General features: G+C 41.3%; 3 protein-coding genes and 1 long non-coding RNA gene across 6 annotated transcripts in view; 2 read left to right on the forward strand and 2 right to left on the reverse strand.

The window, feature by feature from the left end:
* LOC136553437 (uncharacterized) overlaps positions 1-6,297 on the forward strand; it is a 20,360-nt gene extending 14,063 nt beyond the window's left edge. Inside the window, exons 2-3 of one of the 2 annotated variants that reach the window (XR_010783154.1) lie at positions 2,761-2,855; positions 6,099-6,297. This is a non-coding gene — a long non-coding RNA (uncharacterized lncRNA). Of the gene's footprint in view, positions 1-2,505; positions 2,856-6,098 lie in introns of those variants that run through there. The other variant, XR_010783153.1, reaches the window with a different exon arrangement.
* A 16,106-nt stretch (positions 6,298-22,403) lies between these two features.
* Positions 22,404-26,670, reverse strand: KCNRG (potassium channel regulator). The gene is made up of 2 exons (XM_066544963.1): positions 24,513-26,670; positions 22,404-22,671 (listed from the first exon to the last, which is right to left on the reverse strand). The coding sequence occupies exons 1-2, from the start codon at positions 25,088-25,090 to the stop codon at positions 22,419-22,421; spliced, it is 831 nt and encodes a 276-aa protein (XP_066401060.1). The 5' UTR covers positions 25,091-26,670; the 3' UTR covers positions 22,404-22,418.
* TRIM13 (tripartite motif containing 13) lies at positions 25,291-33,025 on the reverse strand. 2 transcript variants are annotated; one of them, XM_066544962.1, is made up of 2 exons: positions 32,815-33,025; positions 25,291-27,915 (listed from the first exon to the last, which is right to left on the reverse strand). In XM_066544962.1, exon 2 carries the CDS (start codon positions 27,910-27,912, stop codon positions 26,683-26,685), a length of 1,230 nt encoding a protein of 409 aa, XP_066401059.1. In that variant the 5' UTR covers positions 27,913-27,915; positions 32,815-33,025; the 3' UTR covers positions 25,291-26,682. The 2 variants fall into 2 exon arrangements, with proteins under 2 accessions (XP_066401059.1, XP_066401058.1); XM_066544961.1 differs by lacking the exon at positions 32,815-33,025 and adding an exon at positions 32,655-32,739.
* Positions 33,026-40,305: 7,280 nt separating this feature from the next.
* On the forward strand, positions 40,306-50,313 carry SPRYD7 (SPRY domain containing 7). The gene is made up of 5 exons (XM_066544965.1): positions 40,306-40,440; positions 41,663-41,779; positions 44,705-44,871; positions 46,513-46,615; positions 49,080-50,313. Exons 1-5 carry the CDS (start codon positions 40,335-40,337, stop codon positions 49,175-49,177), a joined length of 591 nt encoding a protein of 196 aa, XP_066401062.1. The 5' UTR covers positions 40,306-40,334; the 3' UTR covers positions 49,178-50,313.
* The last annotated feature ends 10,635 nt before the right edge of the window (positions 50,314-60,948 follow it).

The raw sequence follows: 60,948 nt of genomic DNA on the forward strand, positions 1-60,948 counted from the left end.
CTTCCAAAATCATTAAAAAAAAAAAAAAGGGAAAACTCAAACAGTCTGGAATCCTGTAATTCGTGCAAGGTTTTGTGTTCATGTTTTGTATGGGTGGGTGGAATTACCTGCAAGTTTTCTTACTAATGTACTTTCTGTAGAAAATAGCATAATAGTTCTGCCAAGTCTTCATTTCATGTTGTGGATAGTTTAATTTTAAAGGGATTTAGTTATGCAACAGGAAAAAACCTTTCCATACTTAAGCTAGAACCTGAAATCAACCAGGCAATTGAAAGAATAGTATCTGTTAAACACATGGAGTTTCAAATGAAGAATTTGGCCTGAATGTAAAAATGAGAATTGCACTTCCAAAGGTATTAAATGTTGCAGCTGTCTTATTTAAGTAATTTTCTTTCAATCTTCTAAAGTAAATCTATAAGTACAAAACAATATTTTTTCTTGCTAGAGAATATTTTTCATAATCTTTTTCCAGAAAAGTAAATCTTTTACTGTTGGCTAGCATTTTTGCTCACATCTATCTTTATCTATGCCTTCCACATTACATGTATATATGGTGGAGATTTTGTCTTTACTTTTTCTTCTCTTGGTTTATGCCTAGCACAGTTTCTTCAGGGGAGAGACCAACTGTCAGAGCATATGTTTACAGTATAGGTTTATTTTGACTTTGCACTCCTGCTTTAATTCACCATGGTAAGTTGGGTAAGTTCTGCCTATTTAATTTAGTTTGCCTATTTTAGCTGTCTGATTTTAAAAATAAACATAGGTAGTAAGAGGTGGGGTGGGGATAAGTGTAAATAGAGCTGTGCATGTATAAAATATACTGGAAATGGCTCTTTGATGCAGTTCCTTAAGTTAGGATTCCTATCTGGATAAATGATATAAAAAGTGTTGCTACTGTTACCTGTAAATTTACACTGGCAATCTCACTTTAACTGGCACATTTGTGGCAAAGGACTCTTCTAGCAGATATTGCCCTGCTGTATTACTGTAGGAACAAAACTAGGAAGGGAGAAAAGAAAATTCCCAAATCTTTCCCCCACATGGCCTGCCAAATCTCTTTTTGGGCTTCCAGATAGCCCTGTTAATTTGCAGAAGTTGTCTGTCATGACCTGACTAGAAGGCTTATTGCAATGGAGGGGCGTGCTTGGGTCCATGCTGTGTAAGTAGCTTTTGTCTTAACAGTTTAGTATAAAAACATTAAAGAAAGCATAATTCATGTTATCTAAGGAACCAGTAAAAAGACTGCACAGACTAAAATCTCTGGCATTCTTTAGTCTAAGAAAATGATACCTAGCAGCGCCACAAACTCCACATCTCTGGCCTACATCAAGTAGCATGGTCAATTCTAGGCTGGGGGCAGATGAACTCCTGCCCATAATAACAGATAAGTTACTATTCTTGCTAACAATTGTTTTGGGTTATAATTTTTTTCCCCTCTGAAGTTAATTAAGGCTCTTTTGAATCTGTCTGCCCAAAAGTTGCAGTAAGGGTAAGCTGCAGAGCTAACAAATGGCTTGAGGACTGATAGAATAGTTCACAAAAGCTTATTTTGAAATTAGCTCTTATTCTCTTATATATGAAAGTTTTTGGGTTTTCTTTTCACATCCAAGTTTCCAGATGACAAAAAGTCAGATTAGAAAATAATCCAGAGTTTTTTGCTTTCTTTTGAAATAAACATCTGCATAATCTTTAGTTCCTCTAACTAGAAACACAGTTGTCCAGTTTGTGGTTTGTGTCTCATTAAGGTATTATGCACACATGACAATAAAATCTAGAGCTTCGCCATAAATAGTCAGCTTGGCAATGGACAGATGTTTTCTAAATATTTTGTAGCTCATTAACACAACTGATGTTACTACATGAAAGCTAAAGTTCAATAAGAAAATTCTGCATTCAGCTCAGAGTATGTTTGTGTTTCCCTGAAGCATGGTAGACACCTTGGCATAACGTAGCAGCACATAATGGTTTGTGGGTTTTGAAAAGGTGCAGGCCATATTGTGCTGCCTCAAAAATACAAGGATTTCATCACCCTGAAGAGACATACCACTTATGAATTAGTCAATCTTATGATGCTGATGTCTGTCATACTTTAGCAGCACGTAAATATTGGTGTTAAGACTGTAAATATCTCCAGTATTAACTGTGCTGCTGAAGTAAGGCTAGCCACTTCTGCACGTGAGTCGTGGAACAGGACATTGCATGTATTCCCTGTGCCTTTTTGTTGCTGTAAACTTATCTATTGTTTGTTTGTATATGAACACTTTCTTAGCCTTTTTTTGTGTTTTCATTTATTCAGAAACTATATTTAGAGCTTCATAGTATCTGATGGTAAATAAAATAGACATATATATAATTTTGTATTGGTTTGTGTGAAAACTGAACTTTTTTAAGGAGCCATCTCAAGCTACACCTGTCTAACAATGCTTTGGTAAGTGTGTTTGTTTATATATTAAAAACTATAAAATTAAGTTACTTTAATTCTCAAGACATTTCTTTATTAAAACTCATAAAACTGTTAATTTTTACAATCTTTTCTAAATTAGTGGAACTGGGAAGTATTTGGTCATGCTTTTAACAAGGAAAGCTCATAAAGAAAAAGTGTCTTCCAATTTTTTTAACAAAACTTATTAACCACTTCATTTCTTAAACCACTGGGCTATAGACAGGTAACAGTTTTATGGTTAGAAGTTTAAACTGTGTATCTGACTGTGAATTTACTAATTTTTTTTCTCATCTTCCACTAAGATTTTTCTCTTGCAGGAGAATCTTTCATTGAGATGATGGAAATTGCTGCAGTGAGAATGGAAATTACTTGGGCTCCTTTCCTTTTAAAAGCTGCATGCAAGAACTGTGTGGTGAGTCAAATGTAGACTAATGGTTATGTAAATGTCACTAATTTTAGATACAGATCTGAAAGTGTGTTTCCTTTTAAGATTTTATTTTCTTCACTATCATGACTCAGTATCACTTGCTAATCTAATTTTATTAGCCCTGTTGTATTTTACCATTTAAAATACACATACCTTATTCAAATAGTTCTTCACAGAGTCAAGTTAATACATCATATAGATGTTTTAAAAGGAGGAAAAAAGGCTTATCTGCACTCAAGAGTTGTTTTGATTTTAGCCTTCACAGAACTGCTACTGGTGCAGTTGCACAGGTACAGACATGATGTAGATGAATATGAATCCAAATTGTTATAATTCATTAGTTTGCATTATTTGACCATATTTCATAATTTCCTACTGGTAAAATCACATTCTCATTTTCTACTACTGCTATGAATTAGAACTGACAAAATTACTAATAGCTAAAATTTCCAATTTAGTTCAGACCCGAGCAGTTCTCAATAGCACAGCTATGCAGAATTAGATAGCCTACAGCTTTTCATAAAGAACATTTGTGTGCACATTTACCTACTACATTTCTCTTAAGACACATGACCAAAATGAAGTTGACTACTTAGAAAAAATATCCTATCTGGCTCAAAGTTGGATAGCTTTCTCATTGAGTTTCTTTAGGTGAGTTTCTTTAGGGAGTTTCTTTTCCTTCTTTCAACCTATGTAACTGCTAAATATTAAAGATCTGCACATATACTTCAGCCATTTGAGAACTTAGAAATGCTTGGAAAGACCTGAAAGGTCTCTGCTTTTTTTCATCGTACTGCAGACTGGTGCTTGCAGCAGGCCCATCCATCCAGTTGCTCTTGTAGATCTAGTATTTTAACGTACCCAGGATTTTTCCCAGAGACTTCCATGAGTAGATGTGAATCTAAAGAGCTGATCAGAGACTTGAGAGCATACAACAAATAAGTCTATTTGCCTGGCTTTGTCAAAGTCCAGTGGCCAAACTGTTTGTTCCTGACTACTTCATTGTATTCGTGTTGGCCTTTGTGAGAAGAGTGAAGCAGCCTGTGCTTCCTTCTGGTTCACCATGCAAACTACTATCACTGGCACAAGGGCAGGAAATAGCAGGGAGCAGGAAGAAGCAGAAGGGCAAAGGTTGGAGTGCCTTGTTCGGTGGCCCTAGCAGCATAGAATAGTTCAGTGACATGGTGAAAACACAGTTTGAGCATTTGCAGAACCAGAGTTCAACTGAGGAACCAAAGTTCCTGTCTGGATAAGAAAACTACTTCAAATGCTTATGAAGGCCTACTCAAATGATTCACTTCCTAAACCTTTGCAAAGGATGTTACATTTCTCACATGGTACTCAGGTGGCTTAATATTAGCAGTTATATTTTCCAGAGGTTTGCCTGTATGGGTGGTGCCAGAGACTGTGGCTGGATCAAACTCACTTCATGTTGCAGCTCTGGGGTCCTAAGGACTGTGCCTGATGTAAGAAAGGAAGGCTCACTGTTTTCAGTTCAGGTGTTTATTTTCTGCTAGGCTTAGGAGCTGTATGGGAAAAAGATGCTTAATTCACATTAAAAAGCAAGAAAATATAGGCCTGCTTGAAAATAAACTGAGGCTAATAGCTGTATATGAGTGAAGACAACTAGTTTTAGGAGCATGTCTAAAAGTGCGATGTTAAAAGGTTGGAGCTGAGAACAGATACAGGAAGATCTGATGAACTGGAAAATCAGAAGGATTGAAATATGTTGGGCAAAGATTTAGGGGTTTGTTTGTTTATTGAAATTGGAGAAGCAGCAGCCTGACTGAGGGCATCTGCCTTGAGGCAAAGAGAGCTAGTCAGGTTTAGGGAAAGAGGCTTGCACTCCTTAGATGATTGCTAACATTCACTGGAGTGCTCTGCACTTCACATCCAGAAGGGAATACAGACTGTTAAGTAGTAGCTTTTGCTGTCACATGGGAAATCACTGTCAATTTCATCCCCCTCCTTGTATTCCACAGAGAAGAGGGCAAACCTATTAGTACCCTCAGCTACTTCATGGATTTTGGTCCTGAAAAGAAATCTCAAAGTAAGAGTAGTTGAGGTTGTAAGGGAGATCTCTAGTTCAAACAGGGTAGTTTTTTAAGGCTATGTCCAGTCAAGTTTGAATATATTCAAGGATGGAGACTCTGCAGCCTGTCCTATTCAACTAGAATTTCATGCACTTAATTTCTTACCTGTGGCCTCTTGTCCTATCTCTGGACAGAGAAGATCCTGGCTGTGTCTTCTTTACTCTGCTGTACCCCCACCAGCAGGCATTTAGAAACATTGCTGAGATCACACAAACACAAGCCCTTTCTTCTCCAGGCTGGAGTCTCAGCTCACTCAGCTTTCTTCATGTGAAAGATTCTTCAGTTCTCTCATCGTCTTTGTGGAAGTAAATAAAATGCTTCATCTAATAAGGGGAATTAGAATTCAAAGGAGGAAATGTGGGGTTTTTTTGGGGGGGGGGGGGGGAATAAAGCGTAAGCTAATAACTGTAAAAAGAACAGAAAGATCAGAAAATGAAACATTAAGAAGTTAGATAACTCCTGCTTTAAGATTCTGCAATCTTCATTTGCCCCCTTGTGTCAGTATACTATGAAGCAACCTTTGTGATCACACAGAATGTTTAATCTATTGATAGGGTCAGCCTGTGGTGCTGAGCTGGGGAGGGTGCTTGTGGGCTGCAAGCAAGAAGCCTGACATTGCTATAGGTGCTGCAGACATTAGTAAAAAATTCTCTAGGCAATGGAACAAATGGCTGCAAGTAGAGAAAACCATGTCTTCATGGTTATGTCAACTGAGAATTCCTAAGAATTGGATGTGATATTTATTTTTTGCCTTTATTCTTGTGTGATGCTGGACAAGTAACCAGGCCATTGTTTCTGTAGCGTGTATATTGTGCTTTACTTTAGAGGTGTCTGATTTAAAACACATATCTGAAAGAAACACTGGTGGTTCACATTGGTAGCTGAGCTTCTTAGGAGTTGTTATTTGAATTATAATACTCTGTAAAGTTATATCTGCTGACAGTCTCCTGTCTTCTTAAAAAGAGCTTCAAACTGTTGCATACTCTAATAGTTTCTACACCTCCATGTCATGTTTAAAGTAGGGGTAATGGACACAAACCTTGAAGGGCTGGTAGCTACTTTTGTTTAGTAGCTGTACTACAGTAATGCATTGCCTTATGGAATTTTATATGGCATTTAATAATTCTGATTTCAGAGGAAGAGGTGAGTACTGTGCATCTTTTAAAGACCAGATCTGCAATCAACTTTCCTTGTTACCAGCTCAGGCTGGGAAGCAGAGTTTCTGTGCTGTTTATTCATGGTCTATTTCTGCAGTCCTGTGAACTCCAAAATACTCTGATTTGTGTCCTGTCTTGTCACGGATTCATTTTGCAAATATAACTCATTATTAAACACCTGTGTGTGCCATTTTTTCTTGTCATTTTTGTAAGTAACATCGTCAACATTGTGCAAAATCTTCTGTATAGTAAAGGTAATGTACATGTTTGAACTTCAGCATATCTGACAAAAAATTTACCTGAAGATCTATTTTCAGAAAGAATGAGAAAGATCTATTTTCAGAAAGAATTTAAATTGCAACAGTTTCTTAATGTACAGTGATAAGCACTGCATCTCTAAAAATATGAAGTTACTTATACCTAAGTATTTAGGACTTCTGCCATTTTCCTCAAATTTCAAAGGCAGTTTTCTTGGTACTGCCTATGGCATACTTTGGTGAATGAGAGTGGTCTGTACTAGAAATTTGGATACAGTGATCTGAAAATCCAAAAATCCAAAAAATGTTTCAGCTTTTCCTTTAGTCATGGTATCTTAAGTATTGGGGAAAATCTCTTCTAATCAGGTAGCTACATTAGCAGCTATGTGTTTAGATTCCCTTTATCTGCATCGCAACCTATTGTCACAGAAGTCACAAGAAATTATAGAAATGTGCCCAAAGTGGTCAGCTGCTATTGTACCAGTTTAACAGTAGCAGCAATTCTTCATATAAAAAACAAACAAAACATTTAAAATGTATTTGAATGAAAACTTATGTCTGAGGTATATGCAAATCTCCTTTCTAAGGTAGCAGTTGTAAGTGTATCACAATAAAATATTTAACTAGAAAGAGAAATAAGAAAAAATGATGGAAAAATACAATGGCATGAGTGACATTGCTCATCTTTCTGTGATGGGGATAATAATCATCAGAGTACTTATTTTTCACTCTAAATAGTTTATTTCTGTTAGAAGCTTTTTAATGGTTGTCAGGTGCAACTCTTTTTTTCCCCATGTTTTATTAACTTATAATTAATAGCTCTGTATTTGTTAATAAATAAAATTTCTTATATTGCTTCTGCCTCTTAATGTAAAATTTGAACTTTTATGTTCAAAAGTTCTGAAATTACATATTAATTATAGCAGCATTTATCTAGTTTGTATCTTCAGTCTAAAGTATACAGTGCATAGTAGGTGAAGGCTTAGTTTCTCTTGAGAGATAGGAATAATGTATCCATAGTGTTTTCTTCTGCTGTTTATAGCCATAGGAGTCAGACATGGATAGAAAGCTTCTCATTTCCCTATGTTTCTGCATGGCAAGTATGTGGCTTTATTGCCCATAAAAGAACCTTCTGTTAGCAGGTTTTATACTTTTAAGTAATTTTAAAAGTAAAACATTTTGGAATCTCTCAAGAAATACTCAAAAAAACCTTAAGTATTATAAAACTTGAAGTATATAAGGCATAAATTATAGCATAGAAAGTCTCAAATGTATAAATTCTTAATGTTTTATTGAAATAAAGGCAAAGGAAGAGCTTCAGGGGTTATATTATTTGACCAGCTAGAATAGTCAACAATAATATAAGACTGTGGTTCTACAGCCTCATGATTCTTGAGCCAGACAAGTTTGGGAATGAGTTTTCTTGTTTCCTCGCTATTACCCTGGCTCTCATATGTCTTTGGTGGTTTCACTATATGACTTTAGGTTAGTTTTTGGTAAGCTCAGCCAGCTGAATGTGCTTGCTGTAAGCAACAGTGCCAGCACTGAGGAAAACACCCTTCACTCCTGAGACTGGCAATCCAGTATTGAAGTCCATTTACATTGCTTAAATCAGTGTAAGGAATATTCAGGGCCTAGTTCTTCCTTTCTTGACAGTACTACATACAGACTTTGCCTATCTGCTCTTTAAATCAATATCAAAGGGTCTAAAAACATTTTGGTCTCTCTCTTTTCTTGTACAGAAGATTAGTATCAATATACGAAGCCAGCACAAAAAATGCACATATAGATAGAGCTTCTTAGCATCTGGAAGCAGCTGTGATATGCTTTTCCTATTATCAAAACAACGTGAGAGTCTCCCCCTTTTCCAACAAGCAATATCTTGTTGCAGACACATCAATAAATACATTAAAGCTATTATTATCTATCTATAATGGAACTTCCAGATCAAAAATATGAAATTTCCAGTTGTATGAGACAAAGATGCACAAGAACTCAAATGTTTTGGAGGTATGAAATGTGTTAAATTACTTGTTCTTCAACCAATTTTAGGAAATGTGCATGAATGGTAGGTTGTACAGTCAGGAAAAGGATTTCACTGCAGATTTGATAACATGGTGTAGCCAGACAGCCCCCTGTTGGTTGTATTGCTGTGGAGGTTCTAGAAAGGAATTGCGCTTGAATTCAGCTGTTCATTGCACTCAGCAAGCAATTTTTTCAATTCCATATCACAAATTGAGAAAGTGGAGGGAGAAGAAAAATGTGTGTGCTAGTTAAAACTGCCTTTGAATCAAGTTTTATCTCATACATAAGAAATGTAAAGCTCAGTTAAATAGAGTGCCTGCACACAGTTTCTTAATGCCTTTATAGAAATTTTTTTGCTGTAGTAAAAATGTAGAACAGTACTTTGTCCTTGTGATAAAACTTAAGACTAGCATGCTTTAATATCATATTCACAGCCTGACTAAGGCAAAGTATTTAAATCAAGTTCTGTCAAGAATGCAGGGGTTTAAAACACAGAAGTTTGTAAGCTGGCAGTGGACTAACCAGGTACAGCCTTATTTAATGACTGAGACTCTCTTGCAGGAAAATCTATGAGAGCTTCTATTTAACAAGGTACAGTTTTACCAAGAGTGTTGGGTGCTTTTTAATCACGTTTGCTTTGCTTTAAGATATTTTTGTATGTGTTTTAAGTTGCTACCAATGCAACTAGCAGCCTACTTCCAGTTTGTGTTTTCTCATATATTGAGAAACTGAAGAAATTCTTATTCAAAATGAAATTAATGTTTCATGCTGACAACTGCAGGACACTTATTAGGCATTTTTGGCATTTTGGCTTTTTTTTTTTCCCAAAGAGTTTGTAAAGAGAACCTAAAATCTGCCTTGTAATGGTCACTGTATATCCCTGTAGTGATGGAATGCTGTAGGTACTCTATGAAATATAGTACTGGGTGACACAAGGATTCTAGAAAGAACTCTGTCACAGAGATACAGAATTTTCTGCTCTAAGATAAACAATACAGAAGTTCTCTCTGTACCAGGTATGGTCAAGGTTATAATGGCTCATCTTCATTTAAGGAATTGGATTTTTGGCTGAAAATCCGTAACTGCAACAGTGCTAGAGAAACTGATGTGACAATTAGTTTTCTACTACAGCACAGAAGACTAGCATGATGCCAGGAAAGCCAGAGTGCTGGAGGACTTTTTCTCACTCTTGGAACACATTAAAAATATCAGTGATCAGATGTCTTGGAACAGCTGGCAGAGACAAGAGGGTAAGGCTCTGATTGAAACAGGGGAATGGGAAAGAATGGGGACAGAACAAAGAACTGGTTTAAAATTGTCACAACTTGCTAAAATCCCTCAGAAGAGTTTTAAGAAACTAGGTGAAACAATCTCAAGGCAAGGGGATGTTTCCACAGAACAGAAAACCTGGGTTTCAGAAGGCTGAGGAGAGTCAAGTTCATATCTCCTGCTTTGGAAAAAATACCCAGTGGAAGTTGCCCACAGATGTTCCCCATCTTTCCTGTTAAATCAAGGATATGTGCAAAAAAGTCACAAAACTATTTTGTTCAAAGGTTGTTGGCAGTGGTAACTATTGCTGTTAGCAGATGAAAGCAAGCTGCAGGTTGGATTTCAAAGGGTAGTGGAATTTGCTTTTATTGGACTAACTGTGCAGTTCCTTGCATGTTCCATATTCTTTTCCTAAGATGTTTCCTGAAGTAATGGTAAAGTCAGCATACTTTATAAATAATAATAATGTGCTAATACATTAAATATGTATTAGTATGTACAGTAAATATAATGTATATACTTTATAGATAATAATAAATATAAGTACCCATTAAAGCACACTAAAGGAATACCTTATGTTTCCAGTAGATGAACATTGAGATAATGAAGTATTTGTGAATCACATCACAGTCTTCTATTATGCTAAATTCTGGATTTTATTGCTGAAGAGAGTAGCAGTAAAGGTGGCATTAAACTGCTTTATTCTCCTGCATTCTCTAAATCTGAAGATGGAAAGCAGGGAGAAGCATTAAAGAACTTCATGGCTGTTCAGCAACCAGCAAGGGGACTCACCTTCCGTCCTGCAATCTACCCTCAAACTGCTTTCTGTCTGTGTTTGAAGCAGCTTTTTTGAGTCTTTGGGTTTCAGAGGTTTTTTGTTTTAGTTTGGGTTTTCTTTACAGGAGAGTTTACATTCCCCCTGATAAATTAGCAGCATAGGTAAGAGCCTGTTCTAGGTTGAAGAAGATTCAAATAACTTACCCTGTTCAGAAAAATTAAACTATTCTTCCTCTTCTGAGGAGTGGTTACTCCATTCCCAAATTAGGATTGAACCTCAGGACTTCCTCATGGCTCTTGGAGTACCTTTAATTTTTAGTTTATTTAAGTAATTCTAGTCTCTTAGAACATACAGATAACTTACAGAGCTGTTACATTGTGATCCCATTATTTTATGCTTTTTCAGGCATAAATTAAGTAGTCTGAGAAAAGCACTACCTTTTGCTATGAATGTATCTCAGTTTCCTCTAAAATTGCAGGGTTTTTTTCTCTTTAGCTGTGAGCAATTGTCCAGAGCAGTGGACATTTTCAATCGTAGCTGACAGAATCCTAATTTTATCTCTAGTTTTTTCCAGGTGTACTGCAGGATTCTTTTAAAAACAGCACCTGGTCCTAGTGATTTATGATTTGAGTTTTTCAGGCTTTCAATAGGCTCTTCTTTTGAGACATCTAGGCCTGGGGAAACTACTGTGAATTCCCATAAGGCACATCCTTGAGATAGGAATTTCTCTGTCACCCTTTATGTTAAAACCAAATTATTTATATTCGACTTCTTTACCTGTGACACCTTCTTTCATCTGGCTCTGGATATTACATAGACAAAACTAAAAAATATCCTCCTGACTTCTAACACCTTTAAGAATACTTGTAGTTCTTTTCTGTGTGTGTGTTGTGCATTGATACAGGGGCGCTGCAGGCAGCCATCAGTACCCATGAATACCAAGAGAGCAGAACATTTTTCAGCAGCACCTGTAAAAGCAATAACTGCATTTCTTTGTGCAAGAGTAGTGTTAAACCAGCCCCTCATTCTTCAGACTGCCAGTGGCTACAGAAAGCTTTTCATTAGCCAATGGTAGTAGTAATTTTATTTTTCACTAATCTTCATTAATTTTTTCTTACTTTACTTTCTTACTTGTTTATATTAACACTTCAATAACTGTTAAGATGTGGTTTAGTTAAGAAACTGTAGCATCTCTGGTTTGTTGGGTTTGGGTTTTTTCCGCTTTGGTTGGAGAAATTGCTTCAGCCTAGGAAGAATTCCATGTCTGCACATATCCCATGAATGAGCATGACCTCCCTAGCATTCAGACATTTGCTGTGTAATGTTGTGGTGTCATTAAAGACTGTCTACATAAGATACACTTTACTTGCGTTGATGAGCATCACATGTATCTTCTAAGGAGGCTGAGCAAGTGAAACATCTTGCCTCAAGATGTCACAAGTGATACAGGCACCTGGCCTCTGGTTCTAGTTTGCCTGAGCAGAAACACTTGAGAAAGACCAGAGCTCTTTTGCTTTTCTAACTCCTTGTCCTAGGCTGTCAGCAAGTCTCCTAACATGGCTAGACCTTGATTAGATGGAGACAAGGAACAGAACATTTGCAAAACAGATCCTGATGTTATCCTACATAAATTCTTCTGAAGCACAGTTCAGACCTGGGAACACCAGGCAGTCCAATCATACAGAGCTGGAATTTTCATGATACAGTGGTCTACAGTACTTTGATTCCTTGGCCATAATTCTAGAGAAATTATCAGTAGCAATGTAGCACCAAAATTATAGCAAGGTTGAATCACTTTTAAATACTTGAGCTTCATCAGAGAAATCAAGCTCCTCACTGTCAAATCAGGCTCAGAATCACCCCTCAAACTTCAATGGGTGTCTGGCCTTCAGTATTGATTCAAACATTCTCTACTCTGCTGGTAGTCAAGAGATCATTTTTTATAAGCTTCCAGCATCCTGTAGGACTAGTTCCATATAAAATACTCCTGTGTTTAGTCAGAACCAGAAGACTGAAATGTTCTGTACAGTTCTGTTTAGCTGGACATCCTACACCAGTAGAAGTAGGTGTGGCTCACACTAGGGCAGCTTATAGAGATGGGAACTTCCTGTGTTTTTTAGCATCTCACAGATTCAGAAGTGTTAAGGTTGGAAAAGACCTCCAAGATCTCTAGTCCAACCATTAACCCAGCACCACCATGCTTGCCACTAAACCATATCCCCAAGTGCCACACCCACATGCCTTTTGAGCTTTCCAAGGGATGGTGATTTCACCACCTCCCTGGGCAACCTGTTCCAATGCCTAACTGCCCTTTCAGTGAAGAAAATTTTCCTGCTATCCAATCTAAACCTACACTAGCACAACTTGAGGCCATTTCCTCTCATCGTGTCACTTGTTATCTGGGGAAAAAGACTGACACCCTGGGTGACTGTCTGACACCTTACTGCAACATCATTTTAGCTAATTGCAGAGAACTTGTTTGTTCTTCCAGGTAACAAGCAACAGGATGAGAGGAAATGGCCTCAAACTGTACCAGGGGAGATTTAGGACATTAGGAGGAATTTCTTCTCAGAAAAGGTGGTTAGATATTGGAATGGGCTGCTCAGGGCAGTGGTGCAGTCACCATCCCTGGAGGTGTTTAAGAAAAGATTGGATGTGGCACTTGGTGCCATGGTCCAGTTGCAAGGTGGTGTTCAGTTGGTCATAGGTTGTATTTGATCTCAGAGGTCTTTCCCAAGCTAAGTGATTCTGTGAAAACTGCCTCCAGTGACAGCAAATATTGACACTTATAGCAAAAAGGTGCTGAAGTTTTATCTCTGCTGCAGAAATAATTACCTTTTGAAAATGAGGGTCTCTAGACTATTATTAGTTAGTATTGCAAATGCTAATTTGAAATGGTAAGTATTGCCACAGACATCTAGAAAGGAATTTAGATATGGTGCAGTAGAGAGCCTTTATGGCAGCAGTAACATTTCCAGAGACAGACATCTTGAGAAGAAGTATTTCTTTATGGGTTTTCTGAAGCACAATGACCTATTCAATGCTTTGCATTCTCTTTGTATGGACAGGGTTGTACACACTCTTAGATCCCCAAGACAAGTTGCCAGCTACAGGCATCACAAGACCATAGGCTTTCCAACCCTGCTGGCCTGCACGCCTTCCAACAAAGCAGCACAAGACTTAAAGAGAAAAAACAAAAAAAAGACAACTTCCTTGTGTGTTGCAGATCATCTGCTTCTTTCATCCATATGGCAGTATCTGACTGTTTGCACCAGAACATTTGGAATGTTTTTAAAGTTGTACCTCTTCATTTCAAGCACTGAAATGGTTTTATAATATGTTAAAGCCTACCAACTGTCACAGAGATTTGTGTATTCTATTTTAGTCACTCATTGACTCCTTTTGGTCTCAAGGTGTTTTATGAGAGCATGGTAGATCATTGGTAGCACTGCTTCTTTTCCTGTGGAAAAGAGATTCCCTTTTTTTCTCTTAAAAAGGGATGGGGAAAGGTGGTAGTGAGCCAATTCCAATTCCAGTACAATATTCAATTAGGCTGTCCCAGATCTCAAGAAGTGTAAATACGTACAGCTGAAAGATCAGATACAGAGAAATGTTTTCAGCCAGCAGTTTATCACTACCAAGTTAGAAAGCCCTGAGAGTTCTGAGCTTTCAAAAGTTATTTCCACACTGTTACCCACCCTGCCTGAAGGAACTGTGTCATCTTTCTAGCAGGTGTCATTGCCTCCAGTATAAGACCTGTGTGCTTGTCACTGCCTATTTCAGAAGAACAAAAACTCACATACGCATGCATGTCCTGAACACTGCGTAAGTGATCTAAGAACTGTCATTACATCCTTCACTCATGGCTTTTCTTGGTCCTGAGGGTAGGCAAGAAGTCAGCATAGATCCCTGCACAAAACAGAGATGATCCAAACTGTTAGCCTTCTGTGACTTCACATAACATTCAGCTTTTCTATTCAATCTCAGAGCCTACCTCAGAAGCTCACTGAGAGCATGGATCGTGGGTCAGGGGGTGGTGAGGCACTGGCACAGGTTGCCCAGAGAAGCTGTGGAGGCCCCATTCCTGGAATTGTTCAAGAGCAGGTTGAATGGGGCTTGAAGCAACCTGGTGTAGTGGAAGGAGTCCCTGCCCATGGCAGAGGGGTTGGAACCAGATAATCTTTAAGGTTCCTTCCAACCCAAACTATTCTGTGATACCAGGGGTCAGACTTTCAATAGCTTAGCACAAGACACTCTTATAGCACAGCTTATGAGGGCAAACTATAGCCAAAAGAGGAGTTGTTCAAGTGTTCCTGTGCCTGCCTGGAACTCCCCTTTTCAGCAGGGAGTCTCCAAAAAAAGAATCTTGCAAAAAGACAAAAAGATTATAGTTTTCCACAAACATGTATTTGTGGAGATTTGGAGACTGTATATGGACAGTGAAGTCTAGATTGCACTATCACACTTCAATTGTCAAATCTTATAAAATAGGAGCAGAAAGCAGTTTTAGCCTAACCAATGGTGGAAGAAGCTTCTGTTACATCAGGGACCATAGAGATGCAATGTTTCCCCTACATTCTTGACATGTCCATATTTAAGCTATTAATGTGTTCTGGAAATCCATGGTTTACTGAGCCATCTTCAGAAGATAATGTTTTGAACAACTGTAGGTAGCAATTGAATATCATATGGCTTAAGGATAGATTTGCAAATGGAGAAAAGGTAAACCAGTCTGTTCCAGGAAATACCTTTCCAGTTTATGGAAAACTAGGAACTTACTGACAGGGTTAGTGCTCACCATAGTGCAACTGGCATTGAAACAAAGGCCACCAACAAGACATATCCAGGAAGTATTCAGTAGGCTTATCACCCCAGAACTACCAAAACAGTGATGTTATTCTGATCTTCGAAGTTTATCTATTTGATCTCCAAAAGCTTAGCTTCTCTTTCCAGGTGTGAGGTATCAACATGACTAATCCATCTGATGTCTGGATCCTGCAATGTTTCACTTCACAGCACTTATGCAGAAATTACCTCCTAAAGAGAAATTTTCTTCTTCAGGTATGTGAATTATCACTGGAAGATACTCTATAGATGCATTAACCTAACACATTGAAAAAAATAAAACATCCCTATAGTTTCATGAACGTTTAAGTCTCCTGTCCATGTTATTCTGTGCCATTTCCAGGTTTGTATAGCAGGTATTACCCACCTATTTGTTCACCACTGTGAGATCTGCTTTTCCTTGTCCTGTGGCATTGACATTTCTGGCAGCTCTGTCCTCCCCTCAATAGAGTAAGTTGTGTCTCTTTGGTTCCACAAACGCCATGACTCTTTCCAGCCTAATTTTATTCCTTTAGTTCCTCTCTGTAAGGGGAAGGAAGTGAGTTTGCCTCCTTCTGTGGATCTCTGCCTGCCCCTTACCACGTAGCCCCTTCCTCTGTTCTACCAGGACCCAGCTGAGGAGCAAGCTGAAGACATAGTAAAACCACAAAGATTAAAGGATGGAAGGATCAGCATGCATTCTGTTTATTGTTGAATACAACATTGTAAATAAACCGGTATGTCAGCAATTATTTTATTACTCAGTTTAGATATCACTGGGGAACAAAAACAAAAACCATAAACCAGCCTTTTCAGAAGGCCCTCAATAAAAGCTACAAACTGCCTTTGAAATTCAAAGAAAACTCAGTTCCTGACTCCAAATACCAGTAAAACCCCAGACTTGATGTTTCCAATCAATTGCCTTTTTTTTTCCAATGGAGAATCAGGATGGAACAATGTTGCAATGTTTAATTCTTCACAGTTTCAGCAAGCACTCAGCTGACTGCTGTAACAGTAACTTGCTTAGAAAGCAAAGCCCAAAATTAATTTTCTACAGCAGACTTGTACACATTACAGTTTCCAACCTTTAGGGCTACAATCATCATCCTTCTGACCAGAAAAAAGACACCAATTATTGAACCATTCCATTAGATTGAAAACAGAGTAGAAATGGAGGAAGGATTCTTGGAAAAATTTACACATCAGATCACACTTCAGGAGGTTATTTCAGCAGAAACTACATGATGGTCTAAAAACTGACCTTTTTTATAGAAGTCAGATTTATTTGAATTTTATATGATGACTAGTGATTTACTTCTCACCCACCCATTTGAGAATTCAGGACTCCAGGCATATCTTCTGCCAGAACTAGACTATTCAAATCATTGGTCCATCCATGTACTAGTTACAACAAGGCCTCCTGTGACTAATTATGGTCTGACTGCAGCAGGAGAGGCAGCTCCAAAGAATGGGAATCTTCAGACACACTAGCAGTTCCCTTGGTTCCCAAATTCGTTATTTATGTGGATTACATTGAGCTGACAGATTAAACTGGGCTGTTGAAGATATGGTCAAAGAAGCAGAGTCACTCCCTTCCCTTTTATTGTCTTCTGAAGACATAACAGTCATATGCATCTGTCACTAGAGAGAGGAAGTTCTCCATCATTGGACTTCATTTGGGGTTTTATAGGCTGTTTCAGTAGCATTTGGGAATAGATCAATATACTATGTGGTAGGGAGTTGTATTTCTTCACTATGCACTGTAAATCTTTTATTGAAGATACTCCCACTGTTTATTGTTGAAAATCGATAAAAATAAACCTTGTAAAGTTAAAGCCTGGCAATGGTTCAGCACAAATCAGAGAGGAGGAGTAAGAAGCACTGAGCCTCCCTTCTCTTCTTGGATAATTCCCAGCTTGTTTCTCAATGAATATTTAATAACACTTTTCAGCAATCTAGGAACAAATTTTAAAAATAAGAAATTATTCAAAATTATGAACTCTTTGTGGTGAACTCAAACAGGACTTTTGATCCGCCCTGGTGGCTTTCTGGTGCTGAATTCAGCTGTGGGTCAAAACAAAATATCACCCAGGTTATGTTGGATGTACCTGAGACTTACCAACTCAAGAGACTAACAAAAGCACATCAGACTTGCTCGGGTCAGATTAAGGGAGTTATTTATGAGCATTGGAAAGCTGGAAACCAACCAAAATAGGTAGAAACTGGGGAGAGTTCACTGGGCAGAAAAGTTTCTCCAAAGTTGACAGAAGTTACTATCATTGGGCATGATGCAGTTACTGCAGCATCACTGTTTTGCCCTATGGCTATTAATTCCTCATATACAGCATTGTAGGGAGGATCTTCTACTACTTCCATGAAATTCAGTTTTGAAGGTAAGTGGAAAATGGTTTGGAATTATTTAGTAAAGGGGAAAACTTCCCAGTACTATGGCCAGCACAGAGAGATCAGTCTTTGTATCTAAGATCCCACCTAATAGTATCTTAGTCTATTATATCTATTTATAGAGCTTTATTTAAACACCTTAATGATTTATACAATCACATGAGTGCTGACTGCAGAACCTATAAGAATGCAGTGACTGCACTTCCCAAAGAAACAAAAACCCTCATGAAGTGTCATTGAAATCAATACCCAAGGAACAAGAAGGTATTTGACAACAGACTCTGTCCTTCCTGGTATCAGCAGGATACTGAACAATTCAAGTGGTAAATAAATGACATGTCCCTGAAAGGGATAAGTACAACACAAGAGAGACTTCTCAGTGTGTGAAGAAGGAGACAAAAAGTTACTTAAAAGCACAAAAAATGTCACCCATTACTAGAAAAGGAAGCCAACACAGTTACATGGTGCAAGAACAGGGGGATGGAAAAAGTGTGTGGTACCTCTGTCCTTGGACAGAGGACATCCAACCAGCATCACAAGATTGTACTGGCAAAGCCCTTGACAGTCTTGAATATAGAAACACAGGATGACGCCCAATTTAAAAGGAGGGAAAAGTGATTAAGATGAGGAAGTGTAAAGCAAATTGAGGCGTTGTTTTTCTGAATCATCTGCCTTTTGCAAATCCCACAAGCTATCACCTCATTTTGGATGATCTCCTTCTCCATGTAAACTGCAGTCCCCGTGAGTGGGACAGGATGATGGTGCTGCCTCACCATTCAGTTTCTTTTTCCCCTATGGCTCTGTGGCTCTGTGGCTCTGTCTGTTTGCCTGTTACAAAGCCACAGAGAGCTCATTGTGAGTGAGCATGGGGGCTGCCTGCCCCAGCACTGTGACAGTTCCTTTCTAGCATTTACAGGCAGTGGAACAGTTTGCAAATTTCTGCTGAATCCAGGGAAGAATAAAAAGGCAAATACAGCAGTGAAGTTTACTGAAATCAGCAAATTTTGCACCTTCATAGGAAAAAAAGGAATTCTCTTGAGAAAGTTGGCAATGACTTAAAGAAGTGGATTATGTCAAGGATAACAAATTACTTTTATTGGAAAATAAAAGTCTAAATGACTCAAAATCCCATTCCCATTTAATCAAAAAGAGAGCTAGATGTGAGCAATCAGAGCTTCTGGTTCTGTCACATGTAAAAGCACAACCAAGTCACCTACAGCACACTGCTAGTCTAGCAAAGATTGTGTTGTGAGATACCAGAGTTGAATTGCCTGCCAAGGTTTGGGTGGAAGTACTCAGTTTAGCACATAATCTGGTTTTGAGAAGCAGCTTCTAAAATCACTCAGACTCGTAGTTCCTACCAGCCAAATTCACTTGTACAGCTGTTCCCTTCTGTGTGAATAACTGCTGAGCACACACCACACAGTCTGCTCTCTACTGCATCCCTGCTTGTTTGGGGCTTCAGAAGGGAAGGAGCAGTAAAAACATTGGCCACTATTTCTAAATTCCTGCCTTGGTGCCTGCAGGTTACACTGCATACCACTTCAAAGAGGGCACAGAAAATTTGCCATCCTGACTCAACAACACTTTACAGTAGCATAAATAACCTCACAAGGTGGAGGCCAGCTGAAGATCCTCCTAGTAAATCAGTGCTATTTTTATATTAATTTGTCTGCAAATAAACATAATTTCACCTGTTCCCCCATAATTACTGCTATTTAGTTGTAGCTTGAAACTACACAACACCTGTAGCTCTATCATCACTGTTTCCTTTTTCTGTATAAGGAAACCCAGTAAGGAGTTTTCCTTGAAGAAGCAGCTTAAATTCAATTAATTTATTCCATCAATCTTTCATTGAAGTAATGGGTATCCTACTGGTATCAGTCAGAAGCTTTCAACAGATTTCTATCAGGTTGTTCACACACATGCTGTCAAACTTATTTAAGGACTATCAGTTAGAAAAACAAACAAAAAAATCCCAACAAAGTGAAAGCATTGTGTAAGAGCCTAATCACGTTCTCTGCAGGAACACAAAATGACAGAAGGTGATACTTCTCAGTTCAGAGCTAAGTAAGAATAAATGCTGGAAGAACTCTGGGAGCATAAGCTTGTTGATGGTCATGTGCTTTGCTTCCAAAAGAAGCACAGAGCCACAGCACACTGTTACCCAAGGGTAAAGCACATATGGTTCTTTAAATGACAGCAACTTGCACTGGTATATTTTCCAGAGCCAAATATTGCATTCATAGAATGATGCTGTGCTAAATAAAAATTAACCCATGTGTTCAGCCCATCATAAAGTGTTACCAAAATGGTTGTATCAAGCATTCATTTTCCCAAAGACATGGAACATGGATGATTGCATAGGTAAAAATTTTGGGGCTCTTTAAAAATTGAAGTATTTGTCTTTTCTTTCACTTTATTAAAAAAAATTGGAATCCAAACTTCAATTTTCAAAGTGGCTGCTGCAGCATGGAAAACAAGTCCCCACTTTTGTGGTAGGTGAAACAGTGTAATTGTTACTGTGAGGTGTTCTGAAACTTGTCTCAGCTTACATCACTGCTATTGGTGATCATCTAGGGCATAATGTCTAAATACAGCCTCAAGTCTAATTTTTTAACTTTCCTTGTAAGAATTTGCTTTTTTTTTTTTTTTTAATCTCGTGCTTCACATTGGCTAGTCTCTTCACCTACAATATCCACAACCAGTAACTCACCCAATAATCAACATTGTTTCCAAACATGGAGCGTTGTATGCAGCACAGCAATTTGTGGGGACAGGCATCCCACACAGCCTGTCTGCTCTGTCACCCAACAGTGGTCTGACCTCAAAGCCCACCATGATAGGCTTTCTGGCACAGACCTTCACAGAAGGGCTCCACAGAATCATGGAACAGACCAGGCTGGAAGGGAACTCAAAAGATCATCTGGTGTAGCCTTTCATGTGACACAGAGCCTCCATGAAATCATTTAGCATCCTCTTCAAAATTTCTAACAAGGGAGACTCCATCACATCTGTGGGGAGGTTGTTCTGTGAATGATGGTTCTCACTGTAAGAAATATCTTACTTCAAGACAAATATGAATACACTGACATAACTGACCAAAAAAATCCCATTTGAAGTGGAATCATTCACTCTTACATTCATTACATAACCTGTAAGCAGCTTGGGAGATGTAGTCCCATAATCATATTATTCTCAACTCCACAGCTCTAGAACAAGCAAAGAAGACCTCACTGGGCTTCTGAACTTGGGTCAAGCAGAAATGCCCCAGAGCAGTAGCCAAAGAAAAGAGGTGTCCAATAGTGGCACTTCTTTCCAGTCTGGAAAGATCCATTTCACTGAAACTCCTTAAGGCAAGAAACAGATGGCTGAGTCCCACCCCCATTATCAAGTGCTGCAAAGAAAGTAATGCATTCACATTTTAAAACTAATGAAAAGCCAGATCTGACTGGTCAGCCAAGAAAGCCCAAACTGGTTCTCCTGAGCTATTCTAAGCCTTGGGAAGATGGTGCTGTCTCAAGATGCATCAAAGGAAATATAGGTTGGATAGTAGGAAAAAGTTTTTCACGGAGACTCAACGTTCTGGAATGGTCTGCCTGGGGAGGTGGTGGAATCACCATCCCTGGATGTGTTTAAAAACAGATTAGATGTGACACTCGATGCCATGGTTTAGGTGAGGTGTAGGGGCATGGGTTGGACTCAATGATCTTTAAGGTCTCTTACAACCTAGTCATTCTGTGAATTCTGTGTTTTACCAGCAACAAAACTGAGATGCAACTAATGAATCCCTGAAGTTATTGCTTTCTTCTTTCTCTGCCTTGATGGAAGGACAAAAGATTCTTAATTTATAAAATTTCATTAACTTACCTCTCAGTACCTGAGCTAATTTTGGCATCTCTACAAAGCTTTGCACAGGACTAACAAGGCTCTTAAAGCCACTTCTGCTAAGCCTTCCAACAGTGTTGTACTTAACAAGTGCTAAAAAATCCTTTGCACTACTTTGTTTGAAACTGTACAAACTCTTTCATCTGAAGGGCTGTTCATCACATTTCATCCTTTTTGTGGTGAAAGCACTAAAAATTAACTGACCTTCTGTTCACAAAGATCTTTATAATTTAATTCTCAGAACCAAAGAGCATCTTAATACCACCAGAGTGGGAGGAGAGGACAAGAGACAGTCACACGTTATTTCACAGACTTCAGTGATGGCTTTCACAAAGCCACACAGCAGCACAGCTCGGGATGTTCCCCTCCCACTGCCCTCAGCCAACTGCAAGAGAGTCAGTGAGTGGAAGCACTAATCAGCACTAATGGAGTTTGCATTCCTCCCCCAGCCACTTCTCCTAACTGTTGGGATGAAAGTTGCATCATCTTCATGTATTACCCTGTTTTTAAAATCTACTAGCAGATTAGCACAGAAATAAAAACAGTTTTCTGGAAGGGATGGCTGATGCTTTGTGAGTCTTCATGTAAATTTTAGCCACAGAGAAAAAACAAAAACAACTCTTGGAATTGCTGAAATCTGGTCCACAAACCCAGTATTGAATCTGGGCTTCTTTTACTTAAAGAGGGTAGAGTGGTAAAAGGCAAGAAAGCAATTTTTCCCCCTAAACACTTGAAAGAAAATGTGTTTGTTCCCTCAATAGCTGCAGTTTCAAACATGCCAAAACAACAAAAAGAAAAGGTCACTAGTGCTGACACATCCCTCTTCTATATTCAAAAGATGGAAGGAAAAGCCCTTATTTCCCTTTCTGTACTTGGCTTCTCCTTGCCTGTGCTACCCCAGAGCTCCCTGGGGTTTGGTTCACCATGATGGCAAGGCCTGCTGCCCTCTTCATCCTTTCAAAAGTGTAGCATTCAGCCTTCTCTTCACTGGGGACTGTCCTGGTGCTTATGAGGCGAAATCCATCTTTGAGCAAAGTGTCAAGCAGCAGGCCTAGCACGTTAGTACCATTAATCAGCTTTCTCTTATCAGGCTTTATGGAAACATACCTAAAATCAGAGGGGAGAAAAAAAAAGGAAAAAGCAGTTACAACACACTTTAACTACTTTACAGCACAGATCAGCCCAGCTGCACCGTGCTTACAGCAACCAAGGCTCCAGATATTTTTTTCTTCTTTTAAGGATGACTGGACTCTTTCCTTCATTAAGAGTAATTCTCAGTTCATCCAGTTATGTGCTGGGGAATAAGCACTTCCCTTTCACACCCTCCTCCACCACAAAATTTACTTTCTTAAGAAATATCTGTGACAACCCCCATCTTGTCTCAACAGAGAAGGAGTAAGCGGCAGGCTCTGAAATGCTGCAAGTTTTTCAGGTAAGAGTAAACAATGGACAGCAGAGTCACATTCACCCCAAGAGCATCACTCTCCAACACACAGGATCTCTCGCTACAAACAGTGACATTTATTGCAAAGTTACCTTGTACAGCAGGTCGTGTGGTAACAAATATGAAAATCATTTTCACATGGCCTCAAATGATTTTATTTGATATAAAGTACAGTGTAAGAATCAATCCAGACATTCTGAGGAGCAGAAGTCAGGTAAAAATACTATTACAAAATGTATAAACTGACAGGTGAAACTGTTCCACAGTCCACAGCCAAGTACACCAAACATTCATGGAAAGCACAAGAAAGGCAAAAAAGTCCATGTCACCACAAAGACTAAGGAGATAGAAATTCAGCAAGGCAACATAATCAAATTTTACTTATTTCATTACTCAAGATCAGCTTTTCTATTGATCTGCAAAGGGAAATTTTTACCAATTCTGAAGAAATAAATGAAAAAATCAGAAATATTTTCCCCACTACTTAAGTTGCCATAACCTACTCAACCAATTGCTAGTCCATTAAAACTAGTAATATGTTACAAAGTTAAGGTTTGGCACACAAACATATATATTGCTTCACAAATGCAAAGTAGTTTTTATTCTAATTGTTTAGCCAGAGAAAGCTGGAAGAAAGACAAACTTTATTTTCTTTAAAAAACAATCAAAAGACTGCTGTGTTGGTTCATAAATTCAAATAGAATATTTTTGGAAATATTTCAATGAAATTTCCATAAAATTCCAGATGTTCTAATAGCCACAGAGGACAAATTAGGTTAACATTTTCTTATACAGTAAGAACATGTCTCTATACAATAGAGACATCCAGCAAAAGATAGTTTAAAAAAACCTAAGTAGTCATTAGAAATCAATACGGCTATCACAAAAATTACTGATACACAGTTATCTTAATAAAAACAGAACCTGGGTCTGAATTCAAAGAAAATCCACTGTGAAGCATATAGTTAATAATCTGTCTTTTCTCCCTCCCCCTAATAAAAAGTTCTACAAAAGCTTTCCAGCCCCCAAAATGCCGTCTCAGTTTCAATGAAATTTTTAACCCTTCTTGCCATTCTCTGTTTCCTGTTTTCCATATGAAAGCCTTTTGCACCATAAGCTAGTGGAGATTTTAGGCTTCCACCCAGTAATTTACTTTGTTTCCTTTGCTTCATTTTACTGTGTTTTTCATGTTCTGTGGAAGGCGATACTCTGAAATCCTAGAGTGAGTGAGGAGGAAATTGCAGAGAGAGAGAAAAACCCAAGAGCACTCATAAACAAACATCAAGAACAGTACTTTAGGAAGCTGAAGAACAGGCAAATCAGTGTAACAAATTAAACTGGCTGTTTCAGAACTAGAAAAAGATAACATTGAACAGAAAGAAGGAAACATATTTCTTTTCTTTCAGTTTCTTTAAAATGAGCTTTGCTAGCACATAGTGTGCACTTCATGAACGGCAAGTCAAAAAGACACGTCTGTAATAAGAAGTCACTCTAGGGACAGTACCTGGCCACGAACTGGTCACCAGCAGAATACTCAGTCCCACACAGAAAAACCATATCATGATGAGAGGGTCTTTCCAAAGGAAGTGGAACGAGTGGTTTCTGGGAAGGAAAAGGGCTGTTCCAGCCCTGTCCTGACTGCTGCCCTGTAAACACAGTGATCTGCTCAGCTAGTGCCTCAATGGTGGTACTGCAGGAACCAAAGATCCGGAAAAAGGCCTGCATTTTTTGGAGAGAAAAACGCACTTCCAAGATCTCCAGCCTAGGCTTCAGCAAGTGTTCTTGGCTCAGGAGGTTGGCCAGGGAGTAGAGTCCATAGAATTCTGCTTCTCTCTGCAGCCTCTGATAGTCTGAGAAATCAGTTGGTAAGGACACCTGGAGAGTCCTCAAGAAGTCCATGATGTAACTAAACAAAGCTCCATCTCTGTCCACAAAAAACTCTCCATTCACCAGTTTAAATTCCCGGTCATCGTCACTCACCATGCGTGCCAGCCTGGACTCAGGGAACTGCTGCAAGGTGGAAGCCCGGGTTACAAACCTCACACCTCCCACACTCAGAACGACCACCTCCCGACTACTCATGGCTGCCTCAGCCACTCAGGAACCACAGCTCTGTGACTTGATCCTTCCTAAACTGCAAGGCAGCTGCAAAAACCATTGCATGCTTTTAGCAAGTGTTTGGAGTGAGGTGTGGAGCAGCAACAGGATTCCCAGGCAACAAAGATGTAAATATCATGTACAATAGTTTTGTTTGCTGGGTTTGGTTGCTTGGAGACTTTGAATTCTTGGAATTTAATGTTTTATTTTTGAAATGAACAGCTTGCAAGGACTACCAGAATACAGTGAATTGACTGTCACAATTTATGAAACCTTGAGAGAGGCCAAGGAATATTCCTGAAGGATGGCACACATTGTATTTGTTTTCTAGAAATGTCAGTTCAACGTTTTCATTCCATACACTGCTGTTCACACAACCACTGCAAAAAGAGGTTAAATGTGCTTCAGGCAAGACATTTCAGTACCATATGCTCTGGAAGAAGGGCACTTCAGAGAACTCAAGCTTAAGGTTCCCTTTAAATCACTGCATCTAAAGCCAAGTCAACACAACCAGAAAATTCAATTAGCTCCTCAAACGAGATACACAAAAATACAGCAACAGCACAAGAACCTATACAAGGTTCTTCAAACACCACCAACATCCATACACCTGCTGCATCACACAACCTGTTCCAGGAATCATCCAGTCATTTTTCCTGGCTTTTGGAATTGCAATCTGGAGAGGCAGAGAGGGACAGGAGAGCAGCTGTTTTACTCGCCACCTCTGCAGGGCTAGAGCCCAGGCTGCCTTTCTGTGGCAGACCCCTGCGTGCCTTTCACTGCACTAAGTTCTTTATGTTAAGGCCAGTTTTTAAGAAAGTGTGGCTTCAGAGAAACATGGATCTAACAAAACAGCCCAGCTACCCCAACAATTTGATGTTGGAAAAGTAAACTGCAAAGTATGAACTATCTGCAAAGCACATACTATCCTGTAGCTTGGTCTTATCATTACCTCTAGAATTTATGCTTGCCCTGAAGATACATTTTTGTATAGAACATGTAATCTGAATGCACAGGGTAATTACAGTATTTGGTTATACAAAAAGACACCCCACAAAACCAAACCAAAACATATAGCTATTTCAGAGAGAAGTAACATTGTCAGATAGAAGCTGGTTCCAGAATATGAATGATGCATGCTGCATTTTGCAGTGGAAGGGCAGTCCTCAGCAAACCTGTCAGCACAGTGCCCACCTCAGTTACAACTCTTCTTTCTCTTTCCAAACGATCTCCCAGTTAGAATTTTTTTAAAACTACAATCTTTTATCTTATTCTACAATTACATTAACATCAAACTAAAGATACAGTTTGGCCCTATATTTTGGTAAGGAAAATGATTTACAGTGAGTAAAATTCCCATAATCACCACTGAAAGAAGAATCCACAAAATGTTTTTCAAAGCTCCGTTACATTTTCTGGTTTAGCAGTACTCAAACTATTGTGAACATTATGAATGTTTTGGAATCATTTTGAATCTTAGAATGTGTTCATTGGAAGTCTGAAAAGACCAATTAATTTAAGAAGTTCCATGTTTTCTCCCCCAGATCTCTCTTAATTCTTATATTCCAGCAGACACTTCACAACAGTTTATATTTGCACACAAACTGTGCAACGTTATCCAGTACAACCAACGTATAGTTTTTACACTTTTCTCTTAACAGTGAAGCTCCATCTGTCATCTGTTCCCAGTAAAAGACTGCATGATCTGCTATCTCCACGGTATCTGCCAAATAGGACAAGCAAATTGTAAGGAACTGAGATTTCCAGCACTGGAGATTGTCAATGACTGACTCCACAAAGGACATTCTGGTGACAGCAAGAATGAGCAAGAAAATAAGAGAGTTCACTATAAATCTGCGTGAAAAGAGTGAGGGAATCTTGAATTTGAAAGTGTTGCTTTCCTGAGGCAAGGAAAGTTTGTCCACATCAACAAGCTTTATTCCATTCCACTGGCTGGTATCAAAGCTCTTCATTGTGGGACTGATGTCCACAGTGGAACAAGGTAAAGGGGTTTCTTTGAGCACCTTGATTTTTTCCCTGAACTCCTGCATCTGCTGCAGAAATATAATGGGTTCGGACACATCTTTGAAGGCCTCTGCAATGTTAAAAGCCATCCGCTGCTCTTGCAGAATGGTGTTCAGTTTATTGATTTCCGGATCATAGGCCTGCATCACCGCAAGCTTCATGGTCTCAAAGTCAGACAGAATCTCATTTCGCTTCTGCTCCAGTGTGTGCTGCAGCTTCTCGAAGAACTCCTTCACTTTGTCAGAATCTTTCGTCAGCATCTGCAGAGCTTTCCTCTTGCTGGTCTCTAAGGTATCCAGCCGTGAGAGGGCATCTCCACAACGCCAAGTTTCAAAGCCCTGAAACAAGGTTTCAAAAGCCCGCTTCTCCTGGGAGTAAGCTTCTTCAATGGAACAGAAAACATGCTTTGTGTGGTCACCACGGGTGGCACAAACCCCACAGATCAGCTGCATGTCTGTCCTGCAAAAAATGTTAAGGGGTTGCCCGCTGTGCACTTTGCACACAGGCATTTTTGGAGTTACTTTGATTTTGTTGTACTTCTCCACGATACCTTTCAGGGAATAGTTGACCTGCAAGCTGTTGACTCCAGTGACAGGAGTCTCCTTTCTGCATGTGGGGCACTTGAAAGGGGATGGCCTCCAAAGCACATTCCGCACATTTCCCTCAAGAATTCCTTCCAGACACTTTCTGCAAAAATTGTGTGAACAGGGCAGGACACGAGGATCGTCAAACAGGCTACAGCAAATGGGACAGGTCAGATCTTCCTCTAAGAGCTCCATCATGTCCTAGGAAAGAGAAAAAAGATAGTAACAGAACTTAAAAAACTTATTTCTCCCTCAAGGAGACTATACAAAAACCAATTTCCATCTGAGACACATTTCAGTGAGAAAAGGCTGTATTTTTTCCTCCAGAATCCTTAAGACAGAGCCTCAGCTGCGTTTTTGCAGCCAGTCCCCCTTAGCTGTGGTACCTGGCCAGCAAATGGCAGGCACGAGAATGGTGCAATGCTCAGGCAGAACCATTTTTTGGACTCTCAACTAGAAATGCTGGAAAAGAACACTTGCCAATCCCACCAAGGATTCTTAAAGAACATACCTCATGTACTCACAGTAACAGTGCAAGACTTACATCTTTCCTTGCTGATGCAATACACAGAAATGGGATTTGCACAGAAGATACACAACCAATATAGTCTGCTAAGATTTGATTGCTTTCTACTTGCTCCACTCACCCAAAGCTCCCAGTTTCAACCCCTCGCACTGGTACTGCAGACAATACTAAAAGTGACTGAAAGAGCCCTGTTGCAGTGTCTCTTCTGCTACAGAATACATAATGTGTCTTTTTGCTCTACTTGCAAGGCCAAAGGAGAGTCACCACTCACTTCAAGAATTAGCTTTTCTCTTGCTCCTGCAGTATTTTTAAATAACCAACTGAATGTGCTACTATTGAGCCATTCAGCACCAAGTCAAAATACTTCAAATAACTTCAAATAACAGCCGCCCATAATCCTTGATAATTCATCATGAAACAAAACTGTGAAACATTTTTGCTCATCTGCAATCCATTCACACAGCATTCATACCCCAGTAATTTCTTTCTGTGGAGAGAACCTACAGGAAGAATATTTATCATGTAATCCTTCCTACTGGAAAGTCTCAGTGAAAGGATCCAGCGCACTGCCCTCCCCCCACCTCTAACTAAAGCCAAGTTCTCAGATGCAGACACCTTGTAACTTACAGCATGCTCTAAGAAAACAAACAGACAATAAAGACCAAAGTAGGTGATAGTCTGTATGATCCAAAGCTCTCATACACTTTGTTTTGAGCTGTAATTAGAAAGATGCTTCCCTTGCATAAATTCCTTCCGTATTATACAACATTTATTCATATATATGTAATAAAATTCCTCTTATAAATTGAAAGACATCACAGAAAAGTGCATCAAAGTACTTCACGTACTGCTGTGACATCAAGGCGTGTGAATGAGCTCTTAATTAGTTTTTATGTAATTTCTAAGGTTTCTGTCCCCTCAAAGAAATATGAAGCGGAAAACATGGGAGCCAAGAACAGAGCTGCAAGGGAAGATCCACGCTGCATAGGAGACAAGAAGAGTTATAAAAACAATACTACTGACCCAAGGAAAGCAAAGTTCACTATCAGGATGAAAAGTGAGGTCAGTTCTGACTTTCCTTCACAAAAGGACCAGTAAGACTTCAGAGTAAAAGCTATTCCTGGGAAGTGTAAGCAAACCTCCCATGCTTTCCAAGTGAGGAGGAGGGATTGTCACAACCTGAAAATTCAGTAGAACGTCTCAGTGGGCTGAACAAAGACAGCAGCCCAGTGTCAGCGAACTCTTATCCTTTACTATATAGCCACCTTAACTCCCACAGCCATCCTGCTATTTAGTTGTAGAAGTGTTGGCTGACAAGCTCTTGACTTTTACAATGAACTTTACCAAGCTCCTGACTCTCACAGCAAACTTCAGCACAGAGCAAGGGGTAAAGTCCAAATGCTGGGATAGAATAAGAGAGGAGAGAGTAAAGAGGGAAAATGGAGAAAGTGAAGGAAAAAGACAACCAGTCCTTAGATCCCGCATTGGTCCTGCCACTCTGTACGGTCCAGATCTGGGATCAACAAAAGCCTGGGACCAATCCCTCCCTTTTACAGTTTCTCTAGGGCACATCCCTTCATTTTTTGTGCCATTTGCTGCTGCTGGCACATGCACAGTGAACCCTTAGAGCCCTTCAGGAAATGAGTGGGGGGGCTGGGGGCCTGTGGTGCTCTGGGACCCCCCTTTAGTGAGGTGCCCAGGACTTGGCCCTTCTCTTGCTGCAGGACCCTCCTCCCAATCCCAACTTTCCTGTGACAGCATGACAGTCAGAATGCTTGAGACAACCATGCTTATGTGCTTATGCCCCTCCACATATTTTCTGTGCTTGCTGGAAAAAAGAGACTTTGGAAAAGTTGCCAGCTTTTTTACTCAGAACTAAAGTCAGGAGGCAGAAGAAGCCACCACTACAACTGGGGAAAAAGTCCTAGAGAAAGGTCTAATAACTCTAACTAATGGGTTTCCTGTAAGCCCACAGATCCCATTCAGAAACCTCATTTTCTGTGAGGAGAATGTAGTTTTGAAGCACCTCTCACGCTCTCAAAGCAACATTTCTCTTCCATCTTTTTCCTAGTGGTAAAAATAATGGGATGACAGGAAGATGGTAATTTCATCCCTCCACTCTTGAATCTTCCTTTTTGTGAGCAGCTCTCTCTTTCCAACTTGTACTCATGGCTTTTAGCCACAGTAGCAACAAAAAGATCAGTTCTGCTCATGTGCTAGGAGGATAATAACTACAAAACTAAAATGACAGTTTTCCATTTCCAGTAAATGGAAATGCACAGGGCAGAAAATATTTGCTCTGGTCCATCTCCTTTACCAGGGAAGATTTTACTTCCCAGTTAGGGAGCTGGAAAAGCAACTTTGCATGCCTGACAGCAAGAACTGCAAACCAATGCAGAAAATGCTTACTGTAACACTTTCCATCAAAATTGCAGGACAAACACTGAAGATTTTCACACCTCCTAAAAATACAAAAAACATACACAAAAAGTCTTCATGATCCAACTAAAACTGTCCTGTTGCATTTCAGCCCCACTTACTGAATTACATAATTATGCTTCATAAATCTAACCATTTCAAAACCTTTATACAACATCATTAAAAACACTGGATTTTTAAAAAATAAATGGCCAGGCCTACAAACTTCCTCCCCTCCCCCTCTTACAACACCAGAAATGCCAAACCAAAAATACTGAAGACCTGTATGACTGGTTGGACAGATTAACTTCTGTCTTCTTTAATTTCAGACAGTAAATTGTCTGTGGATTGAAACATCCCTTAGCAACCTGGTATTTGTGTGATGATTTCAACTTTTCCACTGGGAATTTCTCTGTGTAACGTCTGACCCAGGTTTGGGTGGCCCTGGAATTCCCCACTTGTAGCACACGAACCAAAAGCATCTCTGGGTACAAACCCAACAGATGTCACCCATCAGAAATAGCAACTTGCACAGTTTTATCATTAGGAAGAAGAATGACAAGCAACATCAAACCATAAAAGCAAAAACAACCACACTCCAGACAAAAATTAATTTAGCATGCTTCTCAGCACAGAAGTTGGGTTTATCAGCCAGCAGCATGCTGAAAGTGAAACCAGAATTTCACCAGGCTTCAAAACAACCAAAAAGATAACCCCTGAATTACAAGTTTCCTGCAATGGTGTGTAACTGTTCTAAATGAGACTTGACTAAGTGAAGCTACATTTCTACAGGCAGTTGAGCTAGTCAGGAGAGGTCACATCTCCCTTCCTTGGCAAGGACCCTGGTCTGTGTTAGGACCCCTATGAGCAATTTCACCAGCCTACTGTCAGAATGGTGTGTTGAATCAGCCCTATAAAGAGTCCCACATAGAGGGGAAGGGAGATGGAAGATCCTCCTTCCAGCAGCTATGATCTTAACCCTGTTCACTCCACTGAGAGAAGCTGCAATCTAATGGAGGGTCATTGTATACATTTTATTGGGGAACACCTGATCTCCATGAGCAGTAGGTAACATAGGATCATAGAATGTTAAGGAACTGAAAAGGACTTTGAAGATTATCTAGTCCCAACTCCCCCTGCCATGGGCAGGGACACCAACCACTAGACCACGTTGCCAAAGGCCTTACCCAACCTGGCCTTGAACACTGCCAGGACTGGGGCATCCACAACCTCCCTGGGCAACCTGTTCCAGTGTCACTGCTCCCACAGTAAAGAATTTCTTCCCAATATCTAAACAAAATTTCCCCTCTTTCAGTTTGTACACATCACTCCTTGTTCTGTCACTATAGTTCCTGATGAAGAGTCCCTCTCTGCCTTCCCTGTAGACCCCTTTCAGCTATTGGAAGGCTGCTATCCAGACAGCCAAAAAGACCTGGGTAAATTGCCCATGCTTCAAACCTGGTATTTCATGGCTAAAGGTTTTTCCAGGAGCACCAGACGGATGCAATATGTCCAGACTCTCCAAAGGCAGGAAGGCCGGAAGAAATAAGCGATTTGCGCTCAGTGCATTCACAGCCCCATGAACACCGTTTCACCCCCAGGGCTGGCCGGTCTGTCGAGCGCAGGGGCTGCCCCAACGCTGGCCCCGCGCTCATCCCCATTGTCCCTCGACCTGGCAGAGGTTCCCTTGCTGCTCCTGCTTACAACCCCCCTCTCCAATTCCAGCGGGGAATCGCCCCTAAATGACGGCACTGCAGCTAGCCGCCGGCCCTGGTTTCCGCGGGGGTCTCAGCGCTCTGCCGCGCAGCGCAGCCCGGGGCAGGGAGGCCCTGCCGGTCCGCCCGCGCCCCGCCAAGCCCCGCGGGGATGGCGGCTGCCCGCGCCACCGGCGCTCCGGCCGCGGCCGCGGCGTCCCCCGCCGCCTCTCACAAAGCCGCGGCCTGCGCTGGCCCGGCCGCGCCCGCCCGTCCTGCCGCCCCCGGGCCCCGCTACTCACCATGGCAGGCGGGGGCCCGGCGCCTCGGTCACTCGCACGGCTCGCCGCGCTCCCGCCCCGGCCGCCGCCCGCCTTCCGGGCCCGCCGCTCCCGCCCCGCCGCCCGGCCCCGGCCCGCCGGAGCGACCGGCCGGGAGCTGCTGCCCCGCCGTCCCACCCACCTTGGCCCGCGGCCGCCGATCCAGCCCCAGGGCAGGAGCTGCTGCGGCGCTTCCCTTCCTCCGTTTGCCTGCGAGTGGCCGGGAAGGCCTCCGGAGCTGCCGGGAGAGGGCCGGCGGTGGATGCTGCTTGCCTAAGGCGGCGGCCGAGGCTGCAGCCTGTGCCTCCGCCGAGATATATACGGGTTTCTGTTGTTTGTTAACTCTGTTAAATTACACTTGAGCCTGCAGCTCACAGGCGCACGTTGCACAGCCTAAGGAGGGGCGCTGCTGGGTGACAATCCTGCTGGGGATCTGCCACCTTCCGAAAGCACTTATTAAAAGAAAACATAATTTGAGACATATTTATATATTTGTATATACATAAGACATAGCCTTATGTGCTTCATAAAAGGAGAGTGACTCATTCTTATTTGCTTGAACACACTGGTTATACCGTTTCCAGCTGGTGAATCTCTTGGAGATTTAACGTGGCCTGTAAAACCAGTGCAGCTTTTCCACAAAACACTGACTAGTCCCAGGAAAATGGAGCAGAAGAGATCCCATATCCACTTGAAAGAGCATTCTAGTTACAGGACTATGAAACTGAATCTGGAAGTGCTGAGATGTCAGAGGACCTTTGTCTGGGTATCTCTTTTGCAGTTCTGATAGTTCTCAGTTAACAGGTCTCACATCAAAGTAAACTGAACTTTTTTCAAGCTAGACTTTGTGAAATACTGCATCAAAAGCTGTTCTCAAATGTACATACTCTGCCTCTCCCCTACTCTGCACCCACTGCAGTCCCATCACTCATCAGCACTGGGGAGACTCTTCACCTCCAGGACTATCCACTCAAGGAACATCACAAATTGGACTGTATTTCTATTAAATGAAGCTCCCTTGCACATCTGACATATTTCTTCTCATTATTTAGGAATCTGGATCTTAAAAGCCATTCAATAACGTTACTGAATTATAAGGTTATGCTTCCTCAATTCACTGCAGTTACTCCTCACCTTCTCTCCTTGCTGCCCCACCCAAGCTGGCCTGCCTGCTTAGCTGAACTCAATGGGAACAGTTTGACCAGGGACAAGCATTTTTGAAAATCCCTTTCAGAGTGCTTACACACTGAGGCATTTCTTCCACTATCCACTGGAGAACAGCCCCAGCAGGTAGAGTTGCAGCACAAAAGCAACTGAGACCTTCAGATGTATTTCAACATCCTGCTTGTTTCTAATTGTCCAGCATCTTGTTTGCTGTTTATTAAAAACAAGTAATTCCAGGTAGTTTCCCTCAGCCACCTAAGCTGCTTTCAACTGATATCCCAATGCTTGTGCATTTACATTTGCTGAGTACTCCTTGTCTACACTTACCCAACAGCTCTTTTCTATCAAAAATTTCTGGGTCCTATTAATCTTCTCTGTAATTCTATGGTTAAAGATTAACAACAACATGGCATTTTAGATTTCTCACTCATTATTTCCATATATTTTTTGTATAACATTTTCCCCCAATATATTTTTAGAGTATGTTTTATTTTCTATTTGTTCTTTGGGCTGGTCTCCTTATGAATGAAGAAGGAGATGAATGGGTGGAAGAGTGGTTGCCTGCCCACCTGGGATAATGCCTCTTCATTAGGTCCACTTGAAAATGTTCTTGTCCCTCCTTGCCTTTGATTTCTTCTGTCAAAGAGGAAAGCTTAAACTTCTGGGCAAACATAGAGCAGGGTTTCTGTGCTTGGTGCACAGAAACACTGCCTAGCCAGCACCCTACTTAAGTGTCTCACGGCTGTCCTGAGCATAATCAAATTGAATTTGGTCACTCTTCTATTTCTTATCTGAGTCACACACAACCGTTTTGCACACTTACAAGTCCATCTTTCAATACTTTTTAACTCTGCTTCAATAGCAGCACTTTCAGTAGCAGTTTGTTTGTGATCTTGCATTCCTGCATCCAAGAGCACAGTGTCTTCCCAGGACAGCATCAAAGGCTAGTTGTGGAAGCTTCAGAGAAAAGCTCTGGCTGATGGAAAAGAACATTTGTAGATCTGTGGAGTAATACATAAACAAAGCCAAGGGAAATCTAGGCTCAAAGGAGAGGTGCAGCTTGAAAGGGGGTGTTAGGATAAATGCCACTTAGTTATGGGAGGGTTGAAAATACAGGGGTAGAAATTTGGAAGGAATTATACAATAGTGGTAATTTCCAGATTTTCAAGAGAAGCACCATATTTTTTGTAAGACAAAGGGCATTCATCTACTGTCGTCTTTAAACTATAGAGAGAACCCAGATCATGGCTCTTCTAATAAACACTATGCCAGGAAATTTCTGAGACTGAAGCTCTGAGTTGTGGTTCAGTCAGCTACCTCAGAGCTGACAGCTACTACTCCCCTTGTCTGTCCCAGCTCTGCCAGCCTCTGCAGATGCTCTACTGAGCTGATTCCACCCACTCAGTCAGCAGAAAGCTATTCTCTTTTCTTTGTTGAGGTGAGTTTTGTGCTGATTCAACAAGTTCAATCAGCCCAATGCAAGATCAGACAATCACCAGGTCTAACGTCAGAAGAGTGAGGAAAAGAGGAGTAAGATTTTCCTCATCCAGTGGCAGCAAGCCATTAACGTGACTCAGGTTGTAACAGGTAACTCTACCCTGACAGGCAGATTCTCGGGGGGGTTAAGCCAAGCCAAGACTGTGCTGCTGGCAAAAGTCATCATTCCATCCTTTCCCCTTTCCTTAGTCATGCTTTCCTGATGCCTCCTCTCTGCTGGCTACGACACTCATGCAGCCACATGTTAAGCCAGATCAGCTTGCCAACAGAGCTGAAAGCTAATCCAGTTTACAAAAAAAAAAAAAAAAAAAAGACAGAAAGAAAAAAAAAAGAAAAAGAAAAAGAAAAAGAAAAAGAAAAAGAAAAAGAAAAAGAAAAAGAAAAAGAAAAAGAAAAAGAAAAAGAAAAAGAAAAAGAAAAAGAAAAAGAAAAAGAAAAAGAAAAGTTTCCAGCAGGATCAGTTTTGGCAGCCAGCTGATCCTGCAGCAGAACAAACACCAGTGCCAGGATGAGCCAGTGAGAGGACCTGTTTTGGTGGCAGCCTGCACACACGTCAGCATAAACCAGAAGTGCCCCCACAGGCTGTAATTTCACAAATGCTTCCAGCCAGCTATTGCCAGCACTGCTGCCAAAAGTAACACAGCCTTGCCCTCGGCCACACCAGCTGCTCATTCCAGGCTCCAGGCACCCGCTGCGCTTTGCTGGAGGAGAACTGATTGATAAATATAGCTGGAGTTAAAAGCAGTATTTTTTTCCTCCCAAATTTGTATTCCACATCAGTAAAGCACCTCTGAACCAAAGACCTGTTGGATTTTAATTGTCTCCTGGGGTGAAGCTCCAGGAAAAGAGGTGAGTTGAGGGCATTTTACAGTCTTATCCTTGGCTGCAAACCTGCCTCCCCACTAAGGCTTCACGTCCCATTACAGAGGTGTCAGACACACAGAATACACTCCAGCTTCAGGACAGAGACTTCTTGAAGGACTCTCCTTTATTCAGCTGTGCTGAGGTAAGCATACTCTCAATCTGAGGTTGATAATATAGTCACTGTGGGTACCTAAATATGGACATGAATCTGCAAGAGCTTAGAGCAGCTTGATAAGAAGCTACCACAAGATAACACAAATAAATAAATTATTCAAAACAGCTCCACATATCAAACACCTTACTGACGTATAAATGTTTCACAACTATATTGTATCTAACTACATTTCTTTTCAACAGATACATCTGGACTATATAAAACATTCCAAACAAGGGATCAGAGAAAGCAGTTCCTTGTTATTGTTCCATAAAAGCTACTTTTAATATGGATTGTAGAAATACCAGGCATTAAAAATCCATGAAGGATCATCAGCAACTGAAATGATCAACTGCTGTTTTGAGGTCTGAATTTCAGAGTCTGCCTTGATATCTGCAGGGTCTCTGCTGACCCTGAAAAGCTCTGTAGTTTTGCCTACAGAACTTTGACCTACAGAGTTAACTAATATTCAGCACTTTGCCAGATTTTTCTGCAGAGGGACGTGGGGGGGAATCAATGATGAATTCAGTCAGCTCCTTAGCGAAATCCTATTTATTTACAAAGAATGTACAGCCACGTCCCATTTCCTTGCACGCAGAGGAAGCAAATGGGAGGGAGAACTGTACAGCAATCCAAGTTTGCTGCTCCAGCCAGGATGCTTGCCCAGAAGAAGCTGTCCATTGGCTTTTTCTCAGGGCCAAACACCACTGCTTCTCCCACTGTCTGCTGGCTCTTGCGTGGTGTTTCCGGTCCCGGACATGCACACAGGCAAACACAGCTGCAACCAATCTGTGCTCTTGCTGCTGCACTCACAAGCAGTCCCTAGAAAAGTCTCCCTCACTTTCCCCAAATTAGTGCTTGCTCATTCAAGTTAGCTCATCTTAGCACCACTTGGCCATGCACCCCTGTGCCATGGGCAGCAGTTTCTCATTTTTAGCTATCTTATGCCATAAAAGAACTCAATTGCTCCTTCCTGAACAAAGCATGGCCAGTGTCCCTGTCAGTTTTAATGAGGTTTGGGATTGCCTATAGATCAAAGCTCTGCTCCAGTGGGTTTTGCTTGTATTGCATAAAGAGGAAAGGAGAAATGACCTCCAAAACAAAGAGAACAAAAAGGAACAAAATTAATTTCCATATGTAATTTCTTCTATGATTTGGCAAGCGTCATATTAACTGTGTAAAACAGAGGCTTTCCTACAGAAAGTTAATCCTCACAAGAACTACATTATGGTGAAGATTTCAAAAGTACAAGCACAACCTGTTTTTCATCTGAGACCTTGTCTGTATCATCTTCCAAACCACAGACCTGACCCTGGGAGTGGAAGGACGGCTTTCAATAAACAAACCTTGATTTTCCAGTCCTGCACCATCATTTACTTCTGTGCAAGTTGCATGGAGACATTACTAAATCCATTCCAACATACATAATAACTACTTTTTTACATTGGTTTTCACAGGTGTAAATGCCTCCACAAAGAATGTGGCAGCGGAGAAGCAAGTCCGATTGGTTTCTACTTGCAGGACAAAGAGGAATTATATCTCTGAGAACAGATTAGTCATGTTGTAATGTGTGCTGCCACAATGGGAGAGAGCTGCCCTCTCCTGCAAATTTGGCATATCAGGGAACCTTTCTGAAACACACTTGTCTGAAGCCAGTAGATGTACTTTGCAGGGCTAATGAGAGACAGTTGTATTTTGTGAATGAAGCTCTAAGCCAGAGAATGAAACAAATAAATGACCATCATTTTCCTTCAGCAGGTCCTCCAAATAAGTCTGCATTTATGAAATGGATGGGAGTGGTTGTGTTCTACTAGCATGGTTCCCAGACAAAATGTTTCTGCTGCTACTGTTCAAGGAAATAAAGTTAAAACACTGCAAGCAGCAAACATGTCTAGGCATGCTGAGCATAATTTTGCATCCAGTGTGGGAGGGTCCAAAATACTTGGCCACCCCAAGTGAAAGAAATGAACATTCAAGTAAGGCAAAAGCTGAATTAACCCTTGATTACCAAGCACAATTATACTTCTAAATATTGAAGACAAGATCTTCATTTCTTTGTGCGCTGTAAAGCTTTTGGTGCTCACGCACTCTATAAACAGCCTGACAAGCACATTTACAAATACAGTGCTATCCTGCTGCAACTGTTCACCTCATCCTTCAAGAAAGTCATTTAGAGCTTAAATCTCTAGCTAAGTTTTCTTTTTCTTTTCTTTTTTTTCTTTTTAAAACTATATTAATGTTTATCTTTTAGCATTTACTGTAACAAACCCACAGGCAATAAAAATCCCACAGAGACTTAAATGAGACTAAATTTGTGAACAACAAGCTACCAGTAAGAATCCTGATGCCCTCCATATGAAATAAATAAACATCAGTTTCCATCTAATATTTACTTCTTGAAAGTTCAGGACTAATCCCATTTGGCATATTTTAAGGAAGTGAGCTTTTGACCCCAAATGTTTATGGGCTGTAACAGTAAGTCCAATAAAAAAAAAAAGGAAGAACATTTTAGAGCTGCTCCTAAAATCAGATTGGTTTTACGCATGATTTTGAGAAAGACAGCACTTCACCTCATGTTTCAAGTAAAAGGGGGTAAGTGTGACTGATACAGCCCATCCAGACCAGTAAGAGATTTGTGGCTATGAAAGTTTATTTTAACAAGGATTTCTGAATTAACCCCCTGGCCCCCACAAGACAGATAACATAGTACCACATGGGTTACATTACTTACATCATACTTTATACTGTAATAAAATGTTAAGGGAGCTTTCTAGGTGAAATGCCACATAATAATACATTGAAATAATGAGAAACAACAATTTCACTCCAAACTGGTTTGGAGATAAAGAAGCCTTCAGATGAAAATAATCAAATTACCTGCTATCTGCAAAACATTTTACGTCAGCAGCTCATGGCACATTTATTTGATATTTTTCCGTAGATAAATAAAAATGTGAAGTGGGCACAGGTAAGCTTCTATAGCCATGTTATCAATATTTACTGTGTTTGTTGGAGCCCAGTTTGTGGGTCCTGTTCTGGATGCTGTGGGTACTGTAGGAATGCAGAAATAGACATGGAAATGCTTGTGTAACCCAAAGACCACAAGTGATGTTACAGCTTTTTTATTAGGTGGTATGTATTCTACCTCTGTGAGAGGGACACAAAGCTGGCCTCAAACTGTGCTTTGCAAAACAAAATAATAAGTGCAGTGATAGCACAGTGTAGCACTCATGGCAGTTGAATTTGAGTAAATTTAGGAGAGGTTTTGAGCACATGAAGAAGTACTCTAGGAGCAAAGTGTACTTCTTCAAACACTTGGGGTTAAGACTCAGAGATGGAAGGGCAGAGGTCTGAAAAAGAAGGAGAGAGTTCAACTCACAGGTGCACCTGCAGGCCCAGTTGTGTGTGAACCTTTCATTTCGGTGAGCCACGTCTGAGTTTTCCAAAAATTAAAAAAGAGAAAGGTGGAGAGGGAAAAAAATGAAAAAGGACATAAAATAAACGGGGTTCTTTTTACTTGGTGCCAGGAATAACTGAGCAGTAAATTTCCATGAAGGAGTCCCTTCCCACGTGAGAGGTTCGTTGATGCCATACGTACCACCTGCCCATCATAATCAGTGTCCTCTTTTTTTATATGTGCATATATGCATAGATACATTAATTATCCTTTATATGCATGTACCTACGTACAATACGTCCTTTAGGAGGCTGCGCCGGTCGCCTCACGCCACGGCGACAGCTGCGGAAAAAAAAGATCAGCAGGGGCTGCACTTGTTGTCCACTAGATTTTAATTACCAGAGGAATGACGCGGCGCAATAAAAAACCGTGCCCGATTTTTTTTTTTTTTTCCCTAATTTAATTTCATTTCACTTTAGCCCGCGCTCAGCGCGGCGCTCCCCGCCCGCCATGTCGCGGCGGGGCGGAGGGGGGGCCGTGTGGCGGCGGCCGTTGCGCCTGCGCGGTGCGGGGGGTGCGGCCGGCCATGGCCGCCTCCGTGTTCTGCTGCTTCTCCTGGTGCCGGGATGGCGGCGCCGGCCACATCCCGCTCAAGGAGATGCCGGCCGTGCACCTGGACACGCAGCGCATGGGTGAGCGGGGCAGGGGCGCTGCCGCCGGCGGGCGGCTCCCTGGCGGGCAGGGCCGCAGCTCCGGGGCGCGGCACGGGGGGTAACCGCTGGGAAAGTCGCCTTGGGGCTACTTCTTTAGCAGGAATTGGCAGGTTTTTAAACCAAGGAAGCTTGGTTTGGAAGTGCTTTAAAGCAGTTTGTGTTTAACTGAAGTTGGTGGGTGCAGTGAGTGTGTGAGGAGGCCGAGGGCGGCAGGCTGCTTGGCGGGGGCTGCCGTGGGCAGGGTGGGCACGGGTAGTTCAGAGCCGACGGGCTGAGCTCGCAGAACCGCGGAATCTGTGAGGTTGGAAAAGAGTTCTGAGGTCAAAGAGTCCAACGTGTGCCCCAACGCCACCACGTCAGCCGGACCAGGGCACTTAATGCCACATCCAGCCTTTCCTTAAACATCTCCGGGGACGGCGACTCCACCTCCAGTTACGGCAGTGGAGATGGAGAAGGAGCCGGGCCGTGCAGAGGCTTATCCTGCTGCTCTTTTGAGGATTACCCTTAGCATGAGCTGTCCACAGAACCGTGCCCGGGCTTTTTTGAGGACAGAGGGGATCTGGGCCAGCACCAGCAGAGCTGGGAGAGAGCTGGGGAGGAATAGGTACGGTCCAGTGCTCGGACACAATTGTTAGCCACAGCCTCCCATGTGCTTGGCCATGAAGTGGTCCAATGGAGAAGGAAAGCTTAGCAGAGAACGTTTTCCTCTCTGTATTGGCAGGCACGTTTCTAATATTTCAGAGACTAACTAAACACCTTGCAATTCCATCATCAATCATTTCTACCCGATATGCTTTTCCTTCTTGTTGCAGAATGCTTTTTGTCGGATGTTAGACAACAGAGTACAGGGCTTTGGTCTCACAGTGAACCCTTTCTGACTAAATTGTAAGTTATGCTTCTGATGTGGCTAAAGCAAAGGTGGTAATCAGCATGGTGCCATAAAGCCCGAGAGGTGAAAATTAGATCAGTTTATAGATTTTAAATAAATAAACCCTAGTGGAAAGATGAACTAGCCTGTAAACAACCTTCCTTCTCTTGCTTCAAAGCACGGCCCATCATCATATTTCTCACAGACTAATAAAGCTTTTACTTGGGGCAGAAGTAACAAAACCTGGTCTCAATATTTAGAGCTTTTGAGGGCTGCTTTCAGGTTTCTAAAAATGTTTTGAAGTTCTGTGGGTTTCTTTTTTTCTACTTGCAGGAACAGATGTCGTCATTGTTAAAAATGGCAGAAGAATATGTGGCACGGGAGGATGCTTAGCCAATGCACCTTTGCATCAGAACAAGAGTTATTTCGAGTTTAAAATCCAGTCCACAGGTTAGTCAGCAAAAAATACACAACTTTAAACTTGGGAGGTATGTTACATTGCCTGCTGGTGGCAGTATCTCAAAGGCTCAGCACATGCATCTTTCTAATTGCATCCTTGAACTTGTGAACGTTAGAGAGATTTATAAGTTACTGTGTGAAAGGAAATTTCTTTTTTTCTTTTTTAATTCTGACTCTAAAATATTAAAAATAATAGTAAGTGTATTACTAAAGGAGTGCAGATACTAAGCCCCCACATTGTTCTGTATGCTGTTATAGGCATGTTTTTCAGGTGGCATATTTTAGAAATTATTTTTCCTCAATAAATGCTTATGTATTTATGTATTATGTAGCTATGGAGTACTTTTTAAGGAGTGCAGTTTATCCAGTGATATTTGTATCTATTTGTCTACCCTCATTTGCACTTGGCAGGCACTGTTCATCCAAGCAAGGGTAACACTCCTTGTGCTACCCTTTGCTCTTCAGATCAAGTGTGTAGCACTTACTCTGACACTGCCTTATCCAGAGGAACCTTTCAGCACCTTGTTCCTTTATTTGCTCCTACAAATACGGTCAGCTTCACTACTACAGAGAGCACTCCAGGCTTACCTGTATTCTGGCATGAAAAGTCAGCCTGTGTTTTTAAAAGCTGCTAGCAGACACTCTGAAAATGAAACTGTGCTTTCCCAAAGTGTGTGTGGGGAGGGAAGAAGAGGGGAAGTGTTAGTCCTGAGGCAGGCCTTATGTACCAGCTGGAGCTTGATGCTGAAACGTTTTGGATAAGAATTGTTTGCCTTCAGGTGGGTCAGAGTGCAGGCAGCATGTACACAGATCTGCCCACAACACCTTGCAGTCCAGCTAGCTGGTTAGTTTTGAGCTACATGTAAGCCGATATCCAATTTAACTTGGCAATTTTATTATCCTTTTTTTGGGAAGAATCCGTTGCAGGTGGTGTTCATCTATGGTCATTATTCAGACAGATAGTCTATCCGTGTTCTTAACACTTGAGAAACATGGGAGATAAACTCTCCTGGTTCCTGTGAGCCTTTTTTCCTCTATTCCTGTGCCCCAAGGCAGGAAAACTGTGGAAGACTTAAAGTAAATCTTAGATTTCCAGAAGTATCCCTGCACAGTTAATTAGAGGTTACCTATGGGGTCACCGTGACTATTGTAAAGTTTTTTGAAGTCGAATCACACTCTTACCTTTTCATTCTTGCTGTTAGAATAAATTATTCTACAGTTTCATCTTTTGAAAATAAGTTTCTTACATATTTGCCTCATTTTAGTCTTCTCTAGACTAAAAAGTCCCAGTCTGTTGGGGTTTTTTTTCATTATCTCCTTATAGATAAAATTTTTACACTTTTGATTGGTTTTGTTGTTTCTTCTACAATATCTTTAGTCAGCCTAATTTATCTTGAGGTACAGTGCTTAAAATGGATGTTCTGCTTCAGCTGCAGCAGCAGTAGGATTGCCTCATCTGTTTTATACATGCCACACATCCAGAAGTTTTCCACATCAGTAGAGCACACTCACACTCAGCAAGTGGTCTGTGAACTGGTTACCAAGCCACTACTGTATTTGTGCCACTTACTGTTCCTACTTACCTGCTCTTCTTCATATTTAAATAAAAATAGATGCACTTTCTTTATTTCTAACTAGTTAGTCAGGATCACTTTAAACCTCTCAAAAGCTTGCAGTCCTGTCAGGCTGGGATTGGCAGCATGTTTAATCAACACATTGTCATGTTATGCAAGTAATTGATGGTAATACAGAACAGTATCTGACCTTGTGCATTCAATGCAAAACCTCAAACCCCACTTGAGTCATCTTTTTTGATTTGACGGGGTGCTACTGATGAGTAATCCTGGAATAGTTTTCTAACCACTGTGCCTTCATATTGCTGTAACTGTCTAGATCATGTTTTCATCATTTGACTATTTCAGTGTTGTATGAGTTTCAAAATTATTACCAAATCTAGGTCTGTAATAGTAACACTTTCTTTTTTTCCATAAGACTAGTCTAACTAGCTGAAAAAGGAAAATTTGTTGTTTACAGATCCATGCTAGATGGATTTAATTTTTTTATCCACCTACAGCCTCAGAGTTTGTATTCAATATTTTTCTGGGGATGAAAGTTCAACTGAGTGGTTACAATTCTCTTTCTCAGAGATCCTTCTTTTTCAAGATAGATGCTGTTTGTCTTCAGTCTCCTGTGGCTACTTGTGCTGGGTCTGGTCAGGATGGGGTTAATTATCTTCATAGCAGCTCCTGTGGTTGTCTGTTTTAGATTTGTGACCAAAGCTATACTGATAACAAAACAATACTGATAACACACCAATACTTTAGCAATTGCTGAGCAGGGCTTGCACAGCATCAAAACCTTGTCTGTTTCTCACTCTGCCCCTCCAGTGAATATGATTAGGGGTGCATAAGAGCTTGTGAGGGGACAGAACTGGGTGGATGACCCAAAATAGCCAACAAGATATTCCATACCACATAGCACCTGTCTTGTTCAGGAATAAATGGGAGAGGAGGGGATTTAGGGAGATTAGCCATCTTTTACTTGGGAATTGGCTGGGTATCAGTCTGTCCCTGGGAGGTGGTGAGTGATTGCCATTGCATCACATTTGTCTTGTTGTCTCTTTCACTTCTGCTTTACTTACTAAACAATTTTTATCTTTAGCCACAAGCTTTCTTGGTTTTACTCTTCCTTTTCTCTTTGAGGGCCTGAGTGGGCTGGGGGAAGAGAATGACTGGCTGGATGGTGCTTAGCTGCCAGAGCTAACCCACAATAGTTCTGGTATTTCCAGGAGATATTTACTGGTAGTACCATCATGGCATTAGTTAAAAAACAAATTCTTTATGCTGTCCTGCTTCAGTCAATCTTCAAAATAACATGTTTTTTTTTTTTTCTTACTGTGTTAATATCACATTTTAGGGATTTGGGGTATAGGAGTTGCAACCCAGAAAGCAAACTTGAATCAAATTCCACTTGGTCGAGATGTCCACAGCCTGGTGATAAGAAATGATGGAGCTCTCTACTATAACAATGAGGAGAAAAATAGGCTACCAGCAAACAGCCTTCCTCAGGAGGGCGATGTGGTGGTGAGTTTCTTAAGGCTTTCTTACTTCCTCACCTAAATGCCTCTTATTTACAGCTCTGTTTTAAGTCAAATTGTTCAGTTTGCATCTCCCAGTTTGGAAAGTGCTGGAATATAAATTCCTGTTATCTTTGAATGAATCAGCAGCCTGGACATGGATGGACTTCATTCTTGGTATTGATAGGTTCCTCATGAGGGATGGACTTGACCAGAGTTTGAGAAATAGTTTCTGGTGCTCTATTTCAGTATCCACCTGACTGATAATTCCCATCACGAGGATCTTATGTTGTTTGAGATGGGATCTGCCTGAACAAATAATGTGCTGGAATGCATTACATGTCTGTGCACCATGCCCAGCTGAACTCAAGAACCCTTAGCTAACTGGTTAATGATTAGAAGGACAAAGCAGGGCAGAGATGGGTCCTGGGTGATAAATTAATTGTATTTTTAGCCAAACTTTTGTAGTTTGTGGGAGATATAGAGTGCGGAGGGGGGTAATGTTCACAGGAAAAATGATTGAGGAAAAATTTTAATTTTTTGTACCTTACTATTTCAGGTTTCTCAAAACATCCTTAAGTGACTTTGTTCAAAGTGTTGGTTTTTTAGTACTGTCATTTTCTCCATGTCCTCTTAGGTATTTTCAAAAATATATGAATATTTTCAAAAATATATGAGAGCAATGCAATGAAATTGAGACCATTTATCCCCCCTACTTTTTCACACTGGGTAACTTGCCTCTCTATAGCCATGGTTAGAAATGCCATCTTTAGAAGCTGCAAACAGCTAGGAGTGATATCTCCACCCTTAAGCCTCAGATACAATACTGTTCTTTTAATCCCCTTCTGAAATTGTTTTTTGAAGGGTTGCAAATTGTTTCAGGCTTTAGTGAACTAGTGTGATCTGAACAGCTTCAGCTAATCACAAAAAACATAACTGATGTGTTACTGCTAACTTCCTCATTTCCATAAGTATCAAGTTATTTTGTTCTGTCATGAAAACAAACTTTTGAAGTCCTGCATGAGCACACAAATTGTCACTCTCAGACAATACCAAAGCAGTGAGGAAAGTCCTTTAGCTGACAGATAAGTAAGTTACTATTTTGTTAGTGTTTGCTTTCTGCCCTGTGGTCAGCATATTTATAGTGTTGTGTGTGAAACCACAGTCTGTTGCTGCCAGCAGAGTAAATGAACTGAGAGAGGTTTCCATATGGAGGTATGGAAGCATGAACTTGGTTCCTAGCATCATTATTTATTAAAGTTATTTCAGTGAGAAGATACAAACAAGAAGATTGCAATACTCCTTCTCATACTCAAAATCATTGAATATCTTGTGTTTCTTTAACGTGGTGAAGTTTGGAAATTTGTTCTGTTAACTCAGTAAGATGTGGAGTGTATTGTGCAGTACTGTGCTGCATCCCAGTTGGAATGGGCATTAAGGAATCCTGAGTATTTGAAAATAAAGATGTTATTACTGGTCATTTATTAACTTCTAGTCCTTGGCAGGAATATGTCAAGTGAGATTTTCTAGGATACTGTGGTTTGCATAATGGTGTTAAAATCTGCCTATGGCTAAGAAAGCTAAGTAGCAGTATTATGTGTATAAACTTGTTGATGCTTTTTTTTTGTTAATTTTCTGTACTTTGTAGGGCATTACATATGACCATGTAGAATTAAATGTATATTTAAATGGCAAGAACATGCATTGCCCAGCTTCAGGAATCAGGGGGACTGTCTATCCAGTGGTCTATGGTAAGTCAGAGATTTTCAAACTGTTTCACATTATGGAAAATATTTTCATTCCAGTTCTGTTTTGTGAGCTGTGTATTCTTCTGACTTAAATGTAACACGCATCGATCATCTATTCTTGGCAACTACAACAATTAATTACATGAAAATTTAAACCTAGGAAATGACAAAAGAATATTTTTGACTCATTTTTAGTGCTGCTTAATAGGAAAAAGAGCACTGCTTACTGACTGCTTATAGTCCACATCCAGCAAGCTGGGGAGTTGCTGCACTCAGTCTAAAAGTTGCCAGGTAAAAAAAATGAAGCAGATGGCAGACTTGTGGGTTAATCTGATTTATCTGTGAGGCTTGATATTTATGCCTTTTAATTTCCCATACTTCATAAATGCCACCAGTGTTCCATAGCAATAGAATTGTTGTTTGTGTTTTCTTGAACTTCCTGTGCAGTTTCTGCTCTTTGCTGCTTGTCCTATTGCTCTGCACCACCAAACAGTACCTGGATCCACCCTTTTGGCACCCTCCCTTCAGATACTCGTAGATATTGGTGAGGTCCCTTCTCAGTCATCTCCTATTGAGACTGAGCAGACCCAGCTCCCTCAGCCTTTTCTCATAGGAGAGGTGCTCCAGTCCCTTCATCATCTTCATCACCATCCTCTGGACCTGCTCCAGGAGCTCCATCTTCAGTTTATCTGAGCCTCATTTAAATAGTAGCCAAAATAATTTTGGTTGTAAGGATAACCCTTAGCTGCATGATAGGGATAATTTTTAATTCATGGTGGGTTCCTAACGAGCTGTTGGCATGTTCCCATTTATATCTTGATACATTTTGATTGATACGGAATTTTATGAACAGGAAGAAAACACACCAGTTGATTGTAGAGTCTTAGAAGTCTATGAATGTAGCTGGTGAATCACTTGCTTCCAAGCCCTGAGGGTGGAATGGTTTTACGTGGTCAGGCTGTGATGTGTCCTTCAGCCACGTGATGGCGCCGCTAAAATGCTGTGGCGGCGCCTCCTCGTGCAAAACCTTCTTCAGCAGCAGCAGCAGAGTTACTGTGTGGCTGCATCCTCCTGTCTTCTGGTAGGGGTCTTACACAGCATGAACAATGAAGGTTGCTTTCAGAAAATACTCGGTGGCATGTTAGCCTACTGTTAATCTTTTTTCTCTGACTCAAGAAGTTCCATGCCTGGAGAATGCAGTGACCTTTTATTGCCGGGCTCTTTGGGTCTTCTTCCACAAGTGGGCATAATTTCATTATAATTATCATGTCTCCTACATGTAGCTATAACTTGAAGCCTGCAGGTTGTTTTTGTACTCTACTTACTTGGTATAAACTTCTAGTCCTTAATTTAATGTGAACTTCTAATCCTGTGGAAGGATTTGGCTATACAGAAGAGAGTTTCTCAAACATTTACTCTATTCAGACTAGAACTACAGATATCTTTTTAAGAGGAAAGTGATAGATCAGGCAAACACAGTGTCAAGCTTGAGAAGATAAAACAAAAAAATGGACTTAAAGGTTATTCCCTACAGCAGCTGTACCTCAGGCAGCAAGACATAGACATAAACACTGTGTAAGTACTAGAGAACTGTACAAACACACTGATAGGAGTTTTCACAAAGCCTAGGGTGGAAGAATTCCAGCCTTGTCTCTGAGATAGTTAAGTTCCAAAATATGGAGATGAACCTTTTCTTGTTTGAACTAATGTTGATGTTCTGCCAGGTTCATCTCAGAAGTTTTCTTTGAAACAGACCTTGCTTTTCTGACTAGGTGGGTGTTTCAGTTTGCTAGTGAAGTACACAAAAGTGTTGCTCTGAAAATACTCATCAGCTTCTTTTTTATATTCTACATTGAAAGTACTGTTGTAGGTGGGTAGATTATGCAGGGGGTCAAAACCAGGGAGAAGTTCTGTAAAAAAAACACATTAACTTCCAATTTCAAGAAGCAGTCAAAGAAGCTCTCTTTGGATCATATGCTAAAACTGATGGTTTGATACCACTGCTGCAGACATGTGAAACCTTGTGGACCTCCAGAAAGCCACTATAGACAGGTGAAACTCCAACAGAATTAGGAACAGAAAAATATGCACATGAAGAGGTGACATCTCTGCAAGGTTTATCTGGTAGCAGCCTTAGTCTGTAGATTTCTGGAGAAATGGAGTGGAAAATTTGGAATCAATAGCCTGAAGCTCTGCTAACACTCCTAGTGAAATTAGACATTCTCATTGATTTCATTGAGGAACCATTACTGAGTAAACAGCAGAAAAGAGAGATGGTTTCCTCTCCTGGCTTAAGGCCTTACCAAATTCATTGAAGAGATTTATTTTAATTGTGTATATGTAATTGGTGTATTGAAGAAATTCTTTGTGGTTTGAGCACAGTCTGCAGTTTATTAAGATGGTATAAAAGAGGATCAAACTGTTAGTGTTCCTTCTCTAATTCCTTCTTTTTGGTTCTCCTTTGCAGTTGATGACAGTGCCATTCTGGATTGTCAGTTCAGTGAATTTTATCATACACCTCCACCTGGGTTCGAAAAGATCCTCTTTGAGCAACAAATCTTCTGAATGTCTTCATACTGAGAATTTGCACCCTGCACTGTTACAAAAGCTTTGTCATCTTGAAGCCTCACTTTACTTTTAGGAAACATATCTGTATTTTTAGTAAGTATTTGTGACTGTTGTCTGCAGAATAAATATGTTAACTGCAAGACCAGGTAAATGTGTTGCTGTCCAAATAAGAGTTTTCTGGCATTGTTTTGTGGTTAAAAATGAGCGTTTTGAGGCAGTGTTTTTCTCTGATTTGTACTTGATGCATAAGGAGACTAGGGATATTGCTGTTTTCAGTAGTATATTCAGTATTTTGGATAAACTGGAGCTCTGTAAGGCAAATAGTTCTTAGACATATGATAGCTATGGAGATGGATAGTTGTCATGATTTTTTTCCCCCAGCCGTTTTCTCACAGAAATGATGTAATTTCTTTAAAGGATGCACTGTGTTTGTAGTCTGTGATTTGGAATTGTAGTGTCCTCCCAGTTGTGCACAATGACTAACAATACAATGGCATAACTAGCAGCTAGATACTTGCTAGATACTTGTTTTTTGGCAAGGTGTAGGTTAATCCATTCCCACAATCTTAGAGCAGCAAATACAACTTATCTGTTTCTTTTAGCTTTTAATTTGTTTTTATTGTGACTAAAAAAAAAAAATAGAATATTTTCTAGTAATACTTTTTTGTTGAACCTTAAAAAGTAAACCTGAACACTACCTGTATGTTTGAGGACCACCATGCTCTGGTAAGAGAGTAAGTACAGGTCACTCAGCTTGGGTAAGCAAAGACCCAGGTGAAGGATATGAGATGTTATGGTGAAGCCTTGCATCTAAACTGTAAATTAGATTATTCTCTTATGGAATAGCATATTTAATTTCTTCATGAATCATTTATAAACGGCTAAGACATTGTTCTAAAATGTAATGCCCTTGAATATACATTGTGAGATGCTATTTTTCCCCCCTTGTCATATTTAATATACTTCCTAGAAGAATTTTTATTGTAAAAAAAATCTTCATACTGAATGTTTGTGTTTTGGTTTTGGCTTTTCCTGGGTTAATGTGTTTGCATAAATGATTTTATTTAAATATTTTTAGAAATTAACCTTATTATGAAATTTTCAAATACAAACAGCTTTCTCAAGGTCTTTCACCTTAGAATTTACTATATTTGTCTTAACTCTGTGGCCCATGCTTTCCTTCCTTTTAGCCTTGCTGTCACGTGACAGTATCAGGTAGGACTTTTCAACCTTGTCAGCATTATGGTGTAAACCTCAGGAAATTAGAGTGCAATTTTATCATTCCCCTTTGAAGTCTCCTCAAATCAGAGTAGGATAATGAGAAATAAAGTCTAAATCCTAAAACACCTTCCCCCCACCCCTCCCTTCTTTCTGGGCTTAAATTTTTTTCCCAATTTGCTCTACCTCCGGCAGCACAGAGGGACAAGGAATGAGGGCTGTGGTCAGTTCATCACATGTTGTCTCTGCTGCACCTTTTTCCTTAGGGGAAGGACTCCTCACATTCTTTCCCTGCTCCAGTGTGGTTCCTTCCCTTGGGAGACAGTTCTCCAGAACTTCTCCACTGTGAGTCCTTTCCATAGGATGCAGTTCTTCATGGGCTGCTCCAGCATGGATCCTTTACACTGGGTGCAGTCCTTCAGGAACAGACAGCTCCAGCGTGGGTCCCCCTGGGACCTGTTCTGGGTCACAGCCTCCTTGGGGTATCCATGTGCTCTGGATGGGGTCCTTCACAGCCTGCAGAGTGATCTCTGCTCCCCCATGGATCCCCACAGGCTGCAGTGGCACAGCTGCCTCACCATGGGCTGCACCAGGGACTGCAGGAGAATCTCTGCTCCAGTGCTAGGAGGACCTCCTGCCCCTCCACTGACCTTGGTGTCTGTGGGGCTGTTTCTCTCATGTTCTCACCCCTCTCTCTGGCTGAAATGGTGCAGTTTTCCCCTCCACCCCTTTATAATCTGTTATTCTGGGGCTCTGCCACTGTCTCTGCTGGGCTTGATCTTGGCCAGCTGTAAGTCCATCTTGGACCCAGCTGGATCTGTCAGAAATGAGGGAAGCTTCTGGCATCTTCCATGGAAGCCACTCCTGTAGCCCCCTGCTACCAGAACCTTGCCATGCCATCCCAATACAGTTTCCACACAGCCTGGCTTCAAATGTCTGATGCAGCTCACCAAGTCCCAGGTTCCAGGGATTGCCTGTGACCTCTGTCTGAGGCCAAGAAAAATGGCCCTCTGTCCTTCCAGGGGTGTGCTGTCTTGGAGAAGCTGTGCTGCCAGCTGGATGAGTTCAGGAGGCAGTGAGCAGGTTGCACACCAGAGAACATGAAAGGGAGATGGACAGGGTCGTCTCTGAGTCTGAACAGCTTGAAGAGCCTCAGACCCATCTGTAACAGGGAAGACAGCAGTGTCTGCCTTGCACTATCAAGGTAAGCAAAACCTCTGGAGAAAAGGATGGATGGAAGCTGATGACTTCTGGCACCAAGAGGAATGTTCTTGCCACACCTATGGGTTCACAGCTGCAAAACAGGTTCATTGCCTTCTTAGTTGAAGAGAAGCTAGATAAGCATGGGGGGCCTAGGTGGTGGACAATACCTTGCTGATGAGAGGAAATGGAGTGAGAAAGAGAAGGCACTAATAGGAAAAGTCAGTAATTAACTACAGATCTAGTGTTGGAAACATCATAGGATCCTAATAGGTTGTGGTGAGAGCAGACAGTGAGGTGGACTGAAAACTGGATGAATGGCCAGGCTCAGAGGGAGGTCAGTGACACAAAGTTTAGTTGGAGGCCAGTAACCAGCACTGTACTCCAGGGTCAATACTGGCTCCAATCCTCTTTAACATCCTCATTAATATTCTGGGTGATACAGAACAGTGCAGAGTGCACCTTTAGGGAGTTTGCAGCTGACACAAACTTGAAAGGATTGGCTGATATGCCAGAGGGTTGCGCTGCTATCCAGAGGGACCACAACTAGTTGGAGAAATGGGCTGATGGGAAACTTATGAAGTTCAACAAGGAGAAGTGCAAAGTCCTGCAGTTGGGAAGAAACAACCCAATCCATCTGAACAGGCTGGGGGCTATCCATCTAGGAAGCAGCTTGGCAGAAAGGAACCTGCAGGTCCTGGTGGACAAGGTGAACTGAGCCAACAATGTGCCCTTGCAGCACAGAAAGTGAATGGTATCCATGGCTGCGTTAGCCAAAATACTGCCAGCAGGTTAATGGAGGTGGTCCTTTGCCTTTACTCAGCTCTGGTGGGGCCACACTTGGACCGCTGTGTCCTGTCCTGGACTCCTTGTACAAAAGACAGAGACACATTGGAGAGAGACTGAGGCCACAAAGGTGATTAAGGGTGAAGCATTTTCCCTATGGGGCAGGGCTGAGAAAGCACAGACTGTTCAGGCTCAGGGGGAATTTGATCAGTGCATGTAAGACATATGGAAGGAGGGTGGAAGGAATGCAAAGCCAGGGTCTTTGCAGTGGATCACAGTGACAGGACTAAAGGCAATGGGCAGAAGCATATGCAGGAGGCTCCCTCTGAACATCAGGAAACTTTTTTTACTGTCAGGATTGCAGAGCACTGGCACAGCTTGGCCAGACTGGTTGTGGAGTCATCATCCTTGGAGGTATTCAAAAGCCAGCTGGACATGGTTCTGGGTAGCTGGTTCTAGGTGGCTTTGCATGAGCAGGAGGGTTGGACCAGGTGACATCTGGAAATCCCTTCCCAGCTCACCCATTCTGTTTCATTCAAATGCTTCACCTGGAGTTATATTAATTATGTTCATGGGTAAAGGAGGAAGTATTTAAAGAAACTCTAATCACTGTATCTAACTGCATCCAGCAAACAACTCTCTCTGAAGACTGCTGTGGTTAAGAATATTTAACATTAGAAGCTGCTACCTTGAGCTTAATGTAGACTTGCTTTAAAACAGAGAGGAGGCTGTCTTCATCAAAGCTGGTGTTTGAAATGGAAAACATTTTGGTAAATATAAAATACTCAAAATAGCTGCTACATTCACCAAAAATATGGAAAGAGCCTGCTTTTGTGGCTTAAATTTGCTCATTTCTCATCTTAAACAGAATGAGATGCATTTGTAATACCGCGCAATGTAACTGTATCTCTTCTGTAAAAGTAAAAAAACTTCTTGTTTTATAATCAGTGACACAGGAGAACTCTAAAAAAAAAAAGAAGTGACTAAAATCTTATTATAATCTATTCATCAAAATGGAAAGCAAGACCAATTTTCACCTGAAAATAAGTTTTGTGATGAGAGTTCTTAAAAGAAGCAAGGCTAGATTTAATTCCATTGGCCACAGAAATAGAATGTGAGTTAACCTGTGTCTCAGCCTAACATTTCAGCACCTGGCAATGAATCCAGATGTTTTCCCAGAACTGTTCCCAGTCCCAGCTTTGCCCAAAAGTTGCAATTCAGTAAAAAGTAAATTTCAGTTAAGATTTAGCAATATATTTACTATTAGCAAATTTATTTTAACAAGAATGAATCATACTTCCCAGTGAAATGGTTGAGGTATTTCCACTAATTGTTTACACCCAAAACGTTTTCTTAATCTTTGAATGTTATAATTTTGACACCCTGTCTCTTTGAGTAAAAAACTTTTTATTAACTAATGTTTCCTGAGTCCTTCTGACGTTATACTGTGGCAGCAAGATATGAAGTCTGAAAAAGACTTCATTTTCACATCCACAAATCGATAGAAGTGAAGGACACATGATACAAGTTACATATAGATCAGAGGAGTTGTAATTTTTCTAATGCTGGGACTGTCTGTGGTGCTTTGGGGGTAGATGAAATCAGGTAGTGCTATTCCAACAAGATTAAAGTCCTAATTAGGTACTAGAAGGCTAGAAACACCTGTCAAAGATTTCCTGAAAAGATGCTCTTCCACAAAAAAATCATGATCCAGTACCATGGATTCTCTGCAGAGAGAAACTTCATGCTGTGCATTGGGTCTCTTAAATGCCATTCAGCTCAATTCTAATCCCACAAAAGAAGAGAGCTTTCAGAGATGGCAGGACATGGTATTCAGGTGCAAATGTTCATGAGAATACAGACTGTCATGAATATTCAGGGTGTTTTTCCTTTCCTCAGGCTTTCTTGGGAGTGCACTGCCATTCATACAGCTGTGTGCAAAAACAGCAGAAGGAACCAGGTTCTATAGTGGGAATTTCTTTACTTCATCTGAGTTCTTAGATTATTTTTGTGTACTCACTTATCTTTCTTATCAGTTTGTGTTGATGTTGTCTTGCATACTGACAACCAATCGCGCTCATGGCTGAGATAAGGTTCCACAAAAGTCCACAAGTAAATCAGTAAAACATTGTTTCATACCTTTCTCTCTGAATCCAGGCTTTAAGGCCCAAGGATCCAGCCCCCCAAGGAACCTAAGGTGTTGAAAACCACTGTTGCTTCTGGAAATGGAATACTTCTTGCTTAGTGAGGAACTGCTTGCATAAATGTGTCTAAAACAAAGCCACTAAGGTACTTTCAGGAAGCCTGTTATGGAAGATTTGGAAAAAAATTAAGTGCCTCTTCGCTCCTCTTCGCTGTTCCTTCCCTTGCCCAGTTCTGCAATAAAATAGTTTTCAGTATAAATATCTTGGACTTCATAGAAATATAGAAGCACTTAGGTTGGAAGAGACTTCTAAGATACTCAAGCCCAACCATTAACCCAGGACTGCCAAGTCCACTACTAAACCTTGTCCCCATGTGCCACATCTACATGTTCTATCTGCAGGAATGAGGACTCCACCACTTCCCTAGGCAGTCTGTTCCAATGCCTGACAACCTTTTCAGGGAAGAAATTTTTCCTAGTATCCAATCTAAACCTCCCCTGGTACAGCTGGATGGCGTTTCCTCTTTTCCTGTCACTTGTTACATAGGAGAAGAGACTGACCCCTACATGGCTTCACCCTCCTCTCAGGCAGTTGTAGAGAGTCAAGGTCCCCCCTGAGCCTCCTTTTCTCAGCTAAACATTCCCAGCTCCCTCAGACACTGCCCAAAAGACTTGTGCTCCAGACCCTTCAACAGCTATGTTGCCCTTCTTTGGTTACACTCCAGCATTTCAATGATACAGATTTCCAGACAAAAGTGCGCAGGATTAGGGAGAGCTCTCAGGTGTACCTTTGTACCTTTGCTTTTCTTGAGTGCTTCATGTATAAGCTCTCTGTTGAGGCAAATCTTGGTGGCTTGAATGTTGAATTTTTGTCTGTTGAATACTTGTAAGAACAAAGAGGTGGAAGTACCATTTCCCATCTCACCTGGCTTGTGTAATAGCCCTTTAATATTTTCTTTATTTTAGTTTCCCCATCCAGACATTTCAGCTTTTCCTAGCTCCTTTTCTAGCTCTGTGTTGGAGCTAAAAAAGCTGACCTGATCTGGCTGCCAAGATGAGTCAGCAGAAGAGCTCTTTGTCCCTCCACATAGTCCTAATGTCTGACACTTCCTGGGAAGAGGCATGATTTCTTAGACACTGGAATTTCCTTTGCTGCATCAAGAGAGGTGGGCTGGGGATTAAATGAGATTGAAAAACCATTCTCATGGGGAGTCAACTGCTAAAATGCCAGAAATTCAGCGTGAAGTGAGTAAATAAAACTAAGATCACTATTCCTTCATTCCAGAGCATGTCAAGAAAAGAGTTTATATCTTCATGTGTATGTATTTAGGTTGCATTGTGCCTGCAATTTAATTTAACATAATATAGGGAGAGCAAAAATTGAAGCCAAGTCACTCCATGGAAAACTCTGGCATGTTAGTAGACAAGACACTTCCTAGCTTCAAACATGAAAATTTGAGTAATTTTTGTTGGATGTGCTCATTATATTGGCAAGCAGTACATGTTAAAATCCCCATTGTTGAGAAATCTAAATTCCCTTTTCCCTTAAAATATCTGTACTCAGTATAGGAGGGCTTATGACCTTTTCATAAGTGAACAAATGTTATAGTGAATAATGGTTGCAGTAGGTTGGTGAGGATTTTGTGTGGGAAAAGTGCTGCTCTTGGCCAAAGTAAATGCTGGCAAAATCTAAATAAGCTGGTGGAAGAGACATTTTTCATGCAAGTTGGTAGCTTGCTCCAGACAAAGTCATCTTTTCCTGTGTGTAGGATGGAAATAGCGCTTCCCTCTTCAGAGGGATGTCAGAACACATCGAAGGAAGGTGAGGCAGCCAAGGCCATGTTCAGACTGCTTGTACCCTAATGCCTGTCACAACTCCATCACTCCATTGTCTGAGGAATCAAGTCTGAGCAGTCTGAGTCACTCATGACTAATTTGAATGTAGTAGTTATAATTCCTAAATTAAGCTCCCTGAGTAGGGAGTGTGAACACACCTTCAGATGTTACAGTAAAGGGAGGGCCATCTAATTATCTTAAGAGTCTGTACTTCCCCAGAGATTTCTTTACAAAAGGATTGGGTTGCTTGTAGTCCATTTCTTCAGTTCTCTCTCAATTCATAATCTTTTTTCCATTTGCTCTAAAAGACCATTTTCCCACTAATGTTAAAATAGGTGATACAACGGCCATTTATTTGTTGCAGGCTGATAGTTCCCAAAATCTGAGAAATTTTGTATCTATTCAAAAAGTGATGGTCAACATAATTCTGTCAGCTAAAATCCCTGTAGGAGATGCATGTCACGCAGCAAAAGATCTCTGCTGAAGCTCCTTGAATTATTTCCTCAGACAGAGTGAGCAGTAGTGACAGATGGCCTTTTTTCCTATTCTCCATGTATTGCTGGAGGTTTGCCTTGCAGAGCCATGCTGGTTGGGATAAGAAAGCGAACAGAGCTGCCTTGAGGCTTCACAACAGCATAAACACATTGAAAGTTGGGGCTCTGGGGAGAGGAGCCAGAGCTGGACCAAATGGTGAGGACAAAACCAAAATCCTTTGCATTTTCTGTTTGCTGGTGGTGCTGCTGCTGTCATGGTGGGGTGGGAAAGAAGGAGGTGGTGACTGTAGCTGATACAAAAGCACATGTTGCCCAACATGGGCACATGTTACCCAGCAAGGCTCTGGTAAAACTCTACCCTAAGTATTTTGTCCCAGGTCACACAGAAAGTCTCAATCAGGTGAAGCAGGCCGGCTATGTCAGTGAGGAGAGGGAAGGGCTGATATTCCCGGCTAACACAGCCATGCAAGTAGGAAGGAGCTTCTGAGCTAGTGAGTGTTAAACTGTCAAAAACATTGCTTGTAGCTGCATCGCTGCTCGCTGCATTCAGGAGGGTGTTACACTGCTAAAAAAAACAAACCAAACCCCAGTTTTACTGAAATAGCTGTGTCCTCGCTAGACATGCTTTTCAGGATAGCACTCTGCTATTCCCGAGCTGATAAGGCTGCCCTGCCGTGCAGATAGCCTTGACAGTGCTGCTATTCGTTCTCCTCTGTGGAATAGCAATCATAATATTTCACCCTTTGTCTTCATCCTAAGAGCCAGGGATGTCAGATCCATCCTGGGGAAACAGCCAGATCCCCCAGGTTTGGCTGTCAACTCGGCTCTGCATCCGTCGCTCCACAATGAGCCTCCCACTGCGGGCGGTGGTGGGGGAAGGTAAACTGTGACCTTGTGTGGCAATGAACTGCATGGCTGTGCCTTATTGTCAGGGCCTGATTGTTGCTTTCAGGATTGGTCCATAAGAAAGTTCCTTTTTAGAGCTATCTCTGTTTCTGCCCTTTGTTTCTTTTCCTTTCTCATTTTCCTGTGTCTGAATCTAGCGACACACATGATTTATACCAGTGCAAACCCAGTTGCATTGATGTGGAAGGATCTGCAGCTGCTGGTGTTAGCTTGACTGGTGAATTGCTCAGAGGCTTGGACTCCTCCTAGAGCCTGGAGTCATTCTGCAACTCGACTAAGTTAAGCTTCAATGATTGCTGCCCAGTTCCTCTCTTGGGCTGCATGATCTTGTCCTTGTATGGAGTTGTGCTGGCCTGCAGCCAGACTGCACTTCTTTGTGTCCATGTGCTCCAGAAAACATATCTAACACATTCCCTTAGTTAGCTGGATGCCCTACCGAGGCCCAGTGCTTGCTTTCACCTGGCTCTGTTTCCTTTATCCTCTGAGGAGAGGAAAAAGCACAAATCCTGATCTCTCACTGAGTTGCCTTGGCCATCTACAAAGACATCCAGACCAGTCCCATTAAAATCATGGAAAAGATTATTCTGGGACGTATTGAAAACACCTGGATGACACAGACATTGGTTATAGCCAGCATGGCTTCATGAGGGGAAAGTCCTGCTTATCAAACCTAACGTCCTTCTACAACAGGGTACCCCACCCAGTTATCTCCAAAAGCCGGTAGGTGTAATCTTGGACTTCAGCAAAGCTTTCAATACTGTCTCACAGTGTCCTTCTGGATAAAATATCCAGCACACCGCTGGATAAATGCACCATGGATTGCTGAGCAGCTGGCTTATGGATCAGGTACACTGGGTTATAGTGGATGGGGTGACATCAGAGTGGGAACCTGTCACTAGTGGGGTTCCACAGGGCTCCATCCTCAGCCATGTGCTCTTGGTCATCTTCATTAATTACTTGGATGCAGGACTGGAAGGGAAACTAAGTTCACTGACAACACTAAGTTGGGAGGAGCTATTGACTCCCTTGAAGATTGAGAGGTCCAGAAGAGAGACCTTGACAAATCTGAGGTCTGGGCAGTCACCAACTGTGTGAGATTCTGCACCTGGGATGGGGCAACCCTGGATGTGTGGACAGACTGGAGAATGAGAGGTTGGAGAGCAGCACTGAGGAAAGGGACCTGGGAGTACTGGTCAATGGCAAGTTGAACAAGAATCAGGAGTGCCCTGGCAGCCAGGAGGGCCAACCCTGTCCTGGGTGCATCAGGCACAGCATTGCCAGCCAGGAAAGGGAGGGGATTGTCCCTCTCTGCTCTGAGCTGGAGCAGCCTCACTGCAAGTGCTGGGGGCAGTTCTGGGTGCCACAGTATAAGACAGACATGAAGCTGTTAGAGAGTGTGGTCTATGAATGGTCCACACAAGGTCTATGAATGTAGTGAAGGTCCTTGAGGAGAAGCCACATGAGGAGTGGCTGAGGTCACTTCATCTGTTTAGTTTGGAGGAGACTGAGGGGAGACCTCATTGCAGTCTGCAGCTTCCTCATGAAGGGAAGAGGATCTGATCTGATCTGATCTCTTCACTCTCATGACCAGTGACAGGACCCGAGGCAATGGCCTGAGGTTGTGTCAGGGGAGGTTTAGCCTGGAGATTAGAGCAAGGTTCATCACCCAGAGGGTGGTTGGGTACTGGAACAGGCCCTCCAGGGAAGTGGTCACAGCACCAGCCTTACAGAGTACAAGAAGCATTTGGACAGTGCTCTCAGGCACATGGTGTGACTCTTGGGGTGGTCTGTGCAGGGCTTGTGGATCCTTGTGGGTGCCTTCCAACTCCATATTCTGTGATTCTATGATTCTCTTATTAGCAGTAATGTAGCTTAAAGCTTGTTAAAACTTGGAAGCAAAACTGATTATAATATTTTTTTAGTACAATCTGAAAGCTGGGGCTGTGCAGGATATGTGATGATTGGACCATCTTCAGTCCTGTAGCTAGAAAGGAGCTGATCTTGGTAATGATTTTCAGGACCAAACAGTCACCTGTAGGATGCCACCAAGCCTTATGCCTGCAGTGCAGGCAGAGGCCAGCTTGGGAAAGTATGATTCTTCATGCCAGCTTCACAAGGGGATGGTGAGTGACAGCAACAAGCAGGGACTTGCTTCTTCTCCAACACTTTGCTACTACATGAGGCTGCAGCAGCCAAATAGCATCAGGCCCAAGGTTCATCTGTTCTCCAGGCAGTGCTCCTCCCAGGCACACCTTCCTCTGTGACATCTCCTTGTGGGGCCACAGCAACATGCCCTACCCATAATAAAGGCATTATGCTAAATAATATTTTACAGTCATAGGTGTTATTGCATATGGGTACTTTGTGCCATTTGGATATGTCACTGTTTAAATATTTTCTAATGCCCTTAATGATATTAATGAGGAAAAAAACCCTCTTTTTGTTTGTTTGGGTTTTTTTTTTATTGCAGGAAACAAATAGCAATCTTGCTGCTTTCAGGTAGGTTGCAAGTCCTGCAAAATTAGCTACTAGTAACACTCTTTGCATTTGCAAAAGGCAAAACACAAAACCCTGCTTTTTTTTCCCAGTATATCCTAGTGCATTTTTTTAATAATTGTATCCCCTTCGTAAGTATCCCAGAGCGTGGCAGTGGCATTTTAGTCAGCAAGCTTTGGTGGGAGAATAGGATGTTTTGGAACTGGATGACCTTCACAACCACATTTTAGATGACCCTTGTGAAAATCATTTTTAAAACCTGTGTAAATTAAATGAGCAAATGTAGCAGTCTGCAGGAGATGCTGGACTCACAGTCAGATGGGAACAAAGGATCCAGGAGAGGAAATTCAACTTAGAGGATGCTAATTCACACCTATAAACTACTGTGCACAAACCAGCTGGGATTGAATTCCCTGCTCCTCTTTGGATGTTAATGAGAAAAAATGTGTAGCAATAACGGGTTAATCACCCTTCAAGAAAGGCTCTTGGGTGAAACTGAACAGGGGACAGGGAGAGAAGAGGAGAGTCAGGTTTAATTTCAGCAGCAGCACTAAGAAATCTGGCTATAGATGCCCAGAAAAGTGCTACTCCATCTGCTTCTGCTTCCACCAGTGTTACAGTGGTGTGGCAAAGTCTGCTTCTGCTCCAGCAATGAAATGGAACCTAATCAGTGAGGAATCTTGCAAAAT

The sequence above is a fragment of the Molothrus aeneus genome, chromosome 2 (assembly GCF_037042795.1).
Source record: "Molothrus aeneus isolate 106 chromosome 2, BPBGC_Maene_1.0, whole genome shotgun sequence".
Lineage (NCBI taxonomy): Eukaryota > Metazoa > Chordata > Aves > Passeriformes > Icteridae > Molothrus > Molothrus aeneus.

What these genes read in the sequence shown, in the direction of transcription:
- KCNRG (XM_066544963.1), bottom strand. Translation starts at nt 25,090, where the DNA reads ATGAGTAGTCGGGAGGTGGTCGTTCTGAGTGTGGGAGGTGTGAGGTTT. An exon ending in GGTGACCAGTTCGTGGCCAG is followed by an intron (nt 22,672 to 24,512) that starts GTACTGTCCCTA and finishes CTCTGATTTTAG; the next exon opens with GTATGTTTCCATAAAGCCTG.
- SPRYD7 (XM_066544965.1), top strand. Translation starts at nt 40,335, where the DNA reads ATGGCCGCCTCCGTGTTCTGCTGCTTCTCCTGGTGCCGGGATGGCGGC. An exon ending in CCTGGACACGCAGCGCATGG is followed by an intron (nt 40,441 to 41,662) that starts GTGAGCGGGGCA and finishes TTCTACTTGCAG; the next exon opens with GAACAGATGTCGTCATTGTT. An exon ending in CTCAGGAGGGCGATGTGGTG is followed by an intron (nt 44,872 to 46,512) that starts GTGAGTTTCTTA and finishes TGTACTTTGTAG; the next exon opens with GGCATTACATATGACCATGT.